The sequence below is a fragment of the Camelus bactrianus genome, unplaced genomic scaffold (genome assembly GCF_048773025.1).
Source record: "Camelus bactrianus isolate YW-2024 breed Bactrian camel unplaced genomic scaffold, ASM4877302v1 HiC_scaffold_26, whole genome shotgun sequence".
NCBI classification, from domain to species: domain Eukaryota; kingdom Metazoa; phylum Chordata; class Mammalia; order Artiodactyla; family Camelidae; genus Camelus; species Camelus bactrianus.
In genome coordinates, this window is record NW_027413940.1 from 59,942 (window position 1) to 132,030 (window position 72,089).

The following is a 72,089-nucleotide window of genomic DNA, read 5'->3' on the forward strand; positions in this document are numbered from 1 at the left end:
GGTCAGAAACCAATATTGATGCTTTTTTGATATTGTGCTTGATATCTAGCATACTGATGGGCACAGAATGAGTGCTTAATAATTATGATGAGACTTCTAAACACAATTTTACACTTTGACAAATTTGGCTGTGGAAATAGTGACTGAGTCTTTTAGAATTTTCTATGAACAGAATAATAAATATATATAGGAAATTTATAAAATATAGATGGGAAATAAAATACAGCAGCATCTTTCAGAGACACAGCTTCTCTTTCCTTTCTCTTTCCAGATCCATGCAGGTGACAGATATTTCTCTGTCCACCTCTGATGGAGACTACATTCTTTACTGTCCAGTAGCATATTCCCTTTGATTGTCTCTTAGGTATGCAGAATTGCGAGCATATTCGAACTTTCCTTCTTTCCTTCTGTCAAATTCTTGTCAGCAGTTTTACACACACACACACTCTTACCCCACCACCAATCTTTTGCAGATTATAAGCAGGAGTTCTTCAGGCGTCTGCCTAAGAGTGTGGATTTTGCAGACTGGTGGGCCTGGGTTTGAACTTTACATGATCACTTTGGATAAGTTTCTGGATTAGTTAAAATTAGCTGCCAGTTACAGAGACTGCAAAGAACAGTGTCATAAACAAAGTGATGTTTGTTTCTCTTTCACATTAAAAAAATTTCTAGAGAGACAATCCAGAACTGGTATTATGATTTCACAAATCCCCTGAGGCTTAGGCTGGTTCCACCTTTTAGGTTTGCTAAACATCAGATGAGGCCCTCAATCTCATGGCCCTAGATGGAGCTTTATCCATCACATGCAATGTAGAAAGGAGGAAGGAAGGAAAGGAAGGAGACAGAGGAAGGCAAGCATCTATGGTCTCTTAAGGAAATTTCCCAGAGGCTGTCATACACTTCCTGTTACATTTCATTGGCCAGAATTTAGTATTGTGACCTCACTAACCTGGAATAGAGACTGGGGAATGTTGTCCTTATTCCAGACAATACTCAGCTGAAATGTGGGCGGTTCACATCCTTAGAAAGAAAGGGGGAAAGGAGCATCGGAGTAGCCAAATACCAGTTATTCTATACCACTTTTTTCTTGACTGTTATTACCCATCTCACAGGAGTCTTAGGATTAAAATAAATGTTACTATGAAAGCATCTAATACAGTATATAGCATAAAACAAGCTTTCGGTTAATGTTAGTTAATATCCCTCCTTATTCCTTTTTTGTGAATTTTCTCATTTCCCTTATACCCCATCATTGGCATCCAAATTCTATTTTAAATACTTGCCCCAGTTGATGGTACTAAGCTGTAGTCTTGTACCTTTTCATAAGAGGGAGCAACAAATACATTATTATTCAATGTCAGCATTTATTTTTTAGCTTAAAGTTTGGCTTAGATTTAAGACATAGCTCTTGGAATCAAATAGTCCTAGATGTGAATCCTGGCTCTGCCTCTTAGTCAGTGTCTAACCCCAGCCTCTTGCTCCCTCCATTTCTTCATCTGTGACCTGGGGTAAGATTCAGATATGAGGATTAAATGAAAATAATAGACAGAGAGCGCCTGACAAAGTAAGTGGTAGTTTTTCTTATCTTTTTAAATTTGGCCTAATCTGGGTGAACCTTCTTGAAAATGAACTCTTATTCCATTAAAAAAAAAAAGTTTTAAAATTGGTCATCGCCATACATATCCAAATGAGTGTTGTTAAATTGTTAGTCAAACCTTTTGATAATTGTCTCCAAAATCAGTTTAAACCCAAATAGCAGCAAAGTCTTTCTTGTATTTTTTTAAAGAAAAAAACAGCATAGCTGAGCCTTAACCTTATTTAGCCTTGATTTGAATGATTTTTGGCAGATCCACTCTTAGAAGCAGAAACATTTCCACCAATGAGTATATTCCATAGCATCTTTCCCCCAGTGGCTAGTTGTTAAGCCCCTACTGTGTCCCAGAAGCTATGCTAGTTTCTGGGGACATATTGGTAAGCAGAAATGCACATGGTCCCTGCTGCTGTGGAAGTCGCAGTTACTGAGGGAGACAGGTGAATCAATCACTGAAAATAAATGAAAAATTGCCATTATTAAAGTTGTTAGGAAGGAGACATACCGGTGCTGTGAAAGTATGTGCGAACATCTTATGATCCAAGGTTGAATGGTGATTTTAGGAACAAAAAATTGACCAGTCAGTTGAAGTAAAGAGATGTTAAGAGCATATGGTTTGAAATGAGCTCAGACACAAGGTGAGCCTGCCCTTGGCATGGACCAAAACATGCCACAGTCTCCAGCACCACTCCAAAGAATGCATTTCATGGTTTGGGGCTGTCTTTAAAATAAGTGCCCGTGATATATAACTTCTCAATGTGATACTCTGAAAGGGGCTACATAACTTAGGAATAATCTAATTATTTCATAATTTATTCATGCTATATTGATAAATATTAAATTCACATATTTTTTTTGATACACCAAGCAGAGATATCTGAGAAAATTGGCTGTAAAGTAGGATCTTTTCAGAGAGGGTCAGAGTGTTGATCTGCATTACCTGTAGTGAGAATTTGAATTTGAAGCCATTTGGCTGAATGGGGTGGCATAAGAAACACTGTTGGCAGAAGGATAGGTAGCCCACAAAGTAGCAGTGGAGGATGACCACAGGATGAGAGGTGTGAGCAGTGTGTTCCAGAGAGCAGGCAGGACTGTGCTTGGGATGGCCCATCTCAGAGCCAGCAGGCAGCGCCAATGTCCCATCTCTCCAAGGCATTCCAGGTTCACATAGACAAGAACCCAGCTTGGCACCTTGGCAGTGGGGGACCATTTCTCCTTGTCCTGTCCAGCTGAGCTAACGGGGCATCCTTTGGGGAAAATGTTGCCTCTCTGGTCTCTTTTAGGGGTTTGGAAGTTGGCTGGGAGGCTCTGTTCCCATGTAACATGTTAGGGCATGACTGAGCCTCGGGGGAAGAGCTGCCTGCCATTGGACTGTAGGTGGTTTCTTGTTCTGAGCTGATAAATTTAAGATGAATTCCATTCATCTAAAGATTTTTAAGTTCATCTCTGTAGGCAAACCTAAATGAGTTTTAGTTAAATGAGGTACCAAAATAGGCAACTGAGCAAGGGCTTGTCTTCCAAAAGCATTTGTGAGTCATGATGCAGTTTCTAGAGGCATAGTGTTGTGCACGGTGGGCAGGTTCCCAGCCCTCCCCAAGAGTATTTGTACTAGGTATTTACCCTAAGGCGTCACAAGCCTTTCACTTTCACCTTCCCAGGAATGCCATTGGAACTAGGAATTTCCCCAGCTCTTCAATTGCTCTGTAATTGGAATTCCTCCCTCAGGGTGCAGCAAACTTCTTTCGACCTCAGGGACTTCTCAATTGCTGTTCTCTGCCTAGAAAATTCTTCCCCTAAGAATCTGAATGACTGCTTCCTTCTCAATGGAAGGTCAGCTCCAGTGTGACCTCAGGGATACTTTCCCTAATATCTAGATAAAGTACCACTGCCTGCTACCATCATAGTCCTTCAGACCTGGGTTCATTGCTTGCTGACTTGTTCATATTCTGTTCCCCCCAACACAAACACAAGAATATAAGTTCTGTGAAAGCATGGTTCTTGTCTCCCTTGTTTACCTGTTCTTAAGCCTGGTAGAGAGTAAACTTCCCAACCTGCTGCATGTGATAGTAGGCAAAAAGTTTACCCCTTTGGACATAAAATAGGGATAACATCACCTGTGCTTCCTGCCTCATAGAAAAACTGAGGACCTGGAGTTAGGGTGCCGAAGATAATTTTTCTCCCAGAAACTTGTGACTAAATTTTTGATTCCATATATATATATGGATATATTGCAAATATCAATACCATTTACCCAATTACATAACCCCAAAAGACTTAGAACACATTTTGTGCTTGTATTTGCTTTGCTCCCCACTAAATTATTCCTTAAACAATAGTAATCAGTTTGTCCAGAGGCCATATCCTTAAGGTCCCTCCCTTCAGCACCCTTCCTTCACAGCTTCTTGATTGCCTTGAGTCTTTCCAGGACCACTGATAATTGTCTTCCAACCAGCAGTTCAGTTTGTATTCTTTCCCCTCTTCCACCTCCCAAATTTGTCATCCACACTGCAGGAAAATAATTGTTGTGGAAGGCAAATTCCACACCAATACTGCTTAGTTTAATAATCATGTAATGACTTGCTTTGCCACAGGATCATGTCCAAATACCTTGAAGAACCATGTAAGGCAGTCTTCCTCTGTGTGCTTCTGCAACTCTCCAGCTTCACCACTTGCCCTTCTGTCATTTCTAAATCATCAGTGCACACAACATGGACAGAATGTGCACAGTCACGTGCCATATGCACCAACCATCCCAAACTGTTTGCAGTGCAGAGAGGAAGGATTCCAGGTGGCTTCACTCCCCTCTATCTGTGGTGTTCACATTGCCTTGTCAAACACCTGCATATCTTTTAAGAGTCAGTTCAAGTGTACCTATTCTTAAAGAACATTCCAAACACTTGCCCTCTCCCCACCACTTCCAAGAGCTCCTCATTTCTTCCTCTGCACTGCCTCTGAGCCTTGTAGTACGCCTATTATAATACCCATGCCAGAGATCATCTCTGCCTCCACCTCAATGCTCCTTCATGGTCAAGTTATTTGATTCATCTCCTGAGCTTCCTGGGCCAGGCATTATGCTTGGCATGTTAATCAGTATCTGGAAAAGAACAAAACAACCAAATTCAGTGTACTTATTATCTAGTAGAGGGCTTCATTCAATAACATACTTTTGACTGATATTTGAAAAATTGAAAGATCTCCTTGAAGGTTAGTGTTAGGAAGAAGGGATATTGTATTTATGCTGTTAATAGATATCAGTTGAATGGCCAAAATATTTTGTCAATGAGCTAGTGTTAACTGAACATTTACTGTGTTCAGAGTTCTGGATGTGGCCAATTGCAGGGGATGCTTGAAATAGCTTTTGGACATTTCTGAAATGACTCTGGCTTTATCATTTCACTGGGTCAAAATGTTAAATGGTCAGCACAGGTTCTCAGCTTCCAGGCAGTTTAGAACATAGTGCCTGAATGTTTTTTCACCCGCTACCCTCTTAAAGGATTTTGAAACACTGTGTCCTTTCCTCATCCATTTAAAAAGATAATATGTAAATATTTTATCTTGACTTTAAATCATTATAAAAGATGGTGCTTCTTACATTATAAATATTGATTTACAAAAACCACTCTTTTTAATGTACACAATGGAAGCTAAATTAAATACCAAAGTGATTTTGTATCTACCGTGTCATCCATATAAAAAAAAAAAACACATTATAAACAAACTCTTCTAGAAAAGCCAGGAATTTTACATAGTTGTTTCCCTTGCAGAACTCATTTCATTCCTCTTCTCCTATAAAACTTAATCCCCATATAACATTCTTGTGTTTGATATATTTTCTTGATTACAAGTGCATTCTTAGCTCACTCTCATCCATGTACATCCACCTCTTGGCTCAGGACACCTGCTGGACATTGGTTGAACATCAATTTCACCTTTTCTGTCTCTTACTTCAAGAGACAGAAAAGGTCCTCACAAAATTGGGAAGGAGGAAAAAGAAAAGTAGAAAAGGAAATCAGTGCAGGACCTGAGTTTTGGTGAGGGAGCTAAAAAGGGGAAAACACTGTTTTACTGGGACACAAACAGGGAGATCAGTTGGGATTGAAGGAGATCCAATGAGGGTGAGAGGAGTGCACAGCAGATGCCTGGCTGACAGAACTGAAAGAAACCAGCACAAAATATCCCTGTAATCAATCCCCAGACCTTGACTTGAGCTGCTGATGCTGAGCTAGGAATGTCTGCTGAAGCTGAGGGAGAGGGCTGAGGCTGATGGCACAGACTGAGTCTCATGGGGTTGGAGTGTGTTGTTTTCTGTGATTGGTAGTGTCTACAGAACAGAACTGCCTGGGACCTGAATTCAAAAAGCAACATTGCTGATGCACATGGTGTGGATTATCTAGGTATCTCATGGACATATTCACTATCTCTGCAGGTCCAGGACCAAATTTGGCATTTTTGCAATAGAAGAGAAGCACGGCTCTATCAGAACCATCATAATTTTGGTCTGAGGGACCCAGGGGAAGTTCGGGTTGAAATCAGAATCCATGGCCAAAGAACCTGCATATTTCATAGGCACAACTGTGATTTTTATTGGGTCCAAGGCAGAGGGTGTGGATATGCTCTGTGGTTGTCTTGGCGGTCCCATGCCACAAGGAAGAGAGAGCCAAGAGCAGAGATCTGGGTGCACAGAAGTGGAAGTTGAAGCCTTTCCATCAGCCTTGTCTACCACATGCAAATGTAACAATAGGGATGGCACTGACCTGGTACTTCACTGAGGACCCAGCTGGGGGACTGAAGGATCATTACAGCAGGCCCTAGTGCATGACATCTTTAGATTTGTTTCCACTGGTGTTTCTGTGTAGAATTTGGACATTCCCATGGCAATAGAAAGGACAAAGGAACTGTTATGAGTGTGTATTGGAAACATTCCAACACCACATACCACAGCCTGCACCCCAGAAATGGTTTGGAAGTCTCAATTCCTATAAAAGGAGAAGCCCTAGCCACTCTCCAATCTGTGATAAACACCTAATCAAAATGAGGCTCTGTTAAACAACAAAAGTAGATTGTGTTCACCACAACAAAAACCACATTGGCAATCATAGAAATAACAGGCAATGCACTCACAAGAATGACATGGCACCACACCATACCAAAAACAGATCTCACAGCAATATCATGGAAATGTGCGCAGCCAACATAGGAAATCTTCCACTTAAAAAAAGCCCTTCAAGTCTACAACAGATAACTGACAATCTTTAACCCATAAAGATAGAGAGCTATAATAAAATGAAAAAGAAGAACCATTCCCAGACCCAACCTCCAACACACTTGGAAACTGAACAAAAAATAAATTAAAAAAAGGAAGCATGTGAACACCCTTATCTACAGAACAGACTGAAATAAAAATTAGATTATGACTAATTCTTAAAAAAAAAGTTTTAGTTTTCTAAAATGTCTGAATTTTCAAAGCCACATTTTATATTCTCCACCACCTTTTTCTTGTCAATGAGCCTGAGTAAGGTGTTCACTCAGTGACCAAGAAGATCTCAGGTGTTGTCAGTAGGACCTAAAGCAAGCCTCCTCCTACTTGCTTCATCAAAAGAAAATCGACCTATAGTTCCTGCCACTGAGCCAAGAAAACAGGCAGTGAAAACACATTCAGTGTTGTTAATCATCAGAGAAATGCAAATTAAAACCACAGTGAGATATTACCTCGTGTCTACCAGGATGGCTATCATCAAAAAGACCACAAAACCACAAACATTCAGCAACAATGTGGAGAAAATTGAACCCATATATACTGTTGGTGTATAGTTTATACAGAGACTAGTGTGTGAGAGCTGAGTCCTGGAGGCCTGTGATTTATCCAGGAGGTCAAGTCATTGTAGGCAGCATGTGCTGCTTGAAGCCAGTTTTCAGCCCTGGCTGTCCATGCGCATCAGTCTCCTCAGGAGCTGAGTCCCCCAAAATCACACACCCCCACCCAGAGATTCTGATATAATTGGCCCAGGCATCCAGATTTGAAAAGCTTCCCACTTGATTCAATGTGTAGTCACATTGAGAGACACTGTGAGAAACTAGTTCACTCTGGGCTTAGTCAGTATAGTTTATACACCCAAACTAGGAAAAGAAGGAACAATAGAAATGCAAACTATTGCAACCACTATGGAAAACAGGACGGTGGCTTCTCAAAAAACTAAAAATAGAACTAATATATGATCTAGCAATTCCACTTCTGGGTATTCATCCAAAGAAAATGAAAACATTAACCTAAAAATATATATGAACCCCAATGTTCATGGTAACCTTATTTACAATTGCCAAGATACGGAAGCAAACTAAGTGTCCATCAACAGATGACTGGATAAAGAAGTTGTGGTATATGTAAAATGGAATATTACTGAGCCATAAAAAAGAATGAAATGTTGCCATCTGCAACAATATAGAGGACTTGGGGAGTATTATGCTGAGTGAAATAAGTCAGACAGAAAAAACAAATACTGTAGAATATCACTTATATATGAACTCTGAAAAAGAAAACTAGTGAACATAACAAAAACAACAACAACAACAACAACAAACAGACTCACAGGTATGGAGAACAAACTAATGGGTTTCCATGGAGACAGGGAAGAGGGGAGGGCAAGACTGGGATAGGGAATTAAGAGGTACAAACTACTACTTATACAATAAATAAGCTACAAGGATATGTTATACAGCACAGGGAATATAGCTGATATCTTATAATAACTATAAATGGAGTATAACCTTTAAAAACTGCAACCTGGAACTTATATAATATTGTACATCAACCCTACCTCAATTAGAAAAACGTCGAAGACCAGTTTGCCCCATGTGACCCAGGTCCCTCCAGTTTTGCCTCCTTTTCCTATCTGTAGGGCTCAGTGTCATCATCTGTTAAATAAGGTACTCAGGCTAGAAGGCCAGCTCTACTTCAAGAATCCTGTAAATCTATTGAAAGCAAACTAAATGATCAAATGAGAAAACTCAACTCCAGCATGAGCAATCCTTACTGCTGGCAGAAGTTCCATCTCCACCATGATGAAATGAGGACTAGATAGTGCACACTTGTTCCTTGCTTTCATGGACAGGAAGACACAGCTGATGTTATGTGAGATTTAAGAAGTAGGGAGAACAAGCCACATACTGCACTAAACTTAATACTCTCATCTGCCTTTGCTTTCCCTTCCTTGCACATTTATTGGAAGTGAGATGTGTTTAATTAAGGTTATATACCAATAAAAACCAAATTATTATTTGCTTTTACCCATCAAATTTGTCTATATAGAAAATGTTTTCCAATAATAAAAATAGCATTTATTAATCATAAAATTTCAAATAATTTTAAAACACAAAGAGTAGAAAGTAAGAGTTATCCATCTCTTGCCCAGATATATTTTATTTCCTTTAAGGAGTTTAACACATATCATACAATACCTTTTCTTATATATATATACATAAAGTATATTTTAAATAAAATGAAATAATACAATGTGTAAACTTTACAACTTGCTTTTTCATTTGACAATTTATACTGTAGACATCTTTTCATTTGAATTTACATTGCTTTACCTCATTCTTTTTAAAGGCTGAATAGTATTCTACTGTCCAGATGAAATAAGCTGTATTAAGCCCTCCCTACTGAGCCTGGTCCTCTCCTCCCTACGGTGCAGGCCCCTGCATCTGTGAAGGGGAGATGTGGTCTTGGGGGAAGAGCAGGATGTGCAGACAGAGGTGAGCAGGCAGGGAAGCAGGGCCAGCTGACTGCCACTTTCTGCCCCTCCCCTCCGGCTTTCAGCAACACTTCCTTCATCCTACAGTTACATGAACTGCCTTTTTCTCCTTTCAAGTTTCAAAATTCCCTGCACTCAAAGAATTTTGGAGAAACATTACATGAGCATTTTCTGATTGTTCATTTCAGATTCCTCCTTCTCTCTGACAACAACACATCTGTCACTAATCTAAATACTCATGAAGCAAGACCAGTGAACTCACAGAAAGCAAGAGGGGAAGGAACCCCTTGATCTTTCAGTCAACATGGAGGGTTAAAATTGTCCAACTTAAAAATACAGCTGGGCAGATAAGAATAAGAGATACTAGAATATTTAAATCAAATACTTCTGGCTAACTGAGTTATATTGCCAAGCATTTAAGTCACCCTCACTCCAAGAAAAATATTTTACAGGAATCTGGCCCTTAACAAATCCTATAAAACAGAAGTCAAATAGGACTATCTGCAGACTGGTGGTAAGGGTCTATTATTCTCAGAATGCTGGGCCTTTAATTTCAGAATGAAATCCAAGCATGTTACCCAAGCAGCTTATACCTTATATAGCAGATGGTGGACATCAATGGGACAGTTCTGTGTTACTTTGTCAACAACATCTGAGATGGATTGCATAAAATCCGGGTTGGTGAACAGAATTTTGTACAGATATAAAAGAAACAATACACATTTCTCTCAACAACTTTTTTAAAATGTAACTTTAACAAATACAGAATTCACTATGCCTTTTAAACCATCACATTGGAATGAATGTGTCAAATTAATCCAAGTGACTCTGTGCATGGAGTGATGGTGACATGTCCCTTCAAGAGATGAAATGTGTGGGTTTAGAGAGGGAAAATAAATCAAACAGTAACAAAGACAGACCAGCCCTGCCTTAGAATACACAGTGACTCAAACTTTATATGAGATTGTAAAAAGCAAGTGCTCAGTGTATGTGACATGTAATGAAAAATATTGTAGATAATGAGCATGTGATGTATAGACACTAATGTCATGAAAAAGTTAGCCAGGTTATAAGAAAAAACCTAGTCAGTGACTCACACTGTAAATCTGAACTAGAAGACTGGGAATGGGGAATGGTGGTGGCTTCTAGGTGAAACAATCAATATGGTAATAACCATGTTATTAACTAAAAAATCTTACATTCAATTCCATAAGTGAAATAAGCTAAAGTATAAGTAATTCAATTACAAAATTCTTAAAAATGCTTTAAAAATCATGAAAAGTGTCAATGTGCTCTAGGGAAGAAGAAGGCGCCATGCAGCTGTTCACTGGACTTTGCTGGTTTATGTGTATTTTAACTGAAGACTATCACGAGCGAATGAGTGCCGTGATATCAGGTACTGTCAGACATACATTGTGTGCCATTTCCCTGAACAGTCATACACATCGAAGAACAGGCAGTGGTTTGTATTTACCTATTAAATGTAAACTGAATGAGGCAGAAAAATATACCAAAATACAAATAAAGTCCATTTTACTTAAACCTTAAAATATTGCCTCTTAGTTACTGCTTTTACAAACGCAGTAATAATTCTTTGTGACTACTTGCTAAACTGATGATATCTTTAATTCTTCTTTCCAAGGCTGTCCTCAGACAGAAGTTTTATCTAACTTGCAGCAGGGAACACAGCAGGACCAGCTGTACTGGGTTAAATGTTGGACTGAGGACGGATCGTCATGTGTGATGGGAAGGTTATATGTACGCTATCGTACTCTTATACAGAGGCAAATTCCAATCAGTCCTCGAGATAAACTAGTTTTCATATCAGTAGGAGATGAATTTCAAATCCATTCTCTTCTATTGCTCTTAAAGCTTCTTCCTAACTGCTCTTGGTTTAACCAACCATTAACTGTTTAACAGATAGCCAGACACAAAGAGAAGCACGATGAAACACCCAGTCAAGTGCGTGGACCATGCAGGAGCCAGAGCAGCCACTGAAGCTGTAGCCTACACTCCCAAGGTCCTCCCTGAAAGGTGGCCACCTCACTCGGGAGCCCCACGGGTAGCCACTCTTGCACACACGAGGTGACAGCATTGCTCCACACACGTCATTCTCTGCACACTCAGAAAACAAATGTCTTACCGCTGGGTGAAAGAAAATTTCAGGGCCTGGGAAACTTTCCTAGCCAACATCGATAATGATTTTCTTCTGGCTTATGGCATTGTTCCCTGTTTGCTGTTTGATCCACTTCCGCTGATCCACGTCATACTTGGCAAACTTCTTGACTATATTGGGACAAATGTGACAGTACTTCTCCTGCAGATGCACACACAGAGATGTCACCAGGCATTAGCGACCACCCAGTCTGCCCTCCAGCAAACACCCAGTAACTCCAGCACCACAAACCCCCGACATCAGTCCTGCCCAAGGCCACAACTCCAAGGGATACTTACTGGGCTCAGTGATGTCTAACAGCTATGCTCTGGCCATGTACTCTGCTTTCTTTCCAGCTCTGCTATTAGTCCCAGCCTCACTGTGTCACATGTTGCTGCCTACTATCTGAGATGATGTCTGACGGTGCCTATCAAGTCCCTAGTCTCCATCTCCTCTCTTCTTACTCCTTGTATGCCCCCACGTGGCACCTGCCCAGGCACTCGCTGCCACCCACTGGGACAAGCAGACCCGCATCGCAGCCCAACCCAGATCTGAAGGCAGCAGATCTGGCCCTGTGGTCACCACATCCGATTGGCAGGTGGTTAACCTGCTCTGCGGTCTGACACAGCACACTCAGTGGCTCCATGACAGAGAGTTAGTGAGTGCCTAGGCACGTGGGATGCACAAGTGAATAAAACACACACAGACCCCTGCCCACTGGCCCATACACTAGCTGAGAGTCAGAGTAACAAGTGACAGTGATAAATAAGTAAATGGCACAGCACTTTATAAGGTGCTGGGACCATGAACCAAAGGAAAGCCCGACTTTGACAGGATGGATCTGCCACACATTGGGGCATGAGAACCCACTCAGTGCCAGCCCCAGCCTGTGCTGTGCAAAGTGTTTCCTCAGCTGGTGATGCCTGACTGGGGGTCTCTGGGTTGATCATCTGTCCTTAGAGCTAACCTCACAAGAACAGCAGTTGGCCCCTGGGTACCGGATTCTGAAAGTCAGCTTCCTGTGGGCCAGGTGGGCTTTGTTCAATGCCTGCACTTTGTCAGGCCCAAAGCTGGTGCTCAGGAGGACCTCTGAAGGCATTTTCATGATACTAAGTTCAAAATTTCTTAGAATCCCTGAAATGAAACCTAATACCATCCTTGGTATACTCTGCACAACTGTAAGACTGATGGGCCAGTCTTGCTACACACCCCTGTGCTCACTGATAACTGAGTGAGTGGGTCAGTCCATACAACTTCAAATCTACCAGGCTGAGGGCAGAAACAGTAAGTTGTCCTAAGACACCAGGTCAATGTCTCGCAGCAACTCAGAGGCTTAACTGAAGGCAGGAAGTGCCTCCACAGAGTTGATGGTGTGCAGTGTGTCAGCCCCAAGACCTGGACCACCACTGCCCCCACCAACAGAATCCACACATCCACAGGCCCACTCCTGCCCACAGGGGCAACAAGACACAGGGTAACTCTGACCCACTCCCACAGAGGGAAGTGGGGCAAGAACTAACTGACAGCAGGGTTGGGGTGGCTGACCTGCAGGGAACACAAGGAGCTCTTCCACTGCCTACCTTCATGGCTGAGTGATACATTGTCACTGCCCAAATGGGCCAAACCTGGTTCAGGGTCAGAGATGGACCCCAGAGAGCCAGTGAGGAAGGTAAAGCCCACCATGAGGACTAGGAGAGCAGCCTCTGTCACAGTCAGCATACTCAGGGCCCTGCTCACCTGCATGGCCACCCCGACAGTCAGGAGCCAGAGGCTGTGAGATATATTGGTAACAGGAATGGGGAGGTGAGGGAACTTGGGTCAACTATCCAAATTTATTTCCTTGAAGAAACACAAGGAAAGGACTAGGGGAAGTTCTAGGAAATATTTTAACATAAAAAGAAAGTCTTATGCTACTTCTGTAAACCTTCCCCCAGGGGGAAAGGATTGACTCCCATGGGCTGCCCAGGACCACACACCCAAGCTGTGAAGTGACCCATCCCTGGAAACTCTAGTCCTGGGCACCCCCGGGCACCCAGCCACCCTACTCACAGGGGCCCTGACTCGCACCTGTGCACCCTGTCCTAAAAATACCTCTCCATCCACCAAGAGTGTCATGCAAAATGTGGGACTCCCCCCAGGCACTAGCTTTCCTTCAACCATCTTGTTACTGGGTGCAAAAGTGGGAGGGAAGGGGGGAGGCTAACCTCCCTTAAACTCCCCTGCAGCTCAGAAACTATGTGTTCAAGGTCACATGTCACTTCCATGCTTAAATTTTTCTCCAAAAACAAAATCTTTGATCTTTATATAATAATTATCCTTGTATTACTAAGAATCTCTTCATTTTGACTAAAACAAAACAAAAACAAAACAGTAATTTGTCCTGATTTTGCAACCTGAAGAGAAAATTGCTTTGAAAGGGGTCTGTCAACTGCTACCTTCATAGTGACACAAAGACCAAACCGATGGATCAGTCAAGTGGGCATTTTAAATAAGGACCAATGAGCCATTTTCCTCCAAATCTTACTGATTTAATTTTAGAGCTTCCTGTAACTCCTCCAGCATGGTAACAGAGTCTAGAAAACACAGGTGGACTCTGTTCAATGATTCACCCTAGAACAGCATCACTCTGAATGGTAATTCTCAGGGTACAGAACCACACACAGCAAGAGCTGGAAATGAGTTTGAATTCTGGCTGACTGCACAGGATTCCTCACAGTCACTGCTGCTGCTGTCTGCTCCTTACTCGGGAAATGAAGCCTGGAGGGAGAGGTGCAAGACACATTGGCTAACTGAAGGTTCTGTCTAATCAGGCTCCAATTAAATGACATCGTACTAGGCAGGATGCTCAATACCAGTTATCAAGCTGCTCTCATTTACAGCTGGAGAACTCCACAAGCATCCATGTTCAGAGAAGAGGCTAAGCTTTCAGCCCCTTATTTCAAGTGGTAAACAGATGGAGACCCACATTCATGGGGAGGGGAGGGAAGGCACAGTGGGAGCAGGGGTGGTGGCCACAAGGGGAAGTGTGCAAACACTATTTCTCTCTCACCACCAAACTGGCCCATTTCCCATCTGTTTTTACCTTAATGGCCTTTGCGGTCTCCAGTGGTTGCTCAGGAGGGATTCCCACCTCCCTCTCCCTTGGCAGCTGTTGAATTAAATTCATATCTCTACCTGCAATAGGGATGTGTTTGATGCAGCTTCCAATTACCTAACCTTCCACCTGGGGAGACAGAGAGGCAAAACACCATGTGAGTAACTCCAGGAGGAAAGCCCTCCCTGGACTCTAAGTTAGATTCCTGCCCCCACCTGCCCTGGCAATGCAAGCATTTACTGAATCTCCGCTCTGTGCAAAGCTCAGGACTGGGGGAGGGGGAATAAAATGACCATGCATGCAATTCCATTAGGAGAACCTGAGATGCTCTGTAAGCAAACAAAGTGGCCTTTCCATTAGGAATGTGAAGAGAAAACCACAGAAGGCAGTTAATTTCCAAAATGCTGCTGTCTGTCCGAATAATGGGTCATTTTATTGTTCCTCTAACAAAAAGGAAAAAGTTTTAACTATTAATTTTATAAACATTTTTATTGAGTTATAGGCATTTTACAATGTTTTGTCAAATTCCAGTGTAGAGCACAATTTTTCAGTTATACATGAACATATATATATTCATTGTCACTTTTTTTTTGCTGTTTAACTATTAATTTTTAAACCAACTACAAATTGGCTTGCATTTAAAAATCAACCACCTGGTTAGCATGCAGGACTTAGGGTGTGACAACCTGGACTCAGATCCTGGTTCCACATCTGTGGGCAGAGTAACCATGGCCACATCTGTTAACACATATGTTTCAACCTTGGCACCTTCACCCATCATATGCGGTGAGTGGGTGCACAGAAGAGACCCAGTGACAGGCAGCAGGTCAAGTACACAGCATGGTTTAGGCATGCATTAAAGACTCAATAACCGATCTGCTCACTCTAGTAAGAGCTGCACTTGGTAGGAAGGAACAGTCTGGCAGGTTCCCCTCAACCCTATGCTATGTGAGATCCATGCTGGGGGGAGTTTGGATCCGCTCACCCAGCTGCCCTCCCGGACCAGTGACCAGGCTGTCAGCCGTCACCAGCAGGAGAAGGCCAGGAGCTGTTGTGTGGTCCCAGGTCCTCACCAGCCCCCTGGGGTGCCACTCAACATGCAGGCCACAGGCTGGGAAGGTCCAGCTCATGCTGGTGGGAGTAGCTGTGCAGAGTGGACAATGTCCCCACCTGCACCAGGTAGAGGAGGCACTCTGAGCTCCCTGATGGCACTGGTTGCTTGTCACACACTCATGGAGACAGAAGGCTGGAGCAAATCCTCATCCATCTGACAGATGGATCAGTTCCACTATGTACAAGCACAGTTACCACTGAAGTTAAAAGAACAGGTGACTGAATTCCTCTTATGTCTTCTGAGGTGCCCAACTTCTAGAAGTGAGAGAGTGTGTAGCCTTTCTCAGGAGCCCAAGCCAATTGTAAAATATTTAAGATCAAGATAAAAGATATGTACACATTATTAAAATAAAAAGTCATAAGAACAGTAGCTCTCGCAAACAGAAACTATTCACAATTTCTATACTCAATACATTACATATAACATTTTCTAAAATTAATTCAACCCATGTTGAGTATCAGCTTCATCACAGATTAAATATATTAAAACAACCCACAGCCAATGGTAGGAAAACAAGTAAGTGAGTTGTGCTACACCCACATGATGGGCTGTCAGGTAGTTACTAAATATCTTTCCACAGAGTATTTAACCATAAAGATACATCAGGGATAAGTCAATATGCAAAATACAACCTCAGGAGCACATTGTACAATTAGAACATGAAATCAGATGGAGGGTATCCCAACTGTGCTTAAAATGTGTATCGTGTGTCTAAGAAAAAGAGCTCAGTAGACTATACCAAAAAAGTGTGGCACAGTCCTCTGGGCAGGTTTGTGGGTCATTCTATTTTCTTCTTTACATTTCTCCATTTTACCTAAATTTTGTACAGTAAATGAAATTTTTATAAATAGGGGGAAAAAACTGCATTAAGAAACAGAGAAAAATTTGAACAACAACTTTCTCTGTGGGCCTGCACGTAGTGTGAAACTTGTTTCAGATGCACAGGGGAGGCCAGGAAGCAGACCCACAGGCACAGACCCTGACCTTGGCCTGCACTGACCTCTGAGGAGGTGACCTCAGAGAGGAGCCAGGCAGGACCACACAGCAAGTGGCACCTAAACACCTCACACCCAGGAGGGGGCAGTGTTCCGAGACTGGATGAAGGGGCTGCGAGCACAGAGCATGCTCTGCAGGCCTCCTGCCTCTCCTCACCCCCGGGCAAAGGGGACACTGGCAGGGTGCAATGACAGAGGGGAAAGATTTGGCTTTTTCCTCCTGACTGTAGACACATCAGCCTCCCCCTGCAGTGATTTCTGAACTTTGAGGTATTAAAGCACCAGCATTAGTACATCATCTCTGCAACGTCCTGAAATAAAACAGTGACTATTTTTTAAATGAAATAAATGAATTGTTTTTTTAAAAAAAACTAGTTTGCATTTTTTAAATTTGTCTTAGTTGATTTACAAAATTCTGTTAGTTTCCAGTGTATAGCATAGTGATTCATTTATTGCATTTTTAAAAGGAGCTTAGCACATACACACACAAACCTATATTTGCACAAAAGATTCTTGTAATACACAAAATAACAAACATTAGTATCAGGGGTTGCCTCCAAGAAGGGACGTGGAGGAGGAAAGGCAGGTCTGAATTCCCAATGTAACCCCCTCCAGATAGCTTCAATTAATTAAAAAAAAATCTTTAAATAATTCATTTAACTAGTCCATTGTACCAAATATATATGTATATGTATATGTATATATATATATATATATATATATATAGTCTCTTGAAGCCTGAATTAGAAATCACTTCTGTAATATTTTGAAAATTAAAACCAAAAAGTGACATTGCAGAGCATCCTGCAAGTCAAGGGGAACAATCTCTCCTTCTTGGCTCTTAAAAAATTTTTAAAAAGCAAGAAACAAATCCTCTCCAGAGGATTGTCACAGAACACAAAATCATCCTCCAAATGTTCATGTGCTGCACCCACTGATATCCAGATTACAGTTCAGAATGAAAGTCAGGAAAACCCTCCTGGCAAAGTGACACTGGGGCCAAGCAGAGCCAGGGACATCAGACGACTGCTGACACCAGACTGCACAAATCTGCTACTGCAAATTTCCAACTGCCAGTGCCACAGACACTAGGCATCTTCCACTTTCTCACACAACTGTGTTTAAAGGCTCTTGTTACCTTTGCTAAGTACAGGTATGTCTTCAAAAGTGGTGCTTTAATTAACAGAAGGTTTTTTTTTCTTTCACTGCTTCCTTCACCTCAAATCAGGTTAGGCCCACAGACAGAGCAGAACTCGCTGCCCTGCTGACCATTGGGATAGCGTGAGTGACCCCATCCTTGCTGTCAATGATGATTCCTGTTAATGTGTGTTCACCAACTTGTCATGATGTCCAGTACAAAGCTAAGACCAGCACTGCCTTCACAAATACCACAGAGACCATCAGCATGGGGACTTTCTCAAGTGTTCCACAAGCATATCTTCAGGTTGGAGCAATAGGCCCTTTCTTTCTTACTGAGTCTGAATGACCTTTCCCTTCCCTACCTTCCATCTTCCTCCCAAATCCAAATTCCAAAGTGGACAACTAACATGTAAATTCTGTGCACTTAATCTGGAGGAGTCAACTTCTCAGTAAGATAAATCAAAGCTTTGCAAAGAAAAGCCAGAGAGAAAGGAATTTTATTGTGGAATCAGGAGGTTTTAATTTCTAATCCACTGGTTCCCAGTGTGGGTCCACAGATGGATTGCAATAAGACTACTTGTGGGGACTTTAGAAAGACAAAATACTGGGCCTGGCACCCAGAAATTCTCATCTGGCAGAACCAGGATAGTGGTTCTCAACCAGGTGCAATTTTGCCCCCAAGGAGCACCTGGCAATATCTGGTGACATTTCTCGCTGTCACACTTGAGGGAGGGGAGGCTGGTGGTGGTGCTTCCCCTGGTGGGTCAAGACCAGAGATGCTGCTAGACATCCCACAACACACAGCTCAGTACCCTCCACTCCCCTGAGGACTGCCCGATCCAAAATTTTGAGGCTGGAAACCCGTGGTCTGATATAAATTCTGAGAATGTGTATTTTGGAAAAAACACTTTTGAGGAGACCTTGCTGCATAGATCACTTTGAGAACCACTGGGCCAGTGTTTCCTGAAGTGTCTCCTAGTCCATGGAACAGAAACAGCTTAGGGGTTGGGGAATATTTCTGGTTAAATTTGGAAGTGGTGGAATAAACAGAGTTTTCTAATGTAGGCATTTTCAGAGTCTTTAAGACATCACTGTCTACTGAGAATCACCACACAGAGGACACAGCATGTGGAATCTTCCAAGTTAATCATCTATGCAACTCCTCCTCTTTTTTCCTACAAGGGAATAGAATATGCAGGAAGCATTTTGGAAAACAATTTTAACATTTATTCCCCCAAATTTCAGTCAATTCCCTTATATAGAGGCAGATACATTACACCTAAAAACAACAAAACCCCCCATGAAGAACAAGCAGCTTCAGGGGAAGTTCTGCAAACTCATGGAACCACAGGAGCTCAGATCCACAAAGGGAAACCCTTGAAAGACATTTATTTTGTTTCATTTTGTTTTGTTTTAACAGATTCTATAGTGTATTTTCTTTTTTATGATCAGAAGTAAAAATAAGCCAAAGAACCACACCTACATCTTGATCTTGTCTTCCTGAAGATACTTTAGATTTTAATGAATGTAAACAGACAAAAGCTGGACAAACTCTACACCAGCAGTAAAAACATAAATCACAGAAATTGCTCTGTACAGTGTTTGAGCTCGGACCTGAATGGGATGAGTTCATGTGCACTTGAGTGCATGGGAAAGGAAACCACACCACACAATCTTACAGAGGCCTCTAGAATCACCATTTCTTCCACATTAGACAACTAAGGTCACTTGGGAATCATGAAAGTCACTTGTCCTTACCTGAACTGCAAAGTAGAGTCCTGGTACATTAAATAATTTGAACATAATTTCTGCAAGATATTCTCTATTTTCTGGTGTATTCAGAGGAGGTTCTGTCTGTAAGGAAATATTCACTATATTTAGTGTTCACCCAAATTTCATGTAATTACATCAGAACGGCAATAAGTTAATCTAAAAGCATGTTCATTAAGATGCTGTACAACTCCTTAATTTGACAGACAGAGTACACCCAGAGTGATTGATTAAACACATTTTGGCTGTGAGGTTTAAAATCTTTGAGAGAGCAAAGCCTCTCTAAACACTTCTGCTCTTACTAATCCACCCCAAAACAAGAACAAGCTACAGAAAAAGAAACTCCACCTCGGATAACAGAACACCCAAACACCGTGAATCTGAAGAGACGTGCACTGAGCTGCCAAGGGCAATAACAGCCCCACTGAGACCAGATGAGTGAGGACATGGAAAGAGAACACCAGTGACTTCAGATACCAGGCAATATCCAGTTCTCCAGAGAAGAGCAAAAGCAGAGAGCCCTTGCTTGGATTCAGAGTAGTCTGAGCAGCACAGCTGCAGGAGCCTCGCTCCCCAGGCCCCTCCCCTCAGAGCACAGGCGGCAAGGTGAGAAGTTACACCTCCACCATCTGCTGTGAGAAAGACAAGCCTGGGACAGAAGCTGCTTCAGCCAGACACTGCCCACCACCCAGCCTAAACCCAACACACAGCCAGTTCAGAAAGATCTCCCCTCACTCAAAGATGAGGAAAGAACACAAGAAGACTAGCCAAACATCAAATAAAAACACTCATAGAAAAAGAGAGGGGAGAGAGAAAAATAGGAAAAAACAAATGGCAGATAAAAAACATGTACCCAGAAAAATATAAAAATAAAGCAGATGAAAATCATGACATAGATATCCGAGTTTTTTGAAATGTCTATTTAAAATAATAACTATTATCTAATAGGAGGAAATTAACAGGATTACATAAAGATAAAAATAAATAAACCTCCTTTTTGTCATTCAGCAATATGTTGAACATTTTTCCATGTTAATAAATATGGATTTACATCACATATTTAAGCTAGGGAAAAAAAGAGTGAGAAAAGGAGAAAATAAAAAACAAAGAAAGGAAAAAAAATCTAGGCCTTTTGGCAAAAAAATAAATAAAAATCCACATTACCCTTTGTTATATACTGAGCTGTGTGTCCCAAAACTCTTATGCTGAAGCTGCAGCACTCAGGTGACTGTGTTTGGAGATGAAGCCCCTAGAGGGGTAATCCAGGATCAGTGAGGTCACAGGACAGCACTAACATCTCTGCAGGATAAGGCAGAGGGATCAGGGAGCTCTCTCTCACTCACACACAGAGGAAGAGCCACACAAGGACCTGGTGAGAAGGAGGCCATCTACAAGCCAGGAAGAGAGATCTCACCATAAACCAACAATGATGGCACCTTGATCTCAGACCTAAAGCCCCCAGAGCTGTGAGAAAACAACTGTCTGTTGTTGAAGCCACTCAGCCTATGGTGTTTTGTTAGGCTTACTGAGTAGAGCAACATACTCTTAAAGCAGGAAAAGGGCAGCCTGTCTTGGCCATTGGCACAGCTGCATGCAGGACACTGGGACACACAGGGCCACATTTACAGAGTTTTCTGGCAGGAAAATATGACCCCAGAATTCTATATCTGGCCACACTGCCAATCAAGTCTGTTGCAAAAACAAAATATATTTAAACATACAACAACTTGAGAGAATTTGGTTTCTATGAACCCTTCATGAATTAACCATCAGACAATAAGCTTTAGCCAAATAATAAGAATGCATAAAGTACAGCCAAAGACTTACAGTGAGCAAGTAGTCCATTTAAGGTATAGGGATAAATGCTTTTCTTTTCTGGGAGAATCTATAGCTATAGAACAGAATGTAAATATTATAAATTAAAACAACAGGAGTAGTATGAAGTTGACAGGCACAGATGGAAAGGAGGAAAATATAAAGACCCTGATGCCCTTGTGTCATGGAATCAAAAGATATTGTTTTCTTGGTAGAGCAACAGAGACACCACTAAACATAAATTCATAAACATAAATATCAGAGTAAGTACACTAACATAAACAATCAAAAGCAGGTGATAGAAGAAAGGAGGAGGAGGTAAGAAATGTGGCCATGTACCAACGTGGTCACTAAGCACAGTTGGAAGTAATCATCCCTAAACAAATACAGGTAAATATCTTATACAAAAGTACAGTTATGTTAAAATATGTTTTACCAATTATCAGAACGAATATGCACCCAATAGAAACCAAAGAGAAAGCCAAGCCTGAGTTTTAAAATATCCATACATAAATAAAACACACTAAAACCAGAAATCACAGCACCAGAAAAGCAGCTGTGACCACACACACCTGCCACACAGCCCAGGCCATTTCAGCACGGGCAACGGGAGAGCTCCAACTCCAATCAGCCCAGCTACACCCCACCTTCGATTTTACCAAGTTTGGAAAGTGATTTCCTCTCTCCATGCATAATTAGCACTGACTTCACAGGAGTCTAAACAAAGTGCTCATGGCAGCACCTGGCATGGGGAATGTACTCAGTGAAAGTGCATTATTATCACTAAAATCATCAGCATGTACCAGTGAGAAACTCACCTACTGAAGAGAAAGTCTCTGAACAAAGACTATGAGACAAAATCAAATTCCATTGTCAAGCCAAGGGACATCTAAAACAAGGTGCCTCAGAGAGGTGCACAGTTGTCAGCTTCCAAGATCAGAAACTACATAACTGCACATAACAAGGAACTGATTACACAGATTAGGTCACATCCATAAAATGTAACACTTTGCAGCAATTAAAAAGGATGGGCAGTGTGTCTGCAGATATGAAACAATATCTACTATAAATTTGCTACATGAAAATAGGCCTCTCCATACATACACATTCTTAAATATACTTCTGTATCTACAACATTTTTTTTAAAAAGCAAGGTGTATGAGGGAGAGAAATGAGGAGCTGTTTATGGGCACAAAGTTTTATCTTGCAAGATGGAAAATTTCTAGAGTTCTGTTACACCACAATATCAATGTAGGTAACGTTACCAAATGATATATTTAAAACTGTGTTTAGTGGGTAAATTTCATATATTTCAAATTATAATTTCTAAAATTTTTAAAGTAAAAATCAAAATGTACCATAGTATGTCAATTTTGTTACCATTTTATGAAGCAAGTTTATGTATAATCCATGTGCCTGCACATAATTATTGCTGGTTAAGCACCAGTAAAGTTGGTTTCCTCCAGGAAGGGGATCTGGAAGGCAACACAGAAGTGGGAAGGAGACACTCTTGCACTGGAAATCCTACTGCACCTTTTGAATCCTGTGCTGCGTGTATGCTAACTCTTCAAGCAAATAATCAAATCTGGCTATCAACTAGCTGGGGGCTTTAGTTTATACTCCTGTCTGATACAAAGCTCAAACATCATGCCCCAATTAAGTTTTAATTACTCTGATTAGAATCAATACACTCCCTGAATGGGAGAGAGAAAGCAATCTTAAGACATAGACAAGAAATAATAAAGTCATCAAAAGCAGATTGTAAGTAAGTGATCTAAACATTATTCAACAACACATTACTTATTTTAATGTGCCTACCTCAAGGGGCTGAGATCAAATTAGTTAATACCTTAATGTTCCCAGTACACATTTAGCACTGTGTTAGTGATTACTATATCAGATTTTTTTTTTAGTTTTCTTTCATTTAAAGCACATGAAGAATAGCTGTGGATTCCAATATTTAGGTTACAATATATCTCCTTATGGCACCTCCTATCAACCTGAAAAACAGGCGTAATAACTACCTACCCCACAATTGTCTGTGGGATTAAATAAGTGAGTTAATTCATGCAAATGCTTGGTGGGGAGAGGGCTGGGCCTTTAGCAAGTGCTGAATATATCAACAATCAACTGTAATATCAAGAATATATCTCAGGCCAGAAGAAATTGAATGAATTAACTCCAGAGACCTAGAATCTTCTCTTACCTTGAAGAGGAATCCAAGCACCTTAATAAGTTAATTTTATAAACATAACATTTAAACTGATTAGAGGGGGGAATAGGATGAAGAGAGGAAGGCTAGAAAGGTATGCAAAGTGGGAGCATAGTCATGCAATGTTTCCTTCCTGCCTGGTTTAAAAAAAAATGTGAGCCTATAGAAGGCATTCCAACAAGAAGTAGATTAACCCTGGCTCTGGATTCTTCCTGGGTTTAATTTCAGTGTCAAGTGATGTTCCAAATAAATCCCAGATGAATGAAAAATATATATAAACATCAAAGGAAAGTAGGTTTACTTACATAAAAATTTACAATTATAGATGTTCAAAAACATAACCTACAAAAAATCAAGTGAGAAAAAGTATCTGCTTATGACAAAAAATTCTTATCTGTTATATGAAAGAGTTCACACCATAAACAGATTGTGGCCATACATACAACAGAATATTATTCAGCCCTAAAAAAGGAAGGAAATTCTGACACATGCTACAAGGTGGCTGAACCCTGAAGACCTTATACCAAGTGAAATAAGCCAGTCATGAAAGGACTAATACTGGATGTTTCCACTTATATGAGGACCCAGAATAGTTACAGTCATAGAGACAGAGGGGGGATGGTGGGGGCTAGGGCTGGGAGAGGGGGAAAGTGAGTTATTCTTTAATGTGGACAGAGTTTCAGTTTGGAAGATGAAGAAGTTCCTGAGATGGATGTTGGTGATGGTTGCACAACAATGTCAATGTACACAACTCACCAAACTGTACATTCAGAAATGGTTAAAATGATAAATTTTATGGTATGTGCATTTTATCACAAAAGAAAAATTTAAGTAGAATAAAGTTCAAAGAAATCATAGCAACAATAAAAGCAATAAAACACTGATATGTACAAAACCCAGGACATGAATAGGCAATTCACAAAGGAGAAAATACAACTAATAAATACATGAAAAACTGCTTAAGATCAAAGGTATTCAAACTGCAAATTAAAAAGTCAAATAATCAAAAATGATATTAATCAATCCTAAGAGTTCAAATAATGTGGCTTCTTGTACATTGAAGATTTCAGTGTGAAATTGTATACCAGAGATTCAAAATTATTAACACATCTGTACCTCCAAATTATATATATATATAACTTTTATATTCTTAATAAAAAATTCTCTAAATATAGAAAAAATGTGCAAAGATTACTTTATGTTATGTCTTACAAAACCAAGAAACTGGAAACAAAAGTAAACATCTAAAAATAGTGGGGCTGCTAAACAGACAGGAAACAACCACTGGATACATGATTGCATGACCATTAAAGCGAGGATTATGAAAACCGTGCAAGAAAATGGGGGAGAGGGATGGAGGACACAATATTGAATGCAAATCATATAAAAACATGAGTGAAAAGATTAAGTATATCTATACTAAATGTTAATATTTATGATAATGGGATAGGAGTGTGAAAAGCCCCACAAGCATCTTCCAAATTTTCTAAATCGCACTTATAGTTCTATAATAAGAAAAAAAAATTCATTACAAGAGTTGTGAAACCCTGAGTTACAGCCTGTGTGCGAAGGCCACAGAAACTCCCAATACAACTTCCTGGTTTATTTCTCCACAGGCGGAGAAGCTAACAGAAGAAAGACTTCACCCCAGGGCAGAAGCCACAGCACATCCTGGTGTGGCTTTTCCCTAGCCTGTTGGCTCTGTAACGTGGAAAACACTTTCCATATCCAACCACAGTTGTGAAGACAGCTGAATTCTTGATCTGCCACTGTCTTCATACCTGTAGTCACATCATTATGGCAGGCACTGCAATTTCCCTACCCAGTATCTATTCTGCCTTCTGCCTTAATGACAGACCACTGATCAATCACAGGCCCAGAAAACAGCATTTCCCAGACTTCCTGGTGTACAGGGATGGCTAAGTAAGTTCTGGCCAATAAGAAGCAAAAGTTATTGGATGTGTCTTCTGGGAAAGCTCCTTACAAGGTTGAAGGTAGACTCATGAAGTAGGCCCACTTCTGCTCTTAACCCCTTCTTTCCTGGAATATGGAGGTGATGACTGGAGCTGCAGCAGCTAACTTGTGATCTAAGGCAATCTTAGAATGGAAGCCATATGCTAAATATACTAGAGCACACAGATCCCTAATGACACCAGAAACCTGACCTACCAGCACTGCCCTCCCTGCTACAAATGACTTTAAGAAAAATAAAACCTTTAACTTGCTTAAATCACTGATTTTTACACTTTAGTACTTGCTGCCAAACAATTCACCATCTGTGAAGAACTAACATTAAAATCTATACACTTCCATTAAGAGAAAGTTTACAATAAAATTAGGTTCTCCTGGTTCCTGAATCAAATTCAGCATTATTAAAGACACATTCTTCTGGGTTCTCAGAACCATAATCATAAATCTATGTTTTCCTCAATCCTCCTTTTCTCCTATGTTTACCACCAGTAATTGTTCCTTTAGAGGACTAATTTAAATAAAACCTTCCAAAAACCATTATTTATACATAACGAGATCTAAATTGGAGATATCAAGTTTTTCTTATTTTTTAAATACTGAAGTATATGATTAAAACTTCACATGAATGTAAGTTACATAAGCATTTTATTCATAATAATGGTAAAATATCATCAAATATTAATTCATAAATGAATAATTAGTCAGTAATATAAAAATCAATCCATATTTCTGGATAAAGAAAGCAAGCTGAACACATGCAACTAATATTGCTCCAGTCCCAAACCTCTCCATAACTGCAGTAAAGAAATATTTTTAAAAACATAAATCCTCAAGGAAGGGTAAGTAGGAGTGGAGATGACAATATACTGAAAATGGGAAGAACACGGGCCAGCAGTAACAGACTCAGCAGTGCCAAGGATGTCCAGCTCCACACCGGCCAGTGCTAGTGTACAGGACAGAGCAGGTCTCAGCCACCCTCATGAACCAGGAAGGGAGTTACTGCGGTAAGCCAGGACAAGCCACATGTCATGGTGAATATTATGTGTCAGCTTGACTGGGCTAAGGGGTACCCCGAGAGCTGGTAAACCATTCTTTCTGGGGTGTGTCTGAGAGGGTGTCTCTGGAAGAGCTTAGCATGCAGCAGACTGAGTTTGGAGACCTGCCCTTGCCAATGTGGGTGGGCAGCACACAGGCTACTGAGGACTTGATTGGAACAAAAGGATAAAGGAAGGGTGACCCTCCATCCCTGAGCTGGGACACACATCTTTCCTGCTCTCAAGTGGATGGCAGAGCTCCTGGTTCCCAGCATCCTTGGGCAGCACTGCTGCTTGCTCTTCCTCCCCTGATTCATATTCAAAAAGGTTTGCAAATCTCCTCTACAGTTACAATTCAATTTCCCTTCAAGAGCACTGCAGTTCTTTAGAATATATGATTCTGTCTTGAACTCTGGGAAATTCAGTATTAGAGAAAAGAGAGTGGTTCCCATTTGCTATCTGTTTAGTCCACGTGACCAACATGAGTTGAGTCTCTGAAACTTCTTGAAAAACATGAGCCCTACTGAGCTCATTCCCACCATGGATGTGCAGATGTCTGTCATGGCAGTCAGAAGGGACAATTTCATAGGCTACTGAGGGAACTTTAATTTAAAACTTTTAGACTCTTTTACACCAAGAAGCCATTAGCTGATGTAGTGGTTCAGTAAATGTCTTCAATGAATTTCTGGACATGGCCACAAATCCCTGTACCTGCTTCACTCCCCTTCAATTATCCCATTAACTGATGAGGAAGGACATAAGCCTGAGATAAAACCACCCTTCTCATAACTTCCTCTGTCACATCATGCAGCAAACACACCTGCTAACTTCAAAGTACAATAAATGTAACACAATATTTTCCTATGTTTAATGTAATAAACAATTATTTTTGAACATTCACTTCAGATACTCATTTTTGGCAAAGGATTTAAGCTTTTCCATATTCATACCAAACACCTCCAGTTCGTTCCCAGCAATTGGTTTTATTGTACTGCGGTGTATATGCCAGCTAGAGCAGAAAAATTCCTGGTAGGAAAAATTTCCTGTGGGCTGTGTTCTGGTGATTGCATTTGCTCCACAGGCCTAAGACTCAGACTCCCTCTGAGCAGAGCAGGATGGGGCAGGCAGGGAGAGGAAGCTGGGCCCCAGGCCCATGCCTGGAGTCCTACCAACAGGTAGTTATGTGACGTACGAGAGAAGGGAACATGCCAAGCATGGCAGGTGGGAGTCTGTAATTTGTTTTGGCTGTAAAGACAAAGCCACTCAGACATACTGTCAGTTTCCTGGCTCCATGTATTTTACATAAACCATCGTAGATACACAGGAGAGAAAATACACAGTGGCCTGTAAAACACAGTACTTGGATGTGGCAATTCCTAGTTGTGAAGATACAGCCAGGAAAAAGCTTAGAGCACTTTCAAGGACTTGATTTAATAGACACAAAATATATAGATTCCACTAACTACCATAACAGCCTTGTACTTAACATATTTTAAGCCAGATAATTCTAAAGAATATTCCATATTTAACATTAGGAAGAATTATATAATTGGATCAGGGACCATTTGACAATGCACTAGCATGGAAAAAATGCAAAGCTAAATTATGTAGGTTTTAATGTGCAGCTTATGTTACATGCAATTGCTCTCCTTAAAGTAAGTGTTTTATACATGTAATTAATTTTAACTTAAAAAGAACATAAAACAATGAAAACAGGCTCCACAACCAAGAGACACTTCTCTTCATTTCTCTGTATTGTTTTATTTCATCTGAACAAGATCAATTACATCCACAATATCAGGGCCCGTAACTCAGCTCAGTGTTAGAGTGAGATTTAACCTTGGCAAAACAGCACCTTGACTCAGCTCCCTCTGCTGTAAGAAGCAAAGGTCAGAGCCATCCAGTTATTTCAGGAGGACACCTAACTACACAGGTGGTTTCCTACTCAAACCCATTCCTCCCTCCTCATTCCTTGCTGCTGGAGGCCGGTTTAGGTACTTACCTCTTGGGGCCAGGTGATGAGATGTGGTCCCCTCACCAGCAACAGGAGAGAATCTTGACTCATCAAAATGTACCAAAGTAATTTTGTTCCCCTCTAGGGCCCACACTGGGCACGGACAGACAGGGCAAATCTGCTAGGAAGGTTTCTGAGGAAGAGAGTCTTAATTCTAAAACTCTGAAAGTAAATACACCAAGAGTCAGTACAGGAACTCGGGCAGCCACCCTGGGGCCTGAGGGGAACCAGCACAAGAGGCCAAACAAGTGAATTAGGCTGGGTTCTCACCTCCATCTCTCAGCTGCTCAAGTAACCAGCCCTGAGTGGCCTGACCCTGGCATCCTGTTTTGTGGGATAATAAGCCCTCTTTGGTTTTGGACATTTTGGTTGAACCTTCTGTTATTTGCCCAAAAAGCACTCCAACTCATACAAAGAGCTTTAGCGGGAATTAAAAACTCCCCAGAGAAGAATATCCTGGGTTTAAAATCTAAGCAACCCAGAATCCACAGGGCTCTTCTCTCAGTCCCAGTTACTCACCATCAAAAATTGATGGCCCTCAGGTTCAGCTCAGGGAAAATTAAAAATAACTTGTTCCATGAACCTCTCCATTAGATCTCAGTCTTCAATTATTCCATGTCTTATTGGCCACTAAAGGAAGAGAAAACAAACTATGTCAAGCTTCAGTCCATGTCAGTAAAAGCAACAGTTTTAAAAGCACTGGCCCAGAAGAGACTGAGTTATTAGAGAAAACAGGTCCTTTGCACTGGGTGAATGTTAATTTATGTAAAGAAATAACAGACACTTTACCAGAAATATTAAGTTATATTATCATTTATATTCTACTTCACATCTCTAAGTACAAAGTATCATCTTAACAGTGGAGTAACAGATGGAAAAGTACAGCTAATCTGCCATACCATTCCATTTGGAGTTTGGAGGTTTTTAGAACAAATACCTAGTTAAACAATTTTAGTGCTTCTTTTTAATTAATCAATCTACAGCTCTTCTACATCTGACAGGTTAGTGAGTCAACCTGCAATTTTCCACAGAAGCAGGTCTTGCTCTCACATGAAGCCCAGCATTCCCAGAGTCAATCCTGCATTCCGGGGTTTTGTAAATTCACTTGATTCCCCACATGAAAAATACCTTGTTCAACTAACACAACACTGTAAATCAACTATACTTCAATTTTGAAAAATACCCCATACAAAACCAACAACAACAAAACCTGTTTTCCAACACAAGAATAAAATACACAGCTCACAAGTACAATTGCTATGAAATCTACCATTTTCCATGATTCATCCTACTGCTCTGTTCTTGGTGATACACTTACAGAAGCAAATCCCGGTGGGGAGTTTACCTTTGTGGCATACGTGGGTTTATCTATGGCTTCATCCCCTATGAAAAAGTCCAGGTCATCAACTCCCCTCAGCACCCTCCTTTGGGCTTGGTCAACCACCTTTGCTGACTCTCTGATGGCAATACCTTTGGGAGAACAGCACAAAGATTTCTGTCAGAATCCATACTCATTTCAAGGATCAAGGAAGCATAATATAACCCTGTGTATGTACAAGTAAATTTTCAATGCCAGGGTCTTATTAGGAGTTGAGTGTGTTCACAGAAAAGACGCTATCACAGAGCACATAAAGTAATACAGAAACCTTTCTTATGTTCTGGTATTATTTTTAGTGCGGCACAAAGGAGCCTAGCTGGTCTGCTTTTAATACTGACAAAAGATGAATTACTAAATTTTTCAGTTTCATCTGAAAAAACATCCCTCATGATAGTGAAGTGAAAAGCACATATCAATCGGTTCCAAATTTTAGAATACAATGTAGAAGGACACAAAATTAAAAATATAATGTGAAAGAAGAAAATAAACTGAAAAATGCTCATACACTGTCAAGTCATTTTAATAAAACTGTGTCAAAAAAAAATAAAAATATATTTTTATTCTTGTTACAAAATCACTAAAAGAAAAAACAGGTTGCTGACTAATATCTGACAAGAAAAATTCAATAATCAAACAACTGTATTACGTAAAAATATTAATGGCTTTATGATATATTATTTTAATAACAGTTTAACCACGATATTTAGGAATATACTTATAGTTAATAATCATATGAAACTTCACTGTAGAATTTAACATCTAATGAAATGTGGAAAGCTTCATGAAGATTCAATTTTCCAGTTAAATTCCTAACCCCTGGTCACACTTTGCTTTCCCATAAACTCATCTTCATCAAATTTATTCCAAAACAAATGAGTAAACATATACAACCATTTTTAAAAGTAGAGTATTTGTAGTTCCCAATTTATTAGAAATGAAGAATAACAGCAAAGCTAAGGGAGTGAATTTTAACCCTTGCCCTCAGAAAGGCATCTTGAAATAATAGCTTGAAAAGGTAGGAAAAAAAAAAGAGGTACAGGACAGAAATCACTTTGCTCACCTCCTCTTCTGACTCCATCTCACTGCCGCACTTGGTCCAGAAGCTTTCAACTTACAGAAGGTGACACAAATCCAAAGCGCAGGATTTCTGCAGGACTAAGGCAGCAGGCGTGACGTGGACGTGCTGGGGGCGGAGCCCAGAGGAAGCATCCGGGGCAGAAGCAGCGGTCGTGCCAGGACCACGAGGCCGAGAGTGGGGCTGGGGAGGTCTGGAGGGCCGGGACGAACTGCGGCAACTGCAGCCACAAACACACCGGTCCCCGAACACAGACCCCGCCACGGACGGCGCACTGACGGGCACCGCGCAGCCACCTGTGCACACGCAGCACGTCAGAGGGCCCTGGCGGGACGGCCCGCAGCCGACACCAAACGCCTCGCGCGGCCGCGGCGCTGCTGCCGGGCCGGCGGGAGCCCCTGCAGCCGTCTCCCCGCACCTCGCGCCCCGCTCCGCCCTGGGCGGCGGCGGCAGCGGCGGGAACCGGGGCGAGCGGGCGGCGGGCTCCGGGGAGAGCCGCAGACGCCCGGGCGGAGGCCGCGCTCCCTCCAGGGCGCCCTGGCTGCAGGGACCGGCTCTCGCTCCTCGCCCCGCGTCGGAGCGGCCGCCGGCTCTGGGACTGACCGGCCACGTCTCCCTGGGCCCCGACTTGCCCTCGCCCCCGCGCCCCGGCGGGGTGGCGGCCTCCGCAGGGGCCGCGGCAGCGAGAGCCCGCCTCTGGGATGAGGTCCAAGCCCCCCTAGGACGCGGACCTAGGACCGCGAGGGCTTCAAGAAGCGGGCGGCGTCCCTGTGCTTCCGGAGCGAGCAGGAGGACGAGGTGCTGCAGGTGGGCAGGCGTCGGTCCCGGACCAGTGGACTGGCCCAGGAGGAGGACTGGAGCCCCAGGAGGAGCCTGCCGGTGCTGCCGTGAGGGAGGCTTACCAAGAGGCTGGAGTCAAAGGAAAGTCAGGCAGACTCCTGGGCATATATGAGAACCAAGACAGAAAGCACAGGACATATGTCTATGTCCTTACTGTCACTGAAATATTAGAAGACTGGGAAGATTCTGTTAATACAGGAAGGGAGATAGAGTGGTTCAAAGTAAAGGATGCCATCAAGTTCTCCAGTGTCATAAGCCTGTACATGCAGAGTATCTGGAAAAATTAAAGCTGGGTTGCTCGCCAACCAGTGGAAATTCCACAGTCCCTTCCCTTCCAGAGAGTAACACCTTGTTTGTAGCTGCTGCACAGCGAACTTCTGGGCTGCCATCCAGCATAAGATAGACAGGGTTGGAAGGACCTCTTCCACCATGTGCAATCTCATGGGCAGAGGCTTCTTTATTTTCCTTGACAAATATCTGAAGGACGCTTACAAACTGAATTTGCCATGCGGGATTTTTTTTTAACAATCTGCTTGATTTTTATGTGCTTTCAAATCTTCTTTAAAAAGAAAAAAGATAGTGTAAAATATTTTAATAAGCCAAAGCCATGTGGATTTTTTTTTTTTTAGATGCCTTAAATGTGCTCTTCCACCCAGCCCACCCACCTTGTTATTTTGGTTGGCATTTTCACTTTTTCCCCAGTATTTTTTTATCCATTTGATGTCAGTCTGTGGTTTTTGTCAGATCAACATACTTGTGGGTATATTATCCCGGTGAATTGTCTTCTCATTCACAATATTAACATATTCAATGAATCCATTTGTCAACTCGTTTATCTCAATTTTCACAACTGGTACTATGTCACTAGCTACCTGATATGGCCAATTCCCCTGTAACTCAATAGTCCTTTAATACAGAGTTTAACTCTATGTAGCTGGTGAGTTTTAGGCAGTTACTGTAAGCAAAATGCATGTAGCAGATATCTTATCATGGAACCTGTATTCATGGAATTGAAATAGGGTGCTCAGTTGCCAATTCCCTTTATTCATAATCTCTCTTTACACAGAACACACAAGAACCATATTTCCCTCAATGTAAATTGCTGCTTTTAAATATATATTTTCAGTTTAAATTTAGTGACATCTCTTCAGTTAAACTTGCTGGTTACCAGTAAACACCTTAAATAGCAGTCAGTGGTGACTGCATCAGAATTGAGTAAAATGGCCTTCTTGTTCACCTGTTACAGACCTAGGTTTTTAGGGTGCCTCAGAATGTCTCATCTTTTATCGGTTGTCAGCAGGTAGGTACTATTTATCATGTAACTAATTACTGGGACACTGGAATGTACCTAAGAATTATTTTGTCTTATTTTTATATTCACATAAATCCAAGAATCCCATCTAAAACACATAAATACCTAATCTGAAATGCCTGTACTTCCTCAACCAAGTCAGAGATGAGATGGGGCATGTAAAAGATGGTTCTCTATGTAGATATTAGCTTTTTGTAAAGATCATAACTGTTGAGTATAAAGTAGGAATAAGCATAGTTAGACATTTTTTGTACAAATTGTTAACCTTTAAAAATATAATTGCTGCTGAAAATAGTGCTGTTATAAGGAAAATCAGTGCCACCATTTTAAAACTGGGCTCTTGTGCCATAAAAGCAGCTGAGCTAAATATGAGTATTAGTTCACAAATTAAGGCTGCCAAAGGAATAAGACAGAAAAACTTTAATCCACTGACATTTCATTCTAAGTTATGTAGTGTGATCAGACATGATCTTCCAGAATTTTTATATTTTTCTTTGTACAGAGGTTATGTTTTCTGGGTGTTTTTTTTTTTTAAAGGAAATACTTAAAAATCCCACAGATTGACACTTGTTATCAATCTTCAGTGGACTAAGTTTTTCCTCAGTAATCTCTGAAGTTTCTTTAAATTATATACTTAACACAGAAGATAAATTGATTGTTTTTGTACATAACACTGTGTCCACCTGAAATGTCACAAGTACTGGGGGGCCTGGGTATGTTGTACATTGATATTCTTAAAGGTAATAATGCATGAATTTCTTTTATAAACTCTTGGACTATGTATTTGATGTGTAAAATATGTACAGTATTAATGTCAACCATTTCTTAAAGGTGAGCCTATAAATATTGTTGTATCATTTTCTTTGGTCAGTAACATTTGGACCAAGTAGTGCCAATTGGGTCAGGATTTTCTTCAGTGCCATTTAGCAAAACATCTGTCTTTGGTCTATGCAACTAGGAAAATTTTGTATAATGCATCAGAATACTTCAGAGTTGTCACACTTTAAATTTCACATGAGGGGTTCTTCACTATTCTTGAACTCAGCCCACTGAAGCTAGAGGAAAGGCCCTGAGGATATTTATTTCTGTTAAGAGAAAAAAGCCTACATTTGCAGGCTCAACAATTGAATCTACTACAGATAAAAAATAGTGTCTACTCTCTCAGTCCCTCAAAGTTTATAGAGTGTTGGGACTTCCATTTGTGCTGCTTTCTGTTGGGTAGTTGGATAAAACTGGGCAGCTAAAATTTTCAGTCCCATGTGCCTACTAAATTAAAAAAAAGTTTGTAAATTGACTTGCAGACACAAAGTAGCAAGTATCCTACATGTTTGATTTTGAGTTTTCTTAATTTCTTCCTTTTTTTTTGGTAAACAGGTGAAATTTTCCAACTAGGCACTTGCCATTCAATTTTCTGTCGATCCCATAGTTGTATAAAGTAGCAAAACTGAAGGGGGGAATGATTGTTGTATACACTTTAAAATTGCTTTGTATGGTCTCATTTGAGATAACTGGTGTAAGAATCTTGATGTTTTATATATTTGGAAATATCAAATTAAAAAATTGAAATTAAAAAAAAATCCTCCCACAGTCTGTCAGTGCAAGTTCCAGTCTATCAGTGCAAGTTCCAGACTCCATCCTCTGTGCAAGATCAAACTTAATTATGCATGGATTTAGCATTAAACTGCCAACAGAACATGAAAGACTATCAAGAGACAAAGGCAAAAAGGTTCTTCAATTCATGACTTTACTCAAGTTCACCAAGAATTTGAGGGCAATATTTCTACTCAAAAGAAAAAAATCACCACCCTAAAGAAAAAGTGCTAATTTAGTGAGAATGAAACTACCATGCTCAAAAATTTAAATGATAACAAAGTAAATCTCATCTTTCCCAAAAGGTAGATACAAGTACTCTGACCCCAAATCATAGTAGACCTGTGTTTTCATGCCCCTTAGAAATAACAACAACAAAGCACATACATTCTGTTAACTGTTATGTGGAAGCACCTAAACTCATGAAAGTGAATAAGGGTATATAGAGCTTATACCCAAAATCTTTTGTTGACACTTATGAAATGCAAGCTGTGGACCAAAGAGCCCTTGTGAACATGATGGAGAACCAAGTCTAGGAAAGCAGCTGTAATGAGTATCTCCAAATACTTATGGAGTATACATATGACTTATCATAAAATGAAGACTTCAGTCACCAGCAGCTGTCTCCAACACACTTCAGCTTACACAGGACCCTGACTCAGGTGTACACAGAAAACACAAGAAATGTGCAGAAGACACTAAGATGGAAGGGAAAATAAATATATCAGGTAACAGGACCAACACCTAAAAAGTGCAAGTGGTTACATACACATGGCATCTCCATGCACTGCAACAGCATGAGGCCATGAAAAATGGTAAAGAAGTTCTTCTTATGAATCCAGAAGGTTCACTAAAATGCAGTGTTATGAGAAAAAAAACAGGATATGGTGTATGCAGTATGCCACCACCTGGGTAACAACGCATCTGTGTATGTCTTGCTGGTATCTGTAAAGTTACCTCAGAAGGAAGCACAGTAACCAGAAGCACTGTTGCCATCTAAGAGGGGAAGTGGGTGGGAGAAAGTTAATTTCACTGTAACTTCTTTTTATATCACTCAATTTGTATGTCACATGAATGTATTACCTATTCAAAGTTAATTAAATTTGGACTTCTGCTTCTGGAAAGATGGATAAACATACTTTTCCCTGTTCTTCCCACTAAGCATGGCTAGACTCCCTAGGCTTTATATTTGAAAGAAACAAAAACATGCTGAGAGGTGAAGAGAATGTGGCAGACTGGCCAGGGATCAGGACCTGAGGAACTACACAGTGGTGACTTCCTGAGTTTTCTTTTTGTCTCATGCATCCCACACTAGGTGCCAGGGAAGCCAACAACCCAGAAACGCCAATGGGAGCAAATAAAAAATGTCCCCAGAAAGCCTGCTCTCTCCAGCCAAAGGAGATGAAGGGACAGTGGAAACACAGAAAACTTACACAGTTACTGCCTGACTCCAGCCAAACATTACAGGAAAACAAGCCCCCACCTGCAATGTAGACACCACATGCGGAACGAGGACCTCCATCCCCCTCACTGCCTCCATGTTGGGGTTATGACAGGAGGCCCAGTGGAACATCAGGAATTCCACCAATGACAGTAGGGCACCCCTTGCCATCCCAGCCAGAAGGTACCTGCAGTGGCCTTGGGGGGAAGCCCCAACTCTGGTCCACAATCAGCAGTAACATGGAGCCCCTCCCCAGATGAGTGTCAGCAAAGGCCAAGATTAAAATCTGAGCTTCAAATCCTAACTGGCATTATCCCCTTCTCCCTGCTGGAGCATTAACAGAAATGACTTACTAAAGCATAATATTTAAATAAGATCTGGAACCTCATAATATAATAACCAAAATGTCCAGCACTGAATAACAAAAATTCTCTCAACATAGAAAGAACCAGGAACATCTCAAGTGAAAGGAGAAAAGATAATCAATAGATAAGAACACTGGCATGACACAGGTAACAGTTACCAAACAAGACTTTAAAAGCCATCACAGAATGCTTCAGTGAGCAACTACAAACACACCTGAAACAAATGAAAGACAAACAAACAAACAAAAAAGTCAGCAAAGAAACACAAAATCACAGCAAATGTAAAAGGCCACATGGAAATTTTAGAACCAAATAACCTAATACCTGAAATAAAAATCTCAATACATGGACTCAACAGCAGAAAAGAACAGATGAATCACTGAACTTGAAGACACGACAATAGAAATTACCCAAACTGAAAAACAAAGAGAAAATAGACTGAAAAATGAACAGGGCCTCAGGGACAGATGGGCGCAATATCAATGAATATGACATTTATGCATTCTGAGTCCCAGAGAGGATAAAGCAGTAGGGCTAGAAAAGTATTCAAAGAAATAATGACTAAAATTTTGCCAAATTTGTCATGAATGAATGAATGAATAAATAAATAAATAAATATAAATAAATAATCAAACCTAAATATTTAAGACTGAACAAATTCCAAACAGGATCTTAACCCAAAGAAATCCACTCTGACATATTATAGTTAAACACTTAAAAACTAAAGACCAAAGAAAAAATTCTGAATGCCTCCAGCAAATTTCTCATCAGAAATCAGGGAGCCGAAAAGGAAGTTACATTTTTCAAGTGTTGAGAGAACTGCCCACTCAGAATTCTATATTCAGCAAAAATATCCTTCAAAAATGAAGAGCAAATCAACTAAATATTATCTATAAAATAGATAAACAACAAGGTCCTCCTGTACAGCATGGGAATTCAGTACCTCATAATGGCCTATATATATAAAGTTGAATCACTCTGTGGTACACCAGAAAGTAACAACATTGTAGATGGACTGTACTTCAATAAAAGAAAATGTTTTTACTTTAAGTATGTATTTTTAACTGAAGTATAGTCAGCTTACAATGTTGTGTTAATAAAAAAAACTTTTTAAATAGCAAAATAAGGCATTCTCAGATGAACAAAACTAACAGAATTTGTCAACCAACATATCTACTCTAAAAGAATGGACAAAACAAAGAGAAAATGATAAAAGAAGGAATCCTGGAACATCAGGAAGGAAGAAAGAACAATAAAAATAGTACAAATATGGACAATTACACTTTCTTACTCCTTTGTGTTTGCTAAATTTTGTTTGGTAGTTGAAGCAATAATTATAGTGCTGATGCACTTCTCAGTGTGTGAAGAGGAAACATACAAGACTATCATAACAAACTGGTAAGTGTTGACACCAGCAGACTAAGAAAAGTTATGTGTATATGATGTAATGGTTACAGTAACCACTTAAAAAGATACACAAATAGCTGTAGCACAGGGAACTATATTCAATATCTTGTAGTAGCCTATAATGAAAAAGATATGAAAATGAATAAATCTGTATGACTGAACTACTATGCTGTTCACCAGAAACTGATACAACATTGTAAACTGACTCAACTTCAATTTAAAAAAAAAATGATACACAAAGAGAAGCACTCAAAAACACCACAGATAAGTCAAAATTAAGTTCTAAAACATTTTCAGGGAATCCACAAGAAGTCACGTAAAGCAAAACAGAGAAGTGAAAAGCAGAACAAACAGAAAAAGGACCAATCAATAACCACAGTAAATCTAAGTGGTCTAAACACACCAGTTAAATAACAGTCAATTTAAAAAAAAAAATGACTGAGCTCTATGTTGTCTATAAGAAACACTTCAATTTAACAGTATACAAACATACTTGTTTTACTACACTTCAGTTTATTGAGTTTTACAAATTGAAGGTTAGTGGCAATTCAGAATCAAGCAAGTCTATCAGCATCACTTTTCCAACAGCATTTGCTCACTTTGTGTCTCTGGGTCACCATTTGGTAATTCTCACACCACTTCAAACTGCTTTATTATTATTAATTTGTTTATGGAGATCTGTGATCAGAGATCTTTGATGTAACTACCATGACTCACTGAAGGCTCAGGTAATGGTTAGCATTTTTTAGCAATAAAATATTTTTAAATTAAGGTATATACATTGTTGTTTTAGACATAATGCTATTGCACACTTAACAGACTACAGCACAGTATACACATAACTTTCAAATGGACTGGGAAACCAAAATTTCATATGACTGGCTTTTTTTTGTGATATTTGCTTTATTACAGTGGTCTGGAACCAAAACCACCACATCTCCAAGGTATGCCTATATGTAGGTTAAAACTAGACAGATGAAAAAAGATATTCCACATAAACATTAATCAAAGAAAGTATGAGTGGACACATTGCTATCAGAAAAAGTAAAATTTATAGCAAAGAAAATTACCACTAACAGAGAGGGATACTAAATAATGATCAAAAGTCAATCCATCAAGAAGACATAGCAATTCTAAATGTGCATGTACCAAAGAAGTGTGCTGCACGATACATGAAGCAAAAACCGAAAGGAGAAGTAGAAGAGTGCACAGTTACAGCTGCAGACTTCAATCCCTTCTCTCAGCAACTGATGGCACAAGTAGAGGGGAACTCAGCAAGGATACAGGACTCAACAATACTATCAACCTGCAGGGTCTAACCAACACGAAGAGAGTACTCCGCCCAGCAGGAGCAGAACGCACATTGTTTTCAAGTGCACAGGGGACCAAAGTAAACTTAATACTGATCATAATACAAACCTCAAAAATTTAAAAGAACTGAAACCATACAGACAATGCTTTCTGACTACAATGGAATTAAACCAGAAATCAGCAAGAGATGGGTAACGAGAAAATACCCCCAAACACTTGGAAACTAAACAACATGGTTCTAAATAATCTATGGATCAAAGAGGAAGGCTCAGGGAAACTAAAAACTATATGAACAGGATGAAAATAGAAAATACAAAATATTAAAATGTGTGGAACATAACTAAAGCAGTGCCAAAAGGAAAAATTTTAGAAAAGAGAAAAAGTCTCAAATCAATAATCTATGTTCTCACCTTAATAACCTAGAAGAAGATAAAAGTAAACCCAAAGCAAGCAAATGAAAGGAAATAAAAAGAGGAAATTAATGAAATGCAAAACAAAAAATAGAGAAAAATCAATGAATCAAGAAGACAATTCATCAAAAGTTAAAACTTTTGCTCAGCAAATGACCCTGGGAAGAAGGTGAAAAGGCAAGCTATGTGATAGGAGAAATTACACACATCTGACAAAGGACTCATATCTAGTATATACCAAGAATCCTCAAAATAACAAAATTATAGAGATGGAAACAGATGAGTGGTTGTCAGAGGTCAGGAATGGTGGAGGGGAGGGGGAGTGTGTAATTATAAAGAAATAGCGTAGGAAAGATCTTTGCGATTATGAGACAGTTCTGTATCTTGACTGTAGTGGTGATTACAGAAATCCACACATGGGATGAAATAACGGAGAACTGCACTTACATTGTACCAATGTCAAACCTTTGGTTATGATGTTGTACTATAGTTGTGTAAGATGTAACCTTTGGAGGAAACAGAAAGAAGAGTAAATAGAACTTTCTAAACTCTCTTTACAACTCCCTGTGGCTCTAAAGTTGTTTCAAAATAAAATATTTTAAAGACAAAAAATAATTTTAAATGATTTAAACAAATTAAAAATTAAAACACCTCAGTTAGCTGTAATGATGAATCAAAACTAATGAGATTAAACTCAATAAAGAACAATGTAAACATTTTGAAGATTTTTTTTTTTAAAATAGAATGTGTGTAACCAGAAAAGACATGTTATTCTCCAAGTGCTAAAAAGTCATCTGAGGGCAATCTAAGGAAGATTATTAGGGACCATGTATCTAAGGAAGATTTCATCTAAAGATTTAGATATAAATTCTGGATCTTAAGAACACCTGCTACAGCAGTTGACAATAGTAATTTTTAAAATAAAAATATCCAATATGTTTCCCAAAATAATGTCATATATTTTACTAAACCTTTACAGAATAAATAATTCCTATCTTATATAAACTGTTTCAAAGAATAGAAAAAGAAAGCTAAAAAATTAATTTTACAAAGCCAGTAAAATTCTGATATACAAACTGGATTAAACTAGTACAAGAAAGGAAAATTATCTCACTTTTGAATATTGATACAAAAATGCCAAATATATGCAAATACAATTTAGCATGTACTTGATATTTCATAACCAATTAGGGTTTACCTCAAGAATGAAATAAAAGACTGTTCAATATTTGAAAATGTATCAATGTAACTCACCGTGTTAGGAGCTTAATTATAAAAGCTATATAATCATCTTTGCTGATATACAAAAAGCCTTAAATGTCAACATCTATTGATAATAAATTTTTTTTAAAAAAAACCTCTTGGTAAACTAGGAATGCAAAGGCACTGTATTAACCTGTAAAAGCATTTCTACAAAAACCTATAGTAATCACCAGTGAAACACTAAAATCATTATTTTTTAAGTCAGAAATACAAAAGTGCCTGCTACTCCCAAGTTCTAGCAAGTGCCGCCAGGCAAAAAAAAAAAAAAAAAAAAAAAAAAAAAAGTATTGGCATGAAAAGAAACACGATAACCATTATCTGCAGTACATCTTGGATGATTTTAATAGATATTGTTCAAAAAAAATTTACAGAGAGCACATAAAAAATAAGTACAGTAAAAAATGTCCAGCCTCATTAGTCATTAGGGAAATGAAAATAAAAATCACAATGAGATACAACTTCACACCTGCTAGGATGGCTAAAATGAAAAAAAAAGGGCAATAACAACTTTTGGAAGGATGTGGAAAAGTTGGAACCTTCAGCTTTGCTGGTGTGAATATTAAATGGTGTACCCACTCTAAATAACAGCTTGACAGTTCCTCAAAATGTAAACAAAGAGTTATTCTGTGTGTAACAATTGCATTCCTAGGCATATATCCAAAAGAATAAATACATATGTCTACACACACACTATACACGAATGTTTATAGTAACCAAAAGTGAAAACAACTCAAAAAGCTATCAGTTGATGAATGGGCAAAAGCAAAATTGAATACATATATACAATAGAATTTTTTTTTTACCAATTAAAAGGAATAGAGTACTGATATATACTACAATATAAATGAACCTTGAAAACATTATGATAATGGAAACAGCCTCCAATTGTAGGGGTCAGTTTATATGAAAACGACCAGAATGGCCTAATCTATTGAGACAGAAAATATGTTAGTCTTACCAGGAGCTGAGGGGGTGGGGTGCTAGAAATAACCACTAATAGCTATGGAATCCTATTATTCTAAAGTTTAATAGCTTTCATGACTGAATAATGTTGGGAATATACTAGGAACCACTAAATTGCACATTTATGGGGGTTAATTTTATCATATGAGAATTATATTTCAATAAAGTTGTTATTAAAAATAAGTTATGTATGGAGTACATAAAAATGAAAAATTAAGTTTATTAAAATAAAGCCATGTATCACTTTGGCTAATGGAATCTTTATGAATTTTAAAAAATTAGAAATCTAGAAAGAATGATCAATATGTTTCTCTAAAGAAGAAACACTGAATTACATAACACTGTAAGCTTGAAATATAATAACCCAAACTATGTATGCAAAATGAAAAAACAGATCATCAGTGAATTTGAATCCTACTTACATAGCAGCTATTATATGCCAGATACTTAATCTAAGTAATCCATACATATTGACATATTTGATCTTATAACAAACCAATGACAAGAGACTACTACAATTCTCCCATTTTAGAGCGGGGGATACTGAGAAGTCAAGTCATCTTCTTAGATTCACTTGGCCCCTAGTTAGCAGAGCTAGGCTCAGACACCAGTAGGTTTCCTCCAGAGGCCGGGCTTTTAAGCCCCTACACACACTGCTGACCTTGTCAATCATGAACTGAAATAGGAATAAAGACAGGAAAGGAGAACAAAGAAGCAAGCAGAGAGAAAAATGCCCAAATCAAAGGAGGTCAAATATCCTGATAGGGCTGAAGACGAGAGGCTAGAAATACAGTGGAAATGAATGGGTAAAGGGGAGAAAAGTTGACAGATCTCCTGAGGTCAGGAAACAACAGCCTGTAAACTAGAGTCAAAAGTGGTGTCTTCACTGTCTCAGCAGCAGAGAATGAGGATGACCAGGAGGGGATGGTGCACCTGTCTTCTTAAGCTGTGATTTGCACATTTTCAGTATCTCTTACTATAGGTGTTATTTAAAGGTTTTTGTTCATATATTTGGTAATGATTAGGATGTACCCTCTAAGAATTGTTTATTATCTTTTCCAGTTTTTAAGTATTGAATTTACTATTTTTCATGTTTGTTCTTCAATTTTACTTTTAATGTATTCCTCATCTTTTAATTTTTGTGTAGAACATTTTTGATTGGGATTTTTTTCATTCTTTATGTCAACTTTATGATTAGAAAACCCTTTTTCATTCTAATTTAATACATTTCCCAATACATTTCACTCATTCCCTTATTGTTGTAACAATTCCATCAAACCTTTTAACATTTCCTTTCAAATTTATTTTAAGGAAGTAAGTATCCATCTTTACTTCTTTTTCTAAACTGTAACTAATTGTGTCAGCATCATTTGTTTAAGAAAACTTTCCCTCATCTGTTATTTTTATCCCTGTATCTTTAAAATATTGTAGTATTCAGGGACTTAGCAATATCCACAAAGCATGGCTCCAAAAATCTTCTCTATTGTGTTTCTGAATTTACCTGTATTCACAACATGTGCATTTCTGTTAAAAATGGCTTCCCTCCAACTGATAGACACAGATTGATGGCAATCAAGGAAAAAAATTATTATGGGGCTGTTGAATCTAGGTCTCGAATGATGAAAATATTCTCTCCATCAAGAAAGTCAAAGAGAGGGTGAAGAGGAGGAGGGGCTGAAGAGAAAGGGAAACATCCTGTGTGTTCTGGCTTCCGTATTATTTAGCTCAAGAAGAATACATTCTTAATAACTATCAAACAAAATAAAATTTCTCAATGTCATATTATAGAAGATTATGCATATCATGTTTCTGCAGCTCCCAGGGGGAGCTTTTGTGGACTTACAGGAAAAGCCTCATGACCTGGACAATGGGAGAAGATCTGGGGCTTAGACCCTAACAAAGACATAACCGTGTAACACTACTGTGTGATAACACCCCCAACACCACCGTAGGCTATCATGAAAAACAGGGTTCCTGGGCGAGCACTTAGGCAGTAGAACAGAGATTCCAAACAGAAAGGCCAGAGCCATCCCTCCAGTTAACACCAAGACAGGTAGTGGACACATAGCCGGGTATCATAAGGAAGAGGTCAAACTTCTGCAGATACCAATTCAGGATGATTCAAGTTAAAAATATTTTGAAAAATCTCACAAGCCAAAAAGAATTCTCGATGACCTGAAGTGTAACAGTAAGATAACCAGTGTGTGTAAGATAGACAAGCACACAGGGATGCAAGTATGAGAAAGCTTTTTCACAAGCAGAACAGCTCAGGGGACCACATCAGAACAAAGATGAGCCCCTTTGCTGGATGAGAATAAATGGAAACGATCATCCAAACACAAAGTATATCTGATATTTGTAATTACATTTATATATTCTTTTATCCCAAACTGCATACATGTTTTTAAAGTCTATTTTCAAATAATCTTTTAAAAATAACCCTTAAAACCTGAAATAAACAAGTTTTCCACCGTTTTCCTATATGGCTATCTAGAAAGCACAGCCCTTCGCTATCTGCTATAATCAAGATCCCTTCACCCAGTGAAGTGAAAATTATCCAAGAATATAACCTTGAGAATGTTTATTAAAGTATCTTAAATTGCTATCTGTGTCATTCTGCAACAGGAAATCCCTTTAATTTAGATATTGTCTCAATCAGAATATTGTGTGATCACTTCTAACTTATATATCTTTCCATGTTTTTTTCTCTTTCTTCTAAGTGGAAGCAGAATCTTCCAGACTCAACTTTACAATCACCATTCCAGACAGCATTTCTGAATAAGTCATATTTTAATATTGCCTCCCCACTTTGAATAAAGCATGGATCTTTTCACTACATTTAAAGTAAAACTCGATAAATATTTATTGATCACTTAAATATGTCAGGCACTGTGATTAAGAATTTAAATAAATAATTAAACTTCATCCTTTAAACTATCTTTTTAAAATGCACTACTATTAGCCCCATGTTATATACAAGAAAACTGAAATATACTGATGTTAAATTAAGTTTGGGGGTCATCGACCGCTATCGGCTGAATGTGTGCCCCACCCCACAGTTCATCTGTTGAAATCCTGGTGCCTGTGGGAGGTGATTAGGTTGTGAGGGTGAAGCCCCCAGGAATGGGTCAGTGCCCTTAGAAAAGAGACCCCACAGAGATCTCTCACCCATTCCATCATTTGAGAACACAGGAGAATACTGGCTATGAGCCATAAGGTGAGGCCCTCACCCAGGACATTAACGTGCTCATACCTTGATCTTGGACTTAGCCTCAGATCTGTGAGAAAGACATTTTTGTTGTTTATGTCACTAATGTGGTAGGATTTTGTCACAGCAGCCCAGCAGAATAAGACATACGTCAAAGCAATGGCCTAAGATTGGCATCCAACCAGTCAGACTCTAGAACTGACCTGCTCTTGTGATATTACAATTACTAACCCATCTTCCTCTTTCCCAATTCTCCACTACTTTAGCGAAACATCAAAATCATCTGTTGAGTTTTTCTTTAACACAGATACATCAGTTCTACTCTTTACCTCCATCCTGATTCAGCATTTCTGATCTTTTACTCTTTGATTTTCTCAGCATTCTCCCAATCTTAAACAGATGAAGTCAAATGTGTGATTGTGATGTTTAGTCACCAGGGAGAGCTATGGCCTTAGAACCGACACTTCTTATATTCAGGGACAAAATCTTGACTTATTCAGAACCCTTATTACGTCTCTATAGTCTTGCTGCTAATAGACACTCCATAAATATTTTCTCAGTGATTAAATCTTTATAGGCCTCAACACTATTAAACAGTTGCCTCAGGGTGCTAATATCTGGAAAGTCAATAGGAAATACCTAAAATAATGTATTATACTGAGTTGATTGCTAATTTTATTTTCAAGACAACACAGAAGGGAACTGGTGGGGGGGAAAGAAAATTTGTAGTACATTTCTAAAATTTTGAAAATTATATGGCTAGTGCTAATTGACTGTAATATATTGTGTGAGAATAATAATCACAAGGTTTGACAACCTGTAGGTGATGAGCACTTTTCAGTCAGAATGTACAAGGCAGTGAACATCAGGTGTGTTTACACCGGACTCCAGCAGCTGAATTTCAGACCTGTATTTAACCATAGGCGTTTGTTACGATGTAAAAGATAAATTCTGTCTGTTACAATGTGGTCAATTGTAAATTTAAGTTTATTTTCCCATTTCATATTAGGTTTGTACTCACGGTTCTAAATTACATGGTCTCCACATATTAGTACACTTTAAATGCAGTTTTCTATGTAACATGCATTGCTTTCATATACAGTGACATTAAAGTCGTTTCCTTTCTAAGTTTGATTATGTCAGTATGCTTTTTACTTTGTAATATTGTGAAAACTATTTTCCTAGCTTTTAATGTGCTCAAAATATATGTTTATAAAATAGCAATAAAAGTAATTTAGGCAAGCTTCTAATTATTGAAGGTCACAGAAATACTATTATCTAAAAATTTATGTGATTTTCTAAAAATTATGGCAATTTCTTACTGGCTTATTTACTTAGATACTTAATCTTTCATCAATAAATAGCACAGTGAAATATAAATTAAATATATAAATTGAATTTGATAGATACATTACTCTTAACAACTTTCTTTCCTAAAGTAAAAAAATTTCATGTATCAATTCAAAGAAACACAGCAGAAAACGAAATGTACAGGAATTAAAATTCTTATTTCAAATTGGTAGCAAACAAAAAGTGAAGCAAATGCGTTATCTGGTAGAAAAGCTATCACCAGGCGGCGCAGCTGAGCCCCCAGCCAGGAGTGGCTGCGCGCTCCCGCTCGCGCGCGCCGCGCTGGGTGACTGGGAGCCAGACCGCCGCCCTTCGCGCCTGGGCTGGCCGCCGTGGGGCGCCAGCTACCGGCTGGGGTGGGGGCTGGTTTTCTCGCAGGCCATCGGGGAAGGCCGCTGGAGAAAGGGGAGGGAGGACAGGGGGTGGGAGCTGCGGGAGGGCAGCCGGAGAGCAGGGCGAGGAGGCGGTAAGGGGAGGGGAGGGGCCGCGCGGAGCTGGGTCCAGGCCGGGGGGTGCTGGCAGGGTTGGGACCGAGAGAGAAAGTAACTCCAGGACGAGACCGGAGCGCCCCGCGCCGCGGGCACAGGCGGCGTGGCTGCGCCCGAGCCTGTGCCGCCGCTCCCGATCCAACGTAAGCCCGGCGCGGGCGCCACCGTTCAGCGATGCGCACCCCTGTCCCTAACGTGGCTGCGACGCCCAGAAAGTCGCCCAGCCGGGATTCGGACCTGGGTAGGGGCGGCGGGACACGCGGTGCGGGGACATCCAGCATCAAGGCCTGGCGTGGAAGAGGGGACTGCCCGCGTGGCCAGCCCTGGCCCCGGGTAGAACCTCTCCAGGTAGGTTGGGGGTCAGGTCCTGGCACGCAGGCCTCAGTGCAGGGCCGGCGAGTGTCCGGGGTCAGAGCCTGGCTCCCGGAGCTGGGACTTTGGGCTGACTGGGCCCAGCTTGGTGTCCAAGTCAGAGAGAGAAAAGGTCTCCAGCGGGACAGATGTGCGTCCTCTGCCGCCCAACCGCGAGTCCGAATTGGAGCGGGAGGTGCTGGAGCGCTGCTGGTCGTGCCAAGCGCGCGGGATCTAGAGCCCCAGGGGGGCACCTGGGAGACGTGATCGCCCCTCGGGAACCCCGCTGCCCGCGGGCATCCCCGGATCTGGACCGCGCACCGCATACACTCGCAAACAGCCCCCTCCCCCGGAACTGGAGTGTGCTTCCCTCCCTCGTCCCCAACCCCTGACTGCAGAAAGATAAGCTTCAAATTTTCACTCCGTGTCTCATATGTGCCTGAAGGTATTTAACTGCACGAGTGAATAACAGCATTAGTTTCAATTTCTTTTTAATCCCTGCAACAATAAACTTTGAGAACAACAACAAAAGAAAACTAAAACCAAAAGTATGAAAATTCTATGTGACAATATTATTTGATGGTACATGTAATTAGTTAGATTAATTTTATTTCACTTAAGGAAACAATACTGTAAAAAATTTCTATTAACATGCATAATGAAAATACATAAAAATATCAGTCACTTTTACAGAACTATTATTCAAAGTGTTTTACATATGCGGAGTCAGACTTGCCATGAAGCTGATGGAATTTGTTTCCGAGCACCTCATTTGTACAAACCGTTCCAGGGACCTGAAAACAGTCCTAGAATGTGTTTATATGGTCAGTTATTTTTGTTACATTTAGAAATATATTTATAATTGTGATTTTTTTCTTATTGTAATTAATATTTTATTTTGTGACTGATAGTTATTTATAATTTGTCTTCTATTTCTTAAATAGAGCCGCTTCAAAATGGAGGGGCTTTAAAAGTTAAAGGGTCATATAGCCTTGAGCTGTATTAGTTAGCTATATGAATCGACTGCATTAATTTGTTTAATTAATATGACAATATGCTTTACACACAAAGAAACAGGACAGGAAAATTAAGGAACTTCTATATGAAGGCTGTTAAGTTAATGATATAATATTCAAAACATGGCCTTCTGGCTCTTGAGTCCCTGTTCTGAAAGTCCACACTTATAGACATAGATATTAACACAGATGGAACTCCAGACTCAGTCATACATGTATGAGGTATGGCTTAATTTATGTAAAATTCCAAACAGGCAAAAATAAATGGCATGTTTTACAGATACATACATTTACAGTAAAAATACAAAGACTAGCAAAGAACTGGTTAACATAGGACTCATGGTAGGAGTTACCTCTTGAGAAAAAGGAGAATTTAGTGGGGAGGAGCCTCCAAGGGCTTCAAGTGTCTTTGCCATTGTATATTTTTAAATGATTATTTATTCTACATTTATCAGAGTATTATTTTACTTTAAGTCGTATGTAGCTTATAGATACCCTCATGTGTGCAATACGTATAAAAAATTCAATAAAAATTGTCACATATTTCAAAGTACATAGGTTCCCCTAAGTATACATAGAAAATCCCACATCCCTTTCTTATTGCTTTAAATAGACAGGAACTGTATTTTTTAATTTAATGGAATAAAAATAAAACATTTAGATTTTAAGCTATATTTTGGCATATTTCAAAGGAGAACACAACTTTATTTTGGTTTCATCATGAAATATTAATAACATAATAACCAAAAATACCTGGAATCTTGGTAACCATGAATAATTAGTGATTTAATCACATGTATTACAGAGACCTGATTCCATCTAAGGATAGACACATGGAAAGAGTGTCATACTTATCAAACCATAAGAAGAAGCTGGGAAATCTGCAAAATCACACTGCTGCTGAACCCATCAGAGTGCTGATTTTGAACGGCTACCATTAGGGTAAAATTTGAGGAACGCTGGCATGAGCCTCCAGACAGACAAGACACTGGCAATCCCTCACCTGTCCCAGAGCACTGGAAGTGTTAGGTAGTTAGATAAGTGGGGGTACCAGGCAGACAGGTGGAGGAGAGAGAGGATGGTCTGGATGATGGTGGCATGCCTGCCTCCAGCATAAAGGGGCTTTACTTCTTTTAAGTGAGTGCCAGCAAGAAACCAGTTAGAACTAAAAGGCTGGAACTTCATGGTAGTGACAAGGACCTAACCGGACATGACCCAGTTCTCATTGTAATATAATTAGCATTGAGGTTCTGGCCCCTCCATGGGTTTTTCTGTGTTTATCATGGATAAGGGCATTCACAAAAGGGGACAAACATGACTGAGCACTCCAGGGGCAAGAGCCATCAATCAATCAAAAGACCACCTCTAAGTGAGGGTACAAGAGGAAGGAGCAAAGACCATTGCTGTCTGCACTTGGATCAGCCTGCCTCCTGTTCTTGGAGGGGTACTTCACCTTTCCTAATAAAATCTTTCACTGCACAATGCTTTCATCTCCCATGTGAATTCTTATCTTTTGAGTAAGTCAAGAACTGGGGCCTTTTCCTTCCCCCTTTTAGGGTAACAGAAGGAGACAAGGTGGCTATGCAAACAGATACAAAAGTATCAACTAACTCCTTAATGAACTGCTCAAAGCTGAGCACTCCCAGTTGGGAGAGTATGGAGTCCTGGGAGCACAGATGGTCACAGCCCCTTCTCCATGGACCTCACTGTTTGCTTGTGAAAAAGCCTGGGGGCAGGAAAGAGTGGAGAAAGCCTCCCACATTTGGTGTGTTCCTGTTGCCCTGGGATGGCACTGCTGAGGGAGAAAACAATTCTTACCTGGATGCTTTCCCCAGTGGAATAATGTCTTAAGATGCTGAAAATAAAGGGCAGTAAATCCTGTCACTTTCAGGGGGTTGAAAACTCAGAGTTTGGTTAATGGATACAGGCAGACATCCTCCTAGTTTCAGAAAATTAAAGATTTCTTTTTACCATGGAGGGCAGGGCAGGATCACCAAGGAAACTTGGCTCAGAGACACGTGAGCTACCTAAGACTGATGCTAAATGAGGAAAATGTGGAAAGCCTCTTTGTTCCTCACCACCTGGAGTAACCAGGACCAAGAAACAAGCAACAGCAGACCAACCCCCAGCAGAGGGATAAGAGCACACAGGGACCAAGATGCAGGATCACAGGGAACATCTACATTTGAAGGTGGACCAAGCACATTCCAGAATAAAACTCAGATAGTCTATCAGTCTAGCTCCCGCCCTAACCACAAGGTGACACTGAAGGAACCTGAGGTTGGCCATGCATGGCAGGTAATTGAAACTACCAGCAAAACAGAAACACAGCTCAGCTCCTCAATGAAAGCCTAGCAGGAAAAGAGGCATGCCTATTTCCAGCCTTAAACATTATTTACTTAGGCTTCTGACCCCCTACATGGAATATGTAGATTTCAACTAAAAGTTATGAGACCTATGAAATGGAAAGAAAAAAGAATCCACTGTTGAAAGATAAAACAAATAATAGAAGTGAAAATCAGACAGAGAATATAAAATCACTATGATTAATACATCACACGCTCCAGTGAAAAGACTTGAAGACATTCATGAATAGATGGGTCATTTCAGCAGAGAAATGGAAACAATAAGAAAATGTCAAAGAGCAGGCTAGGAATAAATTTAAACACATGCCCAGCAAAGGGAATGAAGAATGTCTTTGACAGGCTCATCAATAGGCCTGACACATTCAAGGAAAGCCTTGGTGGACTTGAATATAGGTCAACAGACATTACTCAAATGAAAACAAAAGAGGAAATTCTTGGAAAATTTTAATAATTTAAATTTAAAAGAACAGAGTATCCAAGAGATGTAGGCCAATCAGTCTGAAATATATTTAATTGAAGTCCCAGAAGGAAAAAGAAAGTAAAAGAATGAGGGAAAAAAATTGCAAAATGAATGGTCAAGAATTTTCAACAAATAATGAATTAAAAAACAACCTAGAAGTAAATTCATACTGCTAAAGGCCAAAGATGAAGGGAAGCATTAAACTCTGTCAGAGAAAATTACATGATCATCTTTAGGAAATGGGGTGTCTCCTAGGTGTTTGAGACCAGGTGGAACCAGAATAAAGTTATCAACGTGCCTAAAAAATGATGTATAATTTAGAGGAGTGAATGATCCGCCAAAGGGGTTAAGAGAAATCAGAGAAGGGAGGTAACAAGGTCAGTTATCCCGTGTAAAGTATGCTTTTCCTGGCTAGAAGTTGGATCACCCAGTCATATATAGTGTACAAATCAATGAATCAATTAATTAACTGTATGAACATATATAAATAACTAATAAAGACAATTTAAAATTATATTCTGATGCTATTATATATTCAAATGATAAAACAAAATATGTCTCGGTATTTGTACTCAAATAATATACATTTCTGATTTTTTTTTAATGTAAGTATAGTCAGTTTACAATGTATCAATTTCTGGTGTACAGCATAATATTTCAATCAGACATATACATACATATATCCCTTTTCATATTCTTTATTACAGGTCACTGAAAAATATTGAACATAGTTCCCTGTGCTAAAGAGTATAAGCTTGTTGTTTATCTATCTTATACATAGTAGTGTCAGCAAATCTCAAACTCCCAATTTATTCCTTCCCACTCCCTTTTGATTTGCTTTTCAATAACATTTGCTTCTTTCTTTCAATGTAATTTCAATAATTACCTTTCCAATATCTCAGGTTGATTTTAATATTCTACTAAGTTGAGCTTAATATTCATTGACAGATATTTTAAATTTCATAGATTCAACTGACAAATAATACTATGCAAAATGCACCCAACTTTACTACTGTGAATCATGTCTTGAATCAGAAGAGCTCTGGGACCCTGAAGAAAGCAAGCACATCAGTCAAGCACTAATCCAGAGGCAGGAACCATGTGGTACCTTGAATGTGGACATTTTAATTAAAAGTATTAACTATAACAGGGAAACATCTACTAGAATGTAAAGGGTCCTATAGAAAATCTAGAAATAACAGATAAAATAACAACCAGATCTCCTAGAGATAAGATCATGAACCACAGGGAGAGACTCATTTCCTGAAGTGTGGAGAACACCCAGACCTCTTTTTAGAGGGTGTGTATATCTATGGCTCATGAGAGAGTGGAGAAGTTCACCGAGGCCACAAGCCTCCCAGGGAGTACAGGAAGAAATTTTTAATAGGAGGTACCCTGCTGGAAAATCCCCACTAAGAAGCCACTGTGGAGTTGGTGGAGAAATCTACCCCCCAGGAATATCCTGAGCTGCTTATAAGTCAGGTACTTCTGGAGTCAAGGGACTGGAGGAGCTATGCCCTCTGCTGAGCTTGGAAGTTGACATGGTGCAGGAGCCTGCCTAGGAAAACACAGCAGACTTGGAAGAGAAACCCCTTTCTTACTCTAGTGTCTCTCTGGTACTCTCTACTAACAAAGCATGCCATCTGCCACAGGAGAAACATCTACAGGGTCCAAATATATTATTTCAGAGCAGTCATTTAAGGGTGGTTTGCAGCAGAGAGGCAATGCACTGATAACAAGTATATTACAGTTTAATGTCTCTCAATAAAAATGCATCTGAAAAAAAAACATGGTCAGCTATCTGGTCTAGTTTGAGCCACAAATTTTGCACTACACGCACTTGCTATTCTAAGTATTTGCCAATAATAAGGGGAAAGAAAGAGACAACACAGAGAAAACATTCAAAAGCATCCCAGAGCTGGTTATGTCAGTGTTTTCAATTTGTGAAATCTCATCAAGCTTTAAAGTTAAGTTTTATGCACTTGTCTTATCATTTATATATTTCAATAAAGACTTTTAGAGTAAAGCATATATGTGGCAAAGTTTAGTTTTTGATTATGTAGCACTCCATAGAATTCATGTATTTAGCTCTATTGGCACATGGATTTCTTTATATTTCAATTGCCAATTCAACTGCAAGGACTCTGAATTGAACATAACAGTATTTCCAGGCTCTCAATAAAGGTTTTTTTTTTTTAAATTGAAGTATGAGTGTATTTTGGAAGGAAAGACTTGTCAATCATGCAAAATATGTGTTTTCTTTGACTTCTTAGAGGTTCCTAGTTTGCCTCTAACTGAAAGTTATAGTCATTATAAATGCCATCAGGAAGCTAGTAATTATTGTATGGTAATTATTTTATAGTAAAAAACCAAATGACCCTCATTTCATTCACTAAGTTCTTTTATTTTAAACGGAAGTATTTTTGACTTACAATATATTAGTTCTGGTGTACAGCATGGAAATTTTATATTTTTATAGATTATACTGCATACAAAGCTATTATAAAATAGTGACTATTTTCCTTGTGCTATCCATTAGGTCTTTTTGTATCTTGTTTTATGCATAGTAGCTTGTATTCCATAATCCTCTATAATAGCTTTGCCCCACCCCACACCCCTCTCTCCTGACAACCAACAGTCCATTCTCTGTATCTGTGAGTCTGTTTCTGCTTTGCTATATCTGTTCTAATTATTATTTTTTATTATTATTATTATTAATTATTATTATTATTATTATTATTATTAGTAGTAGTAGTAGTAGTAGTAGTAGTAGTAGTAGTACTACTACTACTACTACTACTACTGTCTTCACCCTTCAATGGAGAATCAGTCCCTGTCTTAGAAGACAGGTCTTCAACAGTGTTATTAACAAGTGAATCACCTTTTGTGGTAGGCTAATTTCATTCATGGTCTCATTAATTCTTTTCTAAATCCTGTTATTTACTTTGTAATTTTCTGCTCTTCCCTTTGACAATGGACTTTTCTACGTTGCAAGCTCTGGTCAAAGCAATGTTAACAATTGTGATATAAGCTGAAAATTAATTGAAGATAGAAGAGTGCACTTTTGATTGTCCTGTTCATGACATGACCTACTCTCTCTTGAATCCTCACCATCAACCTGAGAATGAGCTGAGACTAGCTTCCTGGCAGCTAAGAGACCCCATCAAGCTGGGTTAAGTCACCCCAGCTGAAGCCAGCCAAGTCTGGTCAGTTCACTACTGACTCATAAGTTTATTATACAGGAGAAAGAACCTTCAGCAATGTCAGTCCAACTCAATTCAGATTAGCAAGACCTCCAAACTGAGTCAAAACCTTGCAAAAAATAACAGGTAGATGTGATTTTAAGTCACTATATTTTGATATGTCATGGGAAAATATCTACATAGCAAAACTTTTCACTTCTGGCAGAAGTTTTCTCTCTCACTCAATGTTTTAAAATTTAAAAACAATGTTTTTTGTTCCTTAGGAAATATTATTCATAGCACTCCTCTCGAGTTTTATGCATTGACAAGGAATTAAGAACCAGAAAAAGCACTGATATTCTTATATGAGATGGTCATGTGAATTTATTATAGTTCAAAAACATTTTTCTTCATCCCAGCAAGAGAAATTGTGAATCTAAATTTCACTATAACTAAGATACAAAATATTACATGCTATGAACTTGTAGGGTTCCTTGGGAAGAGTTAAAAGTTTAAAGTTAAAATCTACAAGTGTTGAGTCCACCAAATGAGAGAATTGATTAGAAACTAAGAATGGTTTTTATTAATTATTTTTGGATCTAGAGATTATCATATTATCTGAAGTCAGAGAAAATCAAATATCATATTACTTACATGCTGAATCTAAAAATGATACAAATGGACATATTTACAAAACTAAACCAGACTTACAGACATAGAAAACAAACTATGGTTACAAAAGGGGAAGAGGCAGTGGAGGGATAAATTAGGAGTCTGGGATCAACAGACGCACAAGGTATAGCACAGGGAACTATATTCAATCTCTTGTAATAACCAATAATGGGAAGGAGTCTGAAAAATAATATATATATACTAAATCACTATGCTGTACAGCTGAAATTAACACAACATTGTAAATCAACTATACTTTAATTTAAAAAAATAAAATAAAGCCAACAACCTCTTGGTGCTGGTCATTGGCAAAACAAAAACAAGCAAACAAAAATAAAACCAAAAAGACAATACTGGTGATCTGATTCCCTCATTAACAGATGTTGCAAGAGTTAAGTGAATTTCTTTTCAAAATTATTTAGAAATATTTTACAATAAAAAAGTGATAATTGAATAAGTGTAGGCTTAATCATTGTTACACCAAGTGTGTGTGAACCCATAGGTTATTAAAAAAACAGGGCAAATTTAATGACTGACAATCAGGCAATTATGAGAACAGCTGCCAAAACCAAACTGTCCTAAGTCCTGAATCATTGTGAAAACTCAGGGAAAGAACCTGTGACTTGACGAATAGCCAATAAATATAATTTATGTGAGAAATGTATTACTATATTTTATGAAAATTTGTATGTGTGTCACTTGATGATGCCATGTGTTGGGCTCAGCTGTGATTCATGAGTCAAGAGAGAATGGGGAGCCTTGCTCTGCTAATTGCACACACCACAGCTAAAACATACATTATATTCCAAAACAATGACTCTTTTTTTTTTTTATTACTTTTAAACTGTCTGTCTGTTTTGGAGACAAGAATAAACAAGAATTTTAAAAATGAAGAGCACTAAAAACATTCTGTAAGACTATATTTTTGAGAAATGTTTATTGAACACCTCATCTTTACCAGCTGCTATGAGTCAAAGGCAAAGACTCCCTAACTCTCCTTTCAGAAGTTGAATGGGAAGAAATAGTTTCCTTTTAACTAATCACAAAGAAAAAGATATAATTGATGTTGAGGACCTGAAAAAAGCCATCTGATTCTTATTCTACTTCTAATCTTAAATAATTTCAACTCTCCAATTTTATGTTTGCTTATATAGCTAAGAAGATACTTACAGTATTCTTGCATGATGATTATTTATCATCTCTAAATGTTTTTTCTTTTGACCTATCCTTTCGCTTCTTTGAGCTACATTGGATGATATTATCTACCCACATGTGTGCAATAATTTTCCCATGAAAATTAAGCTTCTTAGAGAAAATCTATTGTTGCTTGGGTTAACTTTACAGCCCTTCAGATCCAATTATTTATTTAGGCCATTAAGTGTTTGAAAAATGAAGACTTAGATTTGAAACCCAATTTGGTCACTGACTGTTTCAAGAAATTGGAGAAAATTATTTCCTTTCTCTCTGTTTTGATTTCCATATGTACAAAATTGGAATTAAAGCATTTGCTCACTTTATCTCACAGATAGGTGTAAGGAGAACATGAAATGCAGTTTCAGAAAGAACGTAGTAAATTACAATGAAACGTGAAGCATATTCTCTTAATGATAAGGAATTAAAAGTTCATAAATTGACATATTTGATTTCTCATGCACTGGAGATTTCTAAATGGGAGTAAACCTGTTAGGGTTGTAAGGATGAAAGTTTTATAATTACTTCTAGCCATTCATTCCAATATCACATCCCTGTATTCTTTGTGAGGTTGGTAAATTTAAGATGTTCTAGTTTCCCTTATAAGTGAAGCTGCATATTCTTGCTTTCTCAGGGAAGGACTACTTTTCTAAGGGTCTCTTTCATTTTGGCTGTGAGGGATCAGACAGCTTCATTGTTCAGATGATAGCTTCACATTCAGATAAAAATAGGAAGGAAAAGAATAACTGGAAATCAAGCTATTTTCACAATTTGGAAAATTTAGACACATTTCTAAAATCATGAAAAATCATACAGTAAAAAGTCATGACTATAAATCTTAAAAGAGCAATTCTAATGGGTTTCTAGACTGAATATATTATAATGCCTTTCTAGGAAATCATTAGTACATATCACTAAAAAATATTTCATATCTTAGGTTAACAGTTATAAGGGGGGAGACATATGGTACAATAAAAGAAAATGTCATGAGTGTTTTTTTTTTGAGAGTTTTAAATTTATATCAGAAAAGAATATCTTATTGCCTCTCCAATTTTATCTCCTGCCATCAGACTTGGCCCAGGGAGGCCTCATCCAGACCCTCCAGCAGCCCAGGATCCTTGGTATCTTGTGGTCCACATATTTGTCACCTGGGATACACTTTTCAGAATATCTCCTACATATCCTTGAGACATTAAGTCTCTTCTGGGATAACATAAATTAGGTCCCCTTTGTAAATCACTTGGATGTTAAATAATTTAAAAAAAAAAAAAAGTCCTGTGTTTGTGGTGAACATGAGGTTGTAATATTCTGCTGAATACAATCCTCACTGGTATATTTTTATAGTTGTATAATGGGTATATTTTTGCTGAATATCTTTCAGGTTAAGAAATATTATGTTGCTTTAATTTCCTTAAATCAAACCACTTGTATATTAACACCTCTTCCTTATGTGGTGAGAAATATTTATTCTATTCAGCCAAGTTACTCAATCGGGAGCTGTTTCCTCCTCACTGGCAGTTTTACATTTGACCCTTGGGGACTTTCACTGGCTGGTAAGTTAGACAATGCTCTCCCCTACACACAGACTCCCTCCCTGACATGATCTATTCAGCACATCAATCTTAGGTCTCTGCTCTTTTTGAAAGCATCCAAACTAGTTGGCTAATGTCCTATCACTACTATCATTCACATAGACAGAATTGAGTTTGTCAGGCTCCAGGCCAAAAGCCTATGTCTAATTTAAGTCCAACTATAGGCAATTGCAAAGGATTTACTTGAGGAAATTCACAGGGGAAAGCTGCTCAGCCCACCCAGACTCAGTGCCCAGCCAATGAATTGCAGTCTCAGAACCCAGGGACCCTAGTCATGCATGTCTTTATGCTTACCTCATTTCCTGGCCCAGGCCCTCCTCTTGGAGGCTTCATCATCAGTGTCTCACTGCAGAGGAGGCTCTCAGGCACCTCTGCCCTGATAACCTTATCAGGGACCCTTGAAAATATTTTTCTCTGTGGTATCCTAGCCCTTACCATTTGGCTCCCCACAGACCTCAGATCCAACATGACAGGAGCATTTCGTTTGGGGGATTCCTGGAAAGTAAGACAAATATTTTCATTGATCCACCTGACCACTGTCTTGGGCAATATCCTGGGGGAAAGTGAACCACCATGGGTGCTGGCACTTTCTCCTGTTTAACCTCTAACTGTGTCATCTCAACAAGTGATAGAAGGCTTGACTGTTACATTCATCTGGCCTTTTGTCTTGATCAACTACTTCAACATCTGACAGCTTATCTCTCTTTAGCTCAGCAAGAGACCTGGCAAGACCCAGAGATGGTGCACAGCAACAAATGCAGCATGTAGTAATAGAGCTAGAGCTTAGGAAAATACTCTATGAAAATCATCATTTGGGGCCATGCAGCTGTCTTTCAGTTACACTCTTTTTTCGTTTACACATTTTGGAATACTCTAATTCTAAAATTTGAATATTCAAATTAGATTCTCACCATTGTCCGTTTAAGTCTAGAATAGCCACAATTCCCAGGACACAATGCTTCTCTGACTTTGAGGAGGAGGGTTACCTTGGTCACTCACTCTTTGTTGTGTGGGATACAGTTGTAAGAATAAAACAGGAATTAACATGTATTAAACAATCCTGTCAAATCTGTGACAGGAAAATCTTCTTTCTGTGTTATCTTTCCAAGGCTTAATTTCTCCTGTATCTTAAGTCAATTGCTCTCTTTCTGGGTCACACCTGCTACATTGCTTCTGTTTCCTGTGTGTTAAATATTTATGCTAGTGGATTTTTGACAGCATTCTCTCTTATGATCTTCCCCTCCCCTCTACTCCTCTTCTCTTTCCTTATTTTTTGGGGTTTGTGTTTTACAATTGTACTTTTTTGTTTGTTTGTTTGTTTGTTTGTTTATGCATGTATGCTTTCTGATGGAAAGGATAGTTCACCAACTTCTGGCCACTCTGCACTGTTACATAGTGTGAGAACTTAATGACAATACAATGGGGAAATGGAGAATGTGCACACAATCAGAAAATTGAATCTTGTATCACTCTTGTTGTCATGCTTTATTCCTCTTGACAGTATATTTTTTTATTCTGGAATTTGCCATGCATCAGTGTTTCATGCAGATTGATTGGGTGGGAGCGGTGCAGGGAAAAAGACACCATTTGTACCCTTGACTCATACAACATGGTTCCTTGACTCTGTTGAGAAATTCCAGATCCTTTTTTAAAATATAAAAATTTTTCCCTAAGGGAAAAACTAGATTTTGAAAGGAATAAATTCAGAAGAATATATGTCCTATGGAAAAACATGATTGGCAGCTTCAGGTTTAAAACAAGAAAGAAAAGAATATAGTAGAACAAAATGTATGGTTATCCATATTTTTTTCTAAAACTGAGTTTCATACTTGTTTCTATTTATTTACAATCCCCAAGTTTGAAATGGAGAATATAACTAGTCTCTTAAAATATTAATTCTCAAACAGTATTTTAATATTTTAAAGAAGAAAATATTTTGAGTTTATTCCTTTAATAATCTTACAACAATTAATTTTTGAATGTCCTAAAAATAGCTTTAAATGCATCTGAAACTATATACATCAGGTATGTTATTAGGATCTGATAGACAGCATAATATCAATAGATGAGAAAGATCATCTGCAACCCTTCTTGTCTTCCTTTATGAGTATGGAAATGAGATACTGTCAAATATCTCTTTTCAATTATCTATTTTCAAATATCCATTGTCAATTGCTCAAAGTTTTGACATTGTCTGGGGTTTTTATGACTTGTAATAAATCACAATTGTAACAGATCCAAATTTTTTAAAAAGCAACTTCCTTATAAAAAAGTGTTCCCAAATTTGTATTATAACCATATAAACTGACTTTTTTATTTTCTTTGATGTAGGGCAGCTCTCAGAGGGTATTATGCCCCTTTGGAGAATTACTGAGGAACAACACTGATAGAAAGTGAATACTGTTTGGAAGAAATCTGTGAGAATCAGATTTGTAAGAGGACAATAAAACATGTTTTACTACTGCATTATTCAGTAACCGTTTGGTTAAAAGTGACATTGATTCAAACTAGTTTAAGCCATAAAAAATTACTTATCAGTCCATACATTGAGAAGGTTAGATACTGTGATAAGGGAAATAAGAATTATCATGGTTCTTAGGGAACTGAAAAAAAATTAATGAGAGATAGAAAGTGTGATATAAGCAAGGTTTTTATTAGTAAAGTAAAAAGGTACTAAAAGAGAGTACACTCCTGAGAATCGGGAGCAGGCCAACCAAGGGGAAAAATGCTTATTTCAGGTGAGAATGGATTCCAGGCTTCAAATATGTAACTAGCAACCTGTATCATTTTCTGCATCTCATTTCTGACTTCTTTCTGAGACACCCTCTCTTCATCATTATGAATGCTGCTCAGAGTTCCAGTTTAACAAGGAACTTATTTTTCAGGACCTCACATGCAGAGATATCCTCCTTTCCAAATTCCACGTTGAAAACTCCATATATGTCTACTTCTACCACCCAGAAAAAAGAATCAATCAAGATAAATCAAATTAATCAAGCAATCAGGCAAGCAAGCAATCCCAATTCTGTCTTGCTTAGCTTAAACCACATAATCATCCTTAAACCAATTGCAATCTGTGGAAGATACATTCGAACTGAAATGTTGGTCTCTGTGTTTTGCAGTGACTGCTTCTTGACAAATTATCAAAACTTTTGTTGTGAAAATTCATTTTGCTGGTTGGTTCTGTGGGTCAGTGTTTCAGACAGGGAATGGAGGGGAAGCCTTGTCTGCTTCACTTGACATCTGCCAGGGCATCTCAGAGGCAGGGGTCTGAAGTAATCTGAAGTCTCTCTCACTCATATGTCTGCAGGTTGAAGTTAGAGGGAGTTGGACAGCTTAGGGACAGAATAGACAGGAATCCTATGGCATCTCTTCCTTACTCCATGTGGTCTCATCACCTGACCTCAGCATGAAGCTTAGGGTAATCAGGCTTTTAATGTGTCAGCTCAAAAGTTCCAGAACAAGAGATCCAGGTGGAAGGAAGTTGTGTTTCCTTTTTCTTAGAGTTACAAGTTATACAATGTAACTTCTGACACATTATATTCATTAGAAATGAGTCAATAAACCAGTCCATATTCCAAAGACTCATATATCTTGTGAGAATTTGAGAACATGTTTGAAACAACCTCAATGTGCCTAATTTTGGGAATGGTAAATGACACATTTTGGTAGAAATTTCCACAAAGTAGAAGAATAGATAACCAAAAAAAGGGGGTGTATGTGTTTGTTACAACCATGTAAGAAATAAATACATAATAATCACAATCAGTTTTAGTTTTAATGGTCCAATATGCTATAGATATTATCTTATTAATTATAATTTGCTTTTACAGTTGTAATAAAGTTAACAATTATTTATATCATCTCTGAATTATCATTAAGCCTTGTTCATTGTTAGACATTTTAATCAATCTTTCTATTTAAGAGTATTAATTTTCCTTTTTCTATCAATTGGTTAAAATAGATCTTTATTTATTTATTTATTTATTTTTAGGCAAAGTAAACAGGTTTAAATTCTTCTTGAGTCCTGTTTAATTTAAGTGGATTTTATCTTGAAAAGGAATATCTGATCATGAGCTTTTATTTTCAATATTAAACTATGGATGATGCTGTGAGTTTATTTTTTCTTCTATCATTTTGTGTTTCAAAAGAAAATGTGAGGAATATGAGTTTGTTTATTTGCTATTTTTAGTATGAAGCTAACCTTTATCTTTGACTTTTCTGTTATATATTTTATGGGATGAATTTCCTTCCTCTCTCCTCTGTGTTTACATGTAGGTGTCTTAAGAATTATATTACATGTAACATAGGGAGCATTTCATTGCACATGCAATGATTTTTAAACATTTTTACTTGTCTAGAAAACATATCCACACTACAATTTTGGCTACCACTTCTTCCCTTTTTGTTCTGTTCTATCAGTAATCACCAGTAATCTGCATTTTAGAATCACCAGTTTGCAGCTTCTATAGATACTTGCATATTTTTTCTGTTAATTTTCATCTTGTCTTGTGAATTCAGGGAAACCTTTTCAAATTGTTCCCCATGTCACTTAATCAATAACATTCTTCTGAGAATTCAAAACAATTTCCCAAACATTTTCCAAATTATGGAACAGATCATTTTCAGAATGAATACCCTCCTTTAAGTGTTTTGTATTTTGTTCAATATATTTGATTCTGCACTATACTTTCATGGTTCACAAGTTGTTAGTAACTATGTTTTTCTTTTAATATCATTTGAATTGTAATCCCTCCAACATTGTTTATCAAGAGGTGGGTTATGTTAACTTGATCTCTATCCTTCTGACAGTGCCACACCATCTTGAATAATGTAATTTATAGAAAGTTTTGAAATTGGGAAATGTGAGTCTTCTACCTTTGTTTTTCTTTTCCATTTTTGTGGTATCCTGGACCCTTGAATTTCCATATAAATTTTACAGTCAGCTTATCAATTTCTGTGAAAAAGGTAGGCAGAATTTCAATAGGGAATTCACTGAATCTAAATCAGTCTGGGAACTACTGATCCCCCCAAAATATTGTTTGTCAATGTATGAATACAAGATTCCTTTCCACTTATGTAAGTTTACCTTAATTTCTTTAAAAAAGGTTTTACAGTTTTCAGTGTACAAGTCTTATAGTTCTTTTGATAAATAGATTTTAAACATTTTATTCTTTTATATGCAAGATCATAAATGTATGAAATTTGTCCACTGCTATTGTATAGAATAACAACTAATATTTTATACTGATTTGATATCCAACAATCTTGCTAAACTCATTTGTTACTTCTAATTGTGTTTGAGTGTGTGTGAAATACTTTGTAATTTCTGTATCCACTCACATGTCATCTGTAAGTATATGGAAACATTTTTATATTTAGGAAGGCATAACTCTCATGTTTTCCTTTAGTTCATTAAACATGATTTAATTTGATTCTTGGGAGATATTTGTAGAAGTTGATATAAAGTCTTTGTAAAGTGTATCCCACATCTAAGTTTTCTCAGGGACAGTTTCTTTACTCTTTTTTCCCTATTGTGTAGCATAGTTTCGTGATTCTTTGCATGTCTCATAAATTTTTTTTTTTTTTTTGAAAACTGAACATTTAAAGTAATATAATGTGGCAATTGTGGAAATAAGATTTTTGTTCTTACTGCTTTTTTTTTTTTTGGTACATTTCCTGAACAAATCTGTAAAGTCTGTGTTCTATATCACTTGTCACCAGAACTACCTTTTTTATTAGCTTAGCGGTCACCTAATAAGTGCACATATTTTACTTAAATGCGATGTTCTAATAAGTCTCCTGGATATTGTTGAGGGGTTTTATGTGCATGTTAGACACATCTTTAATGCTCCTTCAGTTTACACTATGCTTCATCTCTCACTTTGAAGTTTCAATATCAGCCAGAAGTGAGATATTAATACCTTCTTAGTTCCTCCTGGGCTTAAAAACTGCCCTATACATGACCTTCCACATTCTCAGGAATATATCAGAGCTATTTAAAACCCCCTATGGATGTCCTATTTTCCAATTTTTCCTTTTAAGTCTTTTGGTCATCTTCCCATTTGCTCCAGGTGTTGTTATTGGCTCAAGCAGTTGTGGTACTAAACAATTATGGCTGATGGTTTTTAACACGTGTCCTGGGGTAAAAATTTCCACTCTACATGCTGACTCTTATCAAATAAAAAGCAGCTGTTGAATTTGGGTTTACAGGGGGCTTCCATGCCAAATAATAATAAAAGATATCTGTAGGAATAAGGCTCTATGGGGTAGTCCAAATCTATTCTACCCTATTGGGACATCAACTTCAGGAAGTGCTTTATATTTGTTTATATTTAAATAGATACATAAAAGTACTTAAAGAATATTATCCTATTAATGCAATGAACAGAGGGTAGCTATTTTAAGAATGTAAATGATATATAACTTTCTGTAAAAGTTAAATGTACTAGAAAAATTTATATGGGTTTTTTTGGTATTAGTTTCAGGTATGCAGCATAGTGATTCAGTATTTTTGCAGATTTTATTCCAGTATGTGTTATTACAAGATATTAGGTATAATTCTCCATGTTATACAGTAAATCCTTATTGCTCATCTATTTTATATATTGTAATTTGCATTTGCTCATTCCATATTTTCTTAAGATTGACAATAAGACCAGGTCACCCACTATCACTACCCAAACCATCATAACTTCAGTGAAGTTTAAATTATAATTCCTGACAAATTATTTTTAGTAAATACTCAACATACATACACAAGAGCATCAATTTAATAATAGTTCAATCATTTCAAAAAAAAAAAAAAAAGAACCTGGAAGACTTTTCCTACCTGAGAAGATGTCATATTTTAAAGAAACAAAACAATGTAGTATAAACATCACAGTAAACAAATCAGCTTCTTGGAATAAATTGGAAATTTTTAAAATAGAAATAAAACACATATGAATGAATCTATTCTGTGGTAAAAGTATCACAAAAATTGGACAAAGTGCAGCTTGTTTAAGGGAAGGTATTGGAAAAACTGAATCATGGAGAAGATTATAACTTTGGATCTCTACATATCAATATACACAAAGAACTATATGGGAATAGTAAAATTGTAAAGGTAATAGAATAAAACCAAGGAAACTATATTCACCATTGTGTTCAGTAAGGGATTTTAATAAAGCATTTGAAAGCACATATACAAGGCCAAAAATTAAAAATTCTGGTTCAGTATTGGCAAATTTAATATTGTTGTTCAATCAAAGGCACAACTGAAAAATAAGCTGAGATAATAGAGAAATGAAGGTATTTGCAAAATTAGTATCTGAAAAATATTTCACATCTACACTATACAAGTTTATATCAACATAATAAAAAAGAGTAGAGACCAAATGCGAAGAGGACAAAGCTCACTAATAAGCAAAGGAAAGAGGGGCCTCTATACATGATATGTCCTTTAGTGTATATTTTCAAGACGTTTATTACAGCATTCTATGTGGAAGCAAACAATTGGATCCATCCTTGTTACTGATTACTAAAAATAACAATGTAAATGTAGGATATGTGTAATACATACGATGCCATAATAGGTAGCAAAACAAATATGTATAAACTAGAGGCCCTCAGAGCATTTTGATGGATCTTAAAACATGAAGTTGAGCACAAACAAGAAGAAAAATAAAATGTCATTGTATTATCATTTCTCAATCACATTTATGCATGTAAACAATGAAGATATGCAAGAAAAATACATTATACTTAAAAGGATACATATATATTCAACATATGTGTGTAGACACATATATTCAATTATTCATGCCCAAAGCATTAGAATATCTCTGTTGGGGGAACTGGGGATATTGAAAGCATGTAGAAAGTAGAATGGGGAAATATGTACTTAATTCTTGTACTACAAGTCTGCAATAGTGAGAGGAAAAACAAAAATAGAGCTATTCTAACCTAATGGGTGAAACTTAAATCTTAACCTGTGATACACTGGTTTTATACTTTACCTCCTACAATCTCTTTTCACAATCAACCTATTATTTATATAATAAATAAATGTTAAGTTCCTGGATGCTGATGCCCAATATCTTGGATGTGTTTTCCTATAATATCAAGATAATACAGAAACCTAATTCATGGTGTTGTTTTAAAGATTACATGATTTAATATGTGAAAATATTTAGAACAATGTTTGAGACATATTAGATGCTCAGCAAAATTGCCTTCTTGAAATATTTGATTGTTTATATATATATAAAAAATTTTTAAATGAATAAAAATTTATGTATGCTATAATATGTACAATTTTTAGAATAAATGATATTGCAATGTTATTTCTTCATTATTAAGTGATTAGAAATCTGAATTCAGCATTGTTTCACTTACTTCTAAGGCTTATTGGTAGTCTCAATTTTGAACTTGGTCTTTGAAAAATTTAAGAGATTTATAGTTAAATATAACTATATACATAATATATTTAATATATTAAATATTTGTAAATAAATGTATATATACTCATTTAAATAAAAAGGTAACTGTTTAGATCACAGAGCAGAAAACTTAAAAAGAGCCCTGGATTCTTTTGAATGTTAATTTCCACATTCACACATCCTCAGAAATTTTGCTTTATTTCTGTGTATTCTGTGATGTTTTGGGCATTTTTTTTCCTCTGTGAGTCACTTTCACCATTAGGACAGCTCATCTGATGAGTAAAATATATATAGGAGTTCCTAAAATCCCTATGCTACTCCAACCAGTCCAATATTCTGTTGTTCTCAAGGAGTTAGACAAAGCTTCTTTCCTTACTGCCTTAGCTAAGTGTTCTCAATGTCACATGACATGGATTAGGTCTTGTGGTCATCTCAGAACTGAATTCTGTGGCTAGGAGAATAGGAGTCCTTCACGGAGCTTAAGATAAATCATTCCCATCGAACTCAAGGAGAGAGTGGAATGGGAATGCCATTTCACAAAAGAAAAACTGAGTGCTCTAGTTAGAATTCTAGGGAGTGAGTCTTAAGTAAAGAACCAACAAATAGAACCTTTAAAATGAATACACAGTAGTTCCATGCATTCCCTCTAGAGTCTTTTTTTTCTTTTTGTTTCTTATTATAAAGGATTATTCAAGATGTATGTCTCCATTTAATCTGTTTTCCTCATGTTTTTAAAGACTTTCCCAATATATCTAAGTTCTTGGCTTCTCCTTATGACAACACTTCAGATATTAACAAATCCATTGGTTTCATTTGTTCATATTGTTTGTGGAGTATTTAGAGGCTCTGCTGTAAAAGGCAAAAAAAGAAGAAGCAGCACATATATTTTCCTGAAAAAAAAATTGTCCTACAAAGATATTCAATGTTGTATTTCTTTGTTATTCTTTAGCTTTAGATGAACAAAACCAAGTGCGTATAGTTCGATGAAGTCTAACTGAAATTATCATGGTCAAGCTAAAGGATATAGGTTGGTTGCATCATCTAACTACACATTCAGTTTTCCCTACAGTGCAAGCATAAAATCACAGATGCTGACAGTCTGAAAAGGCCCATCAACATGATGCTGGAAATGTGCCTAGTGAGGGAGCCAGGAAAATTTCAGAGGATGTACTATGCTTTTCTTTAGAGGCATGATATATATTTGAGAATGCTTTCAGAGAATGTGTATAAAGAAAAAAATGAGTGTAGGGCTTTTTCTCTCTCACCTATAGGTGTCAGATTGCAGAAAAAACACAAGCAAAAAACCTCACATTTGGGGGATTGAAAGATTGTTTAGATAAAATAAAACATAACAACATAAATAACCATAATAAATTTATCTCTGACCACTGAATGGCAAGGATTATATTTTATCCAAGGAAACTTGGATTTTTTTTCATGATTAGTCTAAGCTGCAAGTGAATATTTTACTTGATGCTGCAACGTGTAACATGAAAATCACTAACTCAGCTTGTTTTGCTCCTTTCACTAAGTATTTAATAAATAAAGAAGGTACAAAAATTAGAGGAGCATATCTCAGTACTGCAAATTTTGCTATTTGAAAATAAAAGTTAGAATATATTAAGGTACAGATTTTAAGCCTTAGGCCATAGTTTATAAAATTCAAGTGTTAGATACAAATCTTCTACATCCCAGAAACAACATTGTAAGGCAATAAAGTTGATCAGGAAATTTTCTAGAGAATCAAGCACAACAGGTCGGTGCATATTGTTAGATTTCAAATAACAGAAGACTCCAAAACAATTTGCATTTAACTGTATGTATATTATTTGTATACAAGACATTTAGAGACAGGACATCATGAAACTGTATTTGTTGACATGCAGTGACATCAACAAAGACCCAGTTCTTCTCATCTTTCTTCTCTGCCATTCTCAGAGTGTTTGATTTGTCCAGCCCTCAGATGAGGCTAATGGCTGATGAACAGGAAGGAAGTTGCTGCATACTGATGTAGCCAAAGTGGGTAAATTCATCCTGCAGTAAGAATTTCTTTTTCTGAAGACAAAGTCAATGAATTTATCTAGAACAAAGTCCACAAGCTGGGATTAATAGCCCAGTGGCCTGCATTATCAAAAACTCATGAAAATTATCCCATAGTGCATTTCACAGCCAAATAAGCATATGAAAGACTGGGCTAGACTAAGAATTTCAATGAGATTTGTGTCCTGAATGGATGAATTTTTTTTTCCCAGCAGGGATTCCTACAGAATTGAGAATTTTCTTAACAAATCTGAATAAGAATAATAAGCTTTCTCATCTAGTGTGATACTGGAGGCCATGAATGTGGTCATTCTTTGATCCCTATGTGTTCAATTCTGCTTTACAAATTTTTTGGTTGGCAAATTTTTGAAGCTGGCTTTACTTGTTTTTGTCTGGGAGTAATTTTTCAAATGTCAAATCTGTGAGTAAATTTTAATCTATTTTGCTGTTAGAAAATTTTACTTATTTTATATGTCTTGATGATTTCATTAGAAAAGTTGGAGACTAATCTTGTGGGGGGAAAACACATCTGATTTCAATATGTTTTAATCTTTACATGATACCATGTGAGAGTTTCTATTTTATGCATATGGACATTAATACATTAAAAATATTTTGCATCATTATGAACATTTTGATCAGCTGTTTTATCTTAAATTACTTTATAGAAAAAAATGAACTGTCATTGATGGCAGTACTATAGGATAAGTAATTATTGCTATTCATATAATTCATTAACAGGAAAAGATAACAAATTAGTTTAATGAGTCTCCCAGACATAAATTTGTTTCAATCTACAAACTCATTTATGGTTTTGTGATATATCCAAATTAAATTGTCACTCTCTGATATTCTCAGAATTGTTCTTTCTTGTAAAGTAATAATCATAGCACATAGATCAAAACAATTTCTTTACTCAAGTGTTATAGCACTTCCAGGAAATTATTAACACTTCTGGCAAACCTTCTACTTATGATTTTAAAAAACAATATCATTTTCCATTCAATATGGTAAACTCAGACATCACTATATGATTATGTGCAGTAGAACCATGAACAGCCACTTATATAAAGAATCTTATTTAAAATATTTCTAAATTATTTTATCCAAACAATTGCAGCTATCACTACATAAATGTACAAATGTTTAAAATAGTAAACTCTAGAGTAAACTGCGTGGATTGGAATTCTGGCTCAGGCATGTTCTAGATATAATCAAGTAACTTAAAGCCTTTGTGCTTTAGTTTCCTTATCTGTAAAACTAAGGATTAAAATAGTACTTTCCAAATGAGTGATTGTGGCAATTGATACTACAATATAAGTAAAATGCTCATTGAAGGCATATTATTTTAATTATTAAATATATTTTCTTATCTTGAATATATGAATATATGTGAAACATAGGATATATATTTGGTCTCTGCCACCAATTTCTGACCCAGAGCTTCTAAATCTCTTGTAACTTCCTGGATGATGAGAATATCTTTTGTTCTAATGAGTAAATTCTTGGTGGGCTTTTGGATAGCTTCAGCATCAGAGCTGGTCACCAGGCCAAGCCATTATCAGAAGTTTGGAACTTTCAGCCTCATCCCCTGTTCTCCAGGGAGGAGAGATAGGCCAAAAATTGAGTTAATAATCAGTGATTTCTACCTGTACCTCAGCACCTCCCTGTGTCTCAGGGCTGACAGCTTTTCCTTTTCTATGTGAAAAGAAGTGTTTCCTATGTTCTGTGCATTCTCTGAAAGGCAGAGAAGGGCTTCTTGTTTCCTTTTTTCTGGACCACTACTTATCATCTGCTTCTAAGCAAAGATAACTCATGCTATTTAAACTTGAAAAGATTCAGTTCTACTATCTTTAAGATGTTAATAAGAAAGAAAAAAAAAGAAAAAAGACAAAGATGGAGAGGACAAAAGAGAAATAAGCAAAGAGAAGAAAAGGAAGGAAAGGAAAGGAAAGGGAGGAAGGAAGAATGATATATGGAAAATGATAGGCAACAAAAATAACATTTAACATTGTTTTGTTAGCTAAACTATAGAATATAGGATGCAACAGAAACATCAGAATTCTTTGATATGACCCTTTAACATCAGATGAGAAAACTGAAGAACTGCTGTGCTTGGTATCCTTGAGTTCATTCATCAGTGTTTATTTAGTGCTAATGAAAGTCAGGCTTTGGTCTAGATGCTAGAACACCGCAGTAAATAAAAGAAAGTCTGGGGATTTTCTTAGCAGAATTAAGATTCTTGTTCTGATTTCCCAATTCCTAATTACTCTGCCTACCTCATTTCACCCATGCCCTAATGAAAGTGACCTCACTGATGCCATGAGCCTGGTGTGTATTTTTGGAAGAAGTGGCTACATTTAGCATTTTAACATGCTAAGAATCTCTGGTCCTAAAAGTAATTATTTAAAACACCAAATTATTAATTAGAAAATTATTTCCATAACATGTATTCTACTGAATGTGTGCTGGCCTCACTAAAAAAAGAATAAATGACTTGTGGTTGGTAGATAAAAGCAGCAAAGGGATCATTCTTAGAAAGTTACTTTATTCTTTGTTTATGTTTCCAGGCTTTTAGTGTGCCAGTTATTCTGGCAAACAAACAGCCATTAAATATTGTTACAACACAGAAAACATGCTTAGGAAAAGATAAAGGCTATATTAGAGAGGATTTAAAAATACTTGGAAATATTGCATGTGCAAAACAGATAGAGGAGTTGCAGAAAATGCTACATTTTTACTTGTCTTGATTGGCATAGGTAGGGGAATGTAAATTGCTTGGGGTCCATCAAAACATGGCAGGTGACTCAAAATGCCCCATGTGACATTGTACAAGCTAGACAATTTGTCACTAGAAACCTCTTTTCATTTTTGGGTGTGTCTTTGTTTGGAATCATATTGTTGAGTTATCACATTTTATAGTGCATTCAGTATGCATTTATGTAAAAAATAAACATTATTCTGCAAAAAATGTTTTCTGAGAAGAGATAAAAAAAGTTTAAGAGCTTTGTAGCAGGAAAGCATAAACTGAACAGTCCTATGTCAGGGAGGTCTACAACCTTCTCCTGGTTTTACCTTCTTTTCTTCTTTATCAAAGTCTCTGCCTTTTCTTTTCATTTTTTACCCCCATGGGGAAATGTCTGTCTCTTTATCAAGGTCAAATGTAAATGTCAGCACATTGTGAGGATGGTCTCACCTCCAGTTCTGTCTTTCTTTTATCAATCTCTTCGTTTTCTGCCATTCTGAATCCTTCACATTTACTTCCTTTATAGTAGTTTAGAAAGATCAGTCCTGCAGTGTTGATAGGATTAGAGTAATGAGATGAGGAGGCAGGAACACTAGTTAAAAATCTGATTGCATAATCCAAGTAAGAATTGATACTGACCTGATATAAAATAATGTGGTGGAGATGAACGGAAAACAATAAGACAGGTATTAGGAAATATAAAATAAAAATATGAAATTAAACAAAGTAAAGCACAAAACCAAAAAACAAAATAAAAGCAAAAACAGAAAACCAGATGAAATAAACTAATAAAAAAAAAAAACCCTTGATTCATCAGACTAAAGAAAAACAGTAGAATAATTTGGGTGAATATATAATTTATCATCTGAATCAGGAAAGAGTTTAGGGTGAAAAGGAGCACTATTGATAATTAAATCAAACAAGAAACTTCTAACTAAAGCAGGCTGTGAAAACCTGGGCATCTGGTCACCCTGAGGATAATGGAATCATTGC

At 38.0% G+C, this 72,089-nt stretch overlaps 1 protein-coding gene across 1 annotated transcript; it reads right to left on the bottom strand.

Annotated features, from left to right (window-relative positions):
- Positions 1-4,444: 4,444 nt before the first annotated feature.
- LOC141576723 (uncharacterized) lies at positions 4,445-47,734 on the bottom strand. Its single transcript, XM_074360142.1, has 9 exons — positions 47,060-47,734; positions 31,095-32,018; positions 30,002-30,126; positions 28,645-29,286; positions 19,599-19,694; positions 15,762-19,015; positions 14,580-14,720; positions 11,486-11,659; positions 4,445-4,685 (listed from the first exon to the last, which is right to left on the bottom strand). Exons 1-2 carry the CDS (start codon positions 47,732-47,734, stop codon positions 31,146-31,148), a joined length of 1,548 nt encoding a protein of 515 aa, XP_074216243.1. The 3' UTR covers positions 4,445-4,685; positions 11,486-11,659; positions 14,580-14,720; positions 15,762-19,015; positions 19,599-19,694; positions 28,645-29,286; positions 30,002-30,126; positions 31,095-31,145.
- Between the last annotated feature and the right edge of the window lie 24,355 nt (positions 47,735-72,089).

Excerpts from the sequence above, each read along its gene's own strand:
- LOC141576723 (XM_074360142.1), bottom strand. The coding sequence starts at position 47,734 with ATGCGGTGCGCGGTCCAGATCCGGGGATGCCCGCGGGCAGCGGGGTTC. Across the intron at positions 32,019-47,059 it reads CCCGGCCTGGACCCAGCTCC|CCTCTTGGTAAGCCTCCCTC; the intron begins GCGCGGCCCCTC and ends CTTTGACTCCAG.